The 72,089-nt window shown below is 37.6% G+C and overlaps 4 protein-coding genes and 1 non-coding gene across 5 annotated transcripts in view; 1 reads left to right on the top strand and 4 right to left on the bottom strand.

Moving 5' to 3' along the window:
• Positions 1-1,448: 1,448 nt before the first annotated feature.
• LOC141627894 (putative F-box protein At1g19160) lies at positions 1,449-4,403 on the bottom strand. The gene is made up of 4 exons (XM_074441096.1): positions 4,272-4,403; positions 2,079-3,286; positions 1,894-1,979; positions 1,449-1,803 (listed from the first exon to the last, which is right to left on the bottom strand). The coding sequence occupies exons 2-3, from the start codon at positions 3,263-3,265 to the stop codon at positions 1,946-1,948; spliced, it is 1,221 nt and encodes a 406-aa protein (XP_074297197.1). The 5' UTR covers positions 3,266-3,286; positions 4,272-4,403; the 3' UTR covers positions 1,449-1,803; positions 1,894-1,945.
• Positions 4,404-36,624: 32,221 nt separating this feature from the next.
• LOC141627257 (uncharacterized) lies at positions 36,625-42,072 on the top strand. The gene is made up of 4 exons (XM_074440618.1): positions 36,625-37,397; positions 37,902-38,478; positions 39,370-40,948; positions 41,462-42,072. The coding sequence occupies exons 1-4, from the start codon at positions 36,625-36,627 to the stop codon at positions 42,070-42,072; spliced, it is 3,540 nt and encodes a 1,179-aa protein (XP_074296719.1).
• LOC141645122 (small nucleolar RNA R71) lies at positions 36,997-37,103 on the bottom strand. Its single transcript, XR_012544710.1, has one exon. It is a non-coding gene; the product is annotated as a small nucleolar RNA R71 (small nucleolar RNA).
• A 13,371-nt stretch (positions 42,073-55,443) lies between the features above and the next one.
• LOC141627900 (uncharacterized) lies at positions 55,444-57,042 on the bottom strand. Its single transcript, XM_074441102.1, has 2 exons — positions 56,025-57,042; positions 55,444-55,737 (listed from the first exon to the last, which is right to left on the bottom strand). Exons 1-2 carry the CDS (start codon positions 56,977-56,979, stop codon positions 55,709-55,711), a joined length of 984 nt encoding a protein of 327 aa, XP_074297203.1. The 5' UTR covers positions 56,980-57,042; the 3' UTR covers positions 55,444-55,708.
• Positions 57,043-71,733: 14,691 nt separating this feature from the next.
• Positions 71,734-72,089, bottom strand: part of LOC141627290 (F-box/kelch-repeat protein At3g23880-like) — a 1,185-nt gene continuing 829 nt past the window's right edge. The window contains exon 1 of the mRNA XM_074440629.1: positions 71,734-72,089. This exon is cut by the window's right edge and continues 829 nt beyond it. Within this exon, the coding sequence (XP_074296730.1) occupies positions 71,734-72,089 (356 nt within the window).

Here is a 72,089-nt window from a genome sequence, read left to right on the forward strand (position 1 = left end):
CATTATGTGTATCTGGTAGCTATCTCTCCGTGTTTTAGCCTTCCACCTTACTCCTACTGTCCGCCATAGACATAGACAGAATTCTTGTAAGGCAATGTGATAATAGGTATATTAGTCATAATATGATCTTATACAGGCGGCAAAGGGGGCTGGCTATATTTGAGTATAATCCTTTTGATGTAGAATTTGCATTCAAGTAATGAGGGTGTGACGGGTTACAAGTCTCATGAATGTAGGCTAGTTCAGCCTGTTGTAAGGCATGCTCCTTTTGTTTAGTCTTAATCATCTTAAGAACATGTTTGATGTTCCTGAAGCACAAGATGATTCTGAAAATTGTCGATTTTAGTTAATCGAATGAACTATGTAAATAGATGCAAATAAGAGATCAATGAATTTACGGAGGATGTACTTGTTATCTGGATCAACTGTCAGTGCTTTTCTTATATCAGCCTCGGCTTTGTCTGAATCAGAGTTATTCAGGTAAACTCGGGATCTTCTGAAGAGCGCTTTTGTGTTGTCCGGTGTTTTTAACCAATGGGTAAAACTGTAAAAGTGTAAGGCTGCATACATTGCAGCTTATTAATAACTTCGCCGTTCTTAGACATTAAGGTAACTTTGTTGAGACAGTCGAGTTCTTGCAAAATCCGACTCTGAAAAAACGTACAGTTCAACACAACTACCCCAACCGAATGACCGTCACTAACTGATCCAACCCAAATTCTTCATTGTTCAGTTGAAAAGCTATCGCAAAGGCACAGGCTGATCCACAGAAAGCTTGCCTTTCTATATAAGTACTCTGGAGTATCAGACTTACAGTCGAACTTGACTAATAACTGGGATTTCTCGTTTCTCCTCATCGCCTTCACTGCCTTAGAGCATCTCCAATGGTTTCCCAAAAGGACTTGCTTGCAAATTTAAAAAATTTCAAGCTACTAGCTTGACCATTGGAGCACTTCCATTGAACTAGCTTAAATTGAGCTACTAGCTCCATGGAGCTAGTAGCTTAAATGGTCCTACAAAAAAAATCTACCTACTAAAATAATACATGTGGAAATAGAATTTTTAATAAATAAATGGGTGATATGAAAGGTAGTTGACATATGAGTCCATCTAAACCACAATACTAGTAGCTTACCATTGTAGTAGTTTCTAGCCTAAAAATGTTGTACCTTGAAAATCTTATGTGGCAAAGGTAAGCTAGTAACAACTAGCTTACCATTGTGGATGCTCTTATGACTCTAATAACCGGGATTTCTCGTTTCTCCTCATTTGCAATGTGTGCACGCTCTTTAACGACATTTATTTTAAAGTGTACTCCGTATTGAATAATTATTTTAAAATCCATTTCTTTTAAAATGTATTGAATAACAGGTACTACTTATATACGTAATTATTCACCGTCTGAAGATAATTATTCAATAAATTTTAAAATAAATGCCTTATAGAAATTTGATACTCGTATATAACTATATAAGTTCGTTCATCAAAATGACGATTGGGAAATTGAAAATACAAAAGTAACACAAAAGCTTACATAAGTTTGTTCATCAAAATGACTATCGGGAAGACTACATAGGATCGTTAAAACCATGAGTTCGAACAAGGTTACAAAGAGCCAACACCATGCGCACTCGGCCATATTTTTCTTACTAGTTTACAGAAATGGAGAAATTCCAAATAACAGCGGAAGTAGGAAAAGAACACAACAGAATGAAAACATATATCCGAATATCTGCCTCCAAATAAGATGAACAATCCTTGATGAAATTAAATCCAAAAGCAATCATCAAATAAAAGTTGAACCTGCCAAATGAATCAATACAAAGGATCAATTAGAACTATAAAGGAGATGAAGGGCGGAATAAAACCCGAAAAAGGTGTGAAGTAACTTACAACATTTTCATGAATCGGTCAATTATATTTTCATTATCATCACACAGATATTCTAGACATTAACTCTGGGGCGAGGATTAACAGACCTATATACATACATATCAAACATTGCAAATTAATCAGCTAAGCAAACAGACATCTGCAAGTAGAAAAAAGGTGTCCTTATTAAGTGGTTTTGGATATACCTTTTGAGTTCAGAGGCAGTGCGATTGTCGGTCTTTTGGTCGAGCAATGCAAGACTCTCAGAATAAGCGCAGAACTTCGGAGATTGGCTTACATTAAAACCAAGTTCAGTAATATGGCCAGTCTTGGGATTATAGGACACCAGCTGTCCAGTGTTTTCCTTATTGAACCCGACCAGTTCCTTGTTCGCTCCCAAGTAGTGCAACGATCCCTCATGGTGATATCCATATGACACACGATCATTCACGATTTTGCACCATGAACTTTCGACATTGCAGTCTCGTTTCACCCAGATTTGACAATGAGTTGTAGTACTCATTTCCAAGAACATGTACTGGCAATGGGACACAGATAACATACCGGAGTACTCAAATATACCGAAATCACCATACCTACTGATCTTAACGATTTCTTCAGGCAGTTCCATTTTTGCAAACCTTTCTTCCGCGACATTATACAAAAGCAAGCATTCGACAATGGGATTATTACTTATTTCCATTCGTCTACTACGAATCGGCCAATAAATAAGGCCATTACAAAAACAGGGTGAAGCGGAAATTTCAGTAATCAGGTTATCAACTAAATAATCAGCGCAAATTGTCCTCCATTTTCGTTTCTGTACCGAGTAAACCTCTACAAATGGCGTTTTTGCAGCCGAATAACTTATTTTGACCACCCGATGATCATTTCTCTGATAATCATAGCCGAACCCCAGCAAAGAATGACTGCCCTTACAGGAGGAATTCCGAAGTTTAATGGATTTCTGAATTAACGGATTCCATATCAAAATACGGTCTCTGTGGCCAAGATAATCATTGTCAGAGAGGCACAACAAACCATTAACGCAACCCACAAAGTGAAAGCTGGACTGAAAAGGCTGACATACAACAAAAGGCCAAACTGAGGTGTGAAGTCTATTCCCTTGTTTTAACTGATCTAAATTACGAAAGAAAATACACTGCTCCAATTCTTCGGTTTCTGAACGCTTCTCAACCTCTTTGCATAGAATTAAGGAATTGGCGTCATTTTGGGTGTAATGCTTATGGTGTGCGGCCATAAATGAAGGGGAAACAACGAGAGAATGCCATGATTTGCAGACACAACGACATTTGCCCAAGGTTTTTACAGGAAGTTCCTTGAAGATTTCGAACCATATGTCTTCAGAAAGAAATGGATTTACATCTGACATTTTATATATTCTTATCTGATGCTGAAAAAACAAATAAGAGAGGCTGTAATGCTGTATCATTCAAACTGGCAGTTAACTACAAAAAATGAGAATTGGTTGGTTTTAAGAGCTAATTCTAAGCTAAACATGCAAGTTAAAACATTTAATTGGAAAGCAATCAACTTTATCAAATAATTCAAGGGTCTAGAAATTGCATTATTGTAAAGGTCGAACAAGCAACCACAACCAAAACTTGATTATCTAACCATAATTATTAGATGAGACGCTCCACAAGCACACAAATGCACCCTCCCTGGTAACACAAGTTCTTTCCATTTAACCCATCCCTCATTTCCATAAAACGATCAAGTCCCATCCCTCATTTCCAAAAGACCGAGTCAAACAAAAGTACTGTATTAAGTAACTAAGTAGTAAAGTCTCAATCGCTACACAAGGCATACAAATGAACCCTCCCGGTCCCGGATAACACAAGTTCTTTCCATTTAACCCATCCCTCATTTCCATAAAAAGACCGAGTCAAACGAAAGCATTAAGTAACTAAGTAAGTAGTAAAGTCTCGATCATACACCAAAAATTCCCATAATTAGCATATAACCATGATCAAGAAGTCTCAAAGTCAAGCACTTTTTTTTACATAAATAGACGTAACTAGCGGATTAGACGATTCTAATCAACCAAAAAAACGCACTAGTTATTGATAATTTAATTAGCTTTAAAGGGAACAACCAATTCAATAATATCCAAATAATCAAAAGGGAAATGAAATCAAATGTCACATTCAAATCAAATCAAGCTTGTTCTTCCTCTAACGATAATACAAGCTCTAGACAAATAAATACTCACAAATCATGGCGAGATTAACATATAAATATACCACCCACTATTCTAGTTACAAACCCTAGACATAATTAGAGTAACAAAGATTGAAACTTTAACTAAGAAATTGCATATAAATGAATAAAAATAACAACTTGAAATAAAATATGAAAGAGGGAAAATTAATTACCAGATTTGTATCAAAGAGGAATGAGAAAGAGATTCTTCATATACCAATTTGCTTCCAATGCTCCCTCGGTCCAATGCTCCACATTTATTTTGGACAAGAAAGTAGAAGAGCCGGTGGGTAGTATTAGAGCATCTTTAATGGTAAGCTAGTTGATACTAGCTTACCTTTGCCACATCATTTTTTTGAGCTACAAGCCTACAACCATTTCAAGCTACAACTTACTCCAACGGTAAGCCGATTTCCTACTAGTTTGATGTGACCCACCTAACACACTCTCCTATTTTTTTTATTCAATTTTTGATTTCTAAATATAAAATTAAAACATTATAAATGAAACCACTATTTTCCTATTGGTTATGTTCATTTTGTGGGTCCATTTAAGCAAGTAGCTCTATGGAGCTACTAGCTTAATTTTTCTTTAGCAAAGCTAATCTATTTGGACTACTCCAATGGTTGAGCTACTAGCTTGCAATTTCTTAAAATTATAAGCAAGTCCTTTTTCTCAACCATTGGAGATGCTCTTATGTCGTGGTTTATAAAAGTGAAACTAAGTTTTGTATCCCCTGCAATAGTGCAATGCACGAATTATTATAATTTTATGACAAGGATTATATTATGGCTTTTATTTGTAAATATTTTTGTAATTTTGTTTTATAAAAGGGTATATGAAAATCATATTAGCTCGAGGGTACAAATGCTTCCCAATTTTTGCAAATATGTAACGAAGTTATTATCTAGAGTAAGAATAAAATGATGGATTTAATAAACAACTGTTTAATTTCATCACGGCAAATTAAAAGTGCATGTTATAATTAAAAACTTGGGAAGACAAAAGATAATTATCGGAAGACGAAGGGTGTAGCAGGATGTAAAAGAAGGGATTTAAGTGGTGGGATATAGATGGTTAAAATTCAGGTCTCTTAATAATCCCCCTTAAACTAAAAGAATAAGAGATTTCTAAGTTTTCCCGCCTAAATGAATTATGCTATAAATGGACTTCATAACATCATATTTACAAATTACAACTGGGCCATCCTGATTAATTTTGACTTATGCTATAAATGAGCTTCATAATATCATATCTACAAGTGCACCATACTGATTAATTTCATACATAAATAATTCTATACCATTTAAAATAGGGGATAATATTTTTTTTAATTTGTATAGACATATTAATATGATATTCTTATTTTATTATATACATGAAATTGCACTAATTATATGTACAATGTGGTAGAAATATTTTCACTATTATTGTTTTTAAAACTAAACATTACGCCCAAGAACATGTTTTTAGGAAACATTTTTTAATTCATTCTATTTTTCTATCTTTTCATACAAGCGTACACGTTGAGAGTCATAAATTGTTATTCCTTCTAAAAAGAAAAACTTATGACATATTTTTTCTTACCCTTTAACTTAATATATATCTTTGCTCCATACTATATGAAAACTTAAATTTTGGTTAATTTTTTTTAATTGTTTATATAACGGCTTTAGTAGATATAATGATATAATTAAAAACAATATTTTTTTTAAAACAAAGTTAATAAAATAATTTCGGTTTCGACAATCTTATACGGAGTAAAAGTGTTGATCAATCTTTTTTCCAGCTCTTAATACAAAATATTATTAATAATAAATTTTATAATTAAATTTCAAATGCAGTTAAATACCAATAGTATAATTGTTAAATTCTCTAATATTCCTATCTAAAAAACCGCGCATTTGCGCGGGATCTCTACTAGTATTATAATAACAACTAACGGCAATTCTCCTATAGGACCGTCCTATGGTATAGGATTGGCCCAAAAGGAGAAAAGCCCAAAGTTATGATATAATTACATTCATATTTCAGTTTTATTCTGAAGAGCGCTTTTGTGTTGTCTGGATCTAGCTCTAGAACCAGTCACAAACAGCATTCCTGTGTTTTTAACCAATGGGTTAAACTGTACAGTTCAACAGAACTAACCCAGCCGAATGACCGTCACTAACTGATCCGAAATAGGAGAAGTAACTTACAACATTTTCATGAATCGATCAACTATATCTTCATTATCATCACACAGATATTCTAGATATTAATTCTGGGGCGACGATTAACAGACCTATATACATACATACATAATTATTATACACAAACATTGCAAATTAATCAGCTAAGCAAACCCGAAATAGGTGTCCTTGTTTTAACGGATTTAAATTACGAAAGAAAATACACTGCTCCAATTCTTCGGTTTCTGAACGCTTCGTAACCTCTTTGCATAGAATTAAGGAATTCGCGTCATTTTGGGTGTAATGCTTATGGTGTGCGGCCATAAATGAAGGGGATACAACGAGAGAATGCCATGATTTGCAGACACGACGACATTTGTCCAAGGTTTTTACAGAAAGTTTCTTGAAGATTTCGAATCATATGTGTTCAGAGAGAAATGGATTTACATCTGACATTTTATATATTCTTATCTGATGCTGAAAAAACAAATAAGAGAGGCTGTATCATTCAAACTGACAGTTCACTACAAAAAATGAGAATTGGTTGGTTTTAAGAGATAATTCTAAGCTAAACACTAATTTTAAACCCGTGCAAAAAATGCACGGGTCGTAATTATAGAGGTTTTTATTGAATATATGAGCATATAAATAAGGATTATTAAATGTTTAATGTCGTGACAATATAAATAAGTCGATAACAATTGGAGATTGGACGTGTACATATAAATTAAGTTACTCAAATTCGGTGATCTATTTTTTTAAAATATGATTTTAGTTTATTTACCTCATAATGTTTAGTTTTTAATTTATTTTGTTTTATTGGAGTTGTGTATATATAACTAATAATCTAATATATGTCTTATAGGAAATATAAACAATGTAATAAAATTAAAAATAATCGGAAATTTTCTTGTAAAGTACGTTAGATATTGTATTAGATGTAAACTTACTGCTGGCACAATTTATAGACGATTTTACGTGATAATATTTTTTTTTTTACTTTTAAAAATAATAAAAAATAAATTATTAAAATGGGATAAAATTGAATTTAATTATTGAAAACTTGTCAATGTAGACTTGACCTTTTAATTCGTTAACTCTGTCAACGACTTATTAGATTTAGAAATCTTATTAGCTAACCATTGGAGCAAATTATAGCTTGAAATTGTTTTAACTTAAAAAATTGATGTGATAGGCTATCGCACACCTATGCAAAGATAATATTTATACCCTAGCAAAACAAATGAATGTAGTACGTAGGGGTCGAACCACAGAGAGACGGGAGTTGGTAATTAGTTGTTATAGGTTGAATTCTATCGAGGTCGGTTACGTTTGATTGATTGGTTTGTTGATTAGAAAGTAATAAACTATATGATAAAAGGAGTCTAGGGAAGTCGGGTCACACATGCAAATTATGTAAATGCTTAAATTAAACATAGGAGTTTATAAAACGGTAATTGTTTAGGCTTAGAGACACCCACCTTACGATATTAGTGTCAACCATAGACCGGGTCCTAGAGAAACTCTCGTCCATGACTAGGTCGTCCTACTACACATACTTAGTCTAATTCAATTCCGTGTCTCTCGACTTTAGAACGAATGAACAAACTTAATCGATGAATAAGGCCTTTAAACATAGATTAAACATTATAGTGCAAACATGTGATAGAAACAATTATACAATATTAACTTATCCTTATTTTGACATTTACAAATTACTTAATCATGCATGGCTTCCTTTATTCCCTAGACAAAGGTAAATTATTCTAACATTGTGAAAATATAAACTAAACTAATGCTAAATGAAATGATAAATAACATAATTAAAATAAAGATAAAATTACCTTGAATGAAAATAGAAGAACAATTGCAAATGGAAATAACTTGGAATAAATCTTGAACTTGATAATAGAAATGTTGTAACAAACTAATACAAACTAAACTAAACTAAACTAAACTACTAATATTTAGAGAGAATTTTGGAATACAAATATATGTGAATGGTGGTGTGTAAAGGTGTGTGATTAGCACCCCTTATATAGGAAATAAAAGAGCAAACTTTGTAGAGGAATCCCAAAATGGCATCCTAAGCACACTCTTAATTTTTCTTCAATTCTTGAATAATTGCCAAAAGGAATCCCATGCAAATTCTTAATGTTTCTTTAATCACATGGTTAAATGTGATATTAGCATCCAAAGCTTCTTAGTATCCAATATTTTTCACCATAATTTGGACTTTGAATTTGGGCTTGACTTGCATATTGACTTTGCTTGCATTTTTATTTTGATCCAACACTTTCTTCATGCAAAATCCATGCACTTCAACACTTAGTCCAATCTTGCTCTCATACTTAGCCTTGCTTCTAGTGTTGGCACATTTTATAGTACTTTAGCTCATTTTCCTACAAAACACACTTGAACACACAATTGCACTAGAAACACAATATTAGCTTAAAAACACTTTGATAAGTGCTAAATGATATGTAAAATCAAACTAATATAAAGGGTTAAAATGTATAAAATATGCACTTATCATGATGTGACAAAGGTAGACTAGCTTACCATTGGAAATGCTCTTATACTTATTTTAATGTATATTTTATCGCATGATTAATTACTCGAATGATTACCATATAAATGAGCCCAATTTCTCTTCATTTCCTAAAAAGAAATGGAGAGGCAAGTACCTATTAATAGTCCGAATCGTAACGGTTCTAAATTTACGCATAAAAATAAAGAGAAAATGAGAATGAAATGGGTAATTATTATTTAAACAGATTGTGAGAGGAAATAGAGAGAAAGAAAATAGAGAGGATCCATTTCCCATATAAATATAGTCATGATTTGTCATGTACATATAACAATTGATCAACCCAATGTTTCGTATAACGTTGTGAATCTTGTGATGTTGAATATACTAATAAAAAAAATAATTACTCTTACTAATATCATTCCTGTATTAAACTAGATAATTATAAAAAGTAAGAATAATTATAATAACTGTTTATATGTTTATTATTAAAATTAAAGAAAATAAACATTTATAAGAAGGCGTTAATCAGACCCGTTTTGACCCGAGATCTAACCCGAAACCATATAAATCTGGCCTACATAAACTTGTATTTTACAAACCTAAATACGTCCGATCCGTATTTTACTCGAACCGAAAATGATCGAATCCGAACCGAAAATTTATAAGTTATATTTTAATTTTATACTCCCTCCTATTCTACATAAGTCTCATTGTCCATTTCTGTCTGTTGGAAAGTAACCCCAACATTGATGCACTTAAGCTATTCTATTAAGTATTAAGAGTCATAAGTTAGTTTATGTTATATGTCTAATATTTATGTAATAGTTAAATGTTAGATGTTATAAGATGTAAATTTTAGGAGTTAGCTTTTGTATGGTGTAATGACTCTTAATGTTACTAAGTAACTTAAGGCTTAGAACTTATATATAAAGGTCATTAGTCATGTTGGATAAGTAAAAGAGTGTATGCTTAATATCCGAGTTAAACATAGTTGGAAATCTTAGCTAGTAGTTAAGTGTTGGAGGATTGATTGTATTATTGTTAAGGTTGAAGAATAATAATACAAGGTTGGGTTGTGGTTAAGTCCATAATAAAATATTGTGAGTCTTTGCATTTTATATTATTTGTACCAAAAACCCCAACACTGTCTATTCACAATAATGTCCCATTGTCAATTTTTGGTAAACTTTTATACTTATTTTAATCACTTCAACCTACAACAATAACTCACATCAACCCAAAACAATACTTAATTTAAACACTTCACTCACAGTAATACTCCACAAATCCACAATACCTTCGCCTTCTCCAATTACCTCACCCAACCACAATACTTTACATTATTTAACTTCTTTCCTTAATTCCCGTGCCATGTCCACAATGGGACACTTGTCTAGAATAGGAGGGAGTATGTCAAAATTCAAAGTTTATTTGAGTTTATATGTTGTACGGAGTATTATTTTTGAGTTATATCCTTATTTTTTTTAGCTTAATGTTAAATAAACGAGCTCATAAACTTTACCGCATAGCTCAAAATTTCTCAAACAAAAATCGAAAACTTTATTAAAAAGCTCATAAACACTATCACTGTTGTAGTACAGCTAGTTATATAGTTGCTGCGAGTTTAAAAAGCGCTAAATTTTTTTCCCAAACCAAAAATCTCGTAAAACAGTAACTTTTTTTTGAAAAAAAAAAATCACCGTTTTCGAAATTTGTATCTGAGAGTTCTTCTCATCTGTAGAAGTTTATCTCGTTGAAAAACTCTGATTGTCCAAACTGCGGACTACAAGTTCAAAAAATAATAATTTTTTCTTTTCAAATCCCATATAATATATTGTCTTTAATTCATATATTTTTGCATGAGAAAAGTAAATATATTTATCTATTATATTAAGTGGTAGTGTGATACTATACGATAATTTGGGTATAATTTGTTATTTTAAATTCATATATTAGCGGACTCGTAAATCATCTTTCATCACTTGTCTTAAAATATAATGTCCCATTGTAATCAAAAAATAAAAGTAAAAATATAATGTCCTTACAGACTTCAGAGTTGCAGGAGTAGGGAGGTAGGTTGAAAATGAAAACCCATTTCCTTTTCCCTGAATCTGCTCTCAATAACGTGCCGCCGCTACCACCAAATTGTGAATCTAATAACCTGAAACCATGGAAAATAGGAAAGATAAGTAAGTTTTCTTTTTCCTGTTCATGTTTTATTGGTGTGTGTTTGTTAAATTGTTTTTTATGATTTTAATATGTATTTTTGTTTGAAATTTTTGTGGCTCCAATTTTAGTCATTTATTATTTTAATAATGGTTAATTTAGGAAATCAGAACCGCAGATATATAATATAAGTCAACTCTGTCAGGAAGATATTGTGAACATTGATCTTTATAATTGAGCGCGTTTTATTTCATCTCTTAAGAACCTGCAAACATGTTGTTCGAGGGGTGGAACAAAACAGAATCGTAAACCTGTGACTTATAAGAACCCGGATGAGCCAGTGTGTGTTGTTAGGATCAGGGCCGGTCCTGATGGTAGTCTGGAGGGACAGTCGCCTAGGACCCAAAATAGGGCCATTCTTCTAAGTTATAATGTAGTAATAGTAGGAAATGAAAAAAAAAAAAATCTAATTTTTCAAAAACAAAGCACCGATTTTCTAATTTCTCACCTTGACCCATTCTTTCCTTTTTTTTCCAATTCAAGACCCAAATTATCGAGTATTTTCTTTTTTTGGTTAGTATACTTAATTTAGAAAAGTCCTCATCTAATTCCAAAACAACGACTTCTTAATTTCAACGACACAATGTTAAAATATATGACTACCGATTGAGATTGTCTTTTAATATGTTACTAGTTCTAGAATTTTTTTCAAAAACGGGGTTGAAATACAAAGTATTTAACAAAATAGGGCTAGTTTGAAAGTATTTATCAATAATGGGTCCATGTCACCATTTCCACCATTTTTTTATTTTTTCAGAAAATATTTTCCTTTTATACCCATAGTTCCTTCATCTTTTCATCTTCTACCCTTTTCTTCTCCGTTCAAGATTTTACAGAGAAATGATTCACCATAATCAAATGGAAAAAGGAAGAAAATTTGGAGCTAGAAAGGAAGACTAGTGTATAGAGGTAACATATACGGACTACGGAGTATACTAATTTGGTTTAATTTAGCCTAAGGATAGAATCCTGTAATCATTAAATCATTAATTTTTGATTAATTAAAAATTGCAAATTAAGCATAATAATCAATTAAAACAAAACGAAAAGATGAAAATGTGTGAACAAAAATGAGATGGATCCAAAACAGAACAAATCGAAGTCCGCATTCTATTTTTGAATCGGGTTTAGTATGCGAAAAACAAATTTTTTCGAATTTGACTGACTCTCATAATAATCGCTTATTTCAAGTTCACAAATTTTGTTAAGCTTCATTAATGGAGGTCATAAGGCAATTACTAATCCGTCTTGATTAAGCAATTACCGATGAAGCGAGTCCAAGAACAATGCCGAAACTAACTTCGCAGATAAAAGCAGATGCTCGTTCATTAACTTTCTATTTGAATTTATGTCAACTTTTTGAGGGATTCTTTGATGGGTTCTTGTGTAATTTAGAATTTTGTACTTTAATGGAGAAGGAAGAGGGTAGCAGATGAATGAAAGATGGTCAATGAAGAAATAAAAATGAGGGTATTCTGGGTATAAGGGAAAATATTTTCTGAAAAAAATAAAAAAATGGTGGAAATGGTGACATGGACCCATTATTGGTAAATACTTTCAAACTAGCCCTATTTTGTTAAATACTTTGGATTTAAAGCCCATGTTTGAACAGGGGTGTCTAAGGCCACGGGCAACCACGGGCGTGGGAACCGGGCCTCCCCTTTTGATCACCGTATTATAAGCTTTTATTCATGAAATTCAATACAAATCTCGAAGTATAATATACTTGTGCATTCATTTTGGGGCCTCATTTTTCCGTGTCGCACTGAGCCTCTATTTGTTTTAAGACGCCCCTGTGTTTGAAAACATAGCCGTTAAATTTACGGAATTAGCTATGTTTTGACGATGATGATGCTTTGAAAGCCCGAATTTGTGATAGCATAAGGCCTTGCGGAGAAAAGAGGTTCGTAATAATTTTCTTCTTCTATTAATCAGTACGTATATTCCCATAATATTTTACTAAATTTTTGCCACGGATTATTAGTATTTTGCTACGAATATTGTTATATTATTAGTGTTTTGCCACGATTATTGTTATTATTGTAGTTGTTGTATTCGAATTTTTTGTCTTTTTTATTATACTACTTTCCTCCTGGTTATTTGTATATTAAAATAAAAATTAATGTTGATTTTGTTCCTAAGATTTATTCTAACAATAAAAATCTCTAATAGTTTTTGTTTTGATGTTTAATGATTGTTTAATTTACTTTTAAAATAAAACGCCAAATTTTAATGATTCTGTTTAATGCTACAATTTTTTTCAATTTTTTCTCTTTTTTTTAAAATAAAAATAAAAATAAATAAATGATGATTTAGCTTGCTTTTTTTAAGGGCCCAAATTTACACTTTCGCCTAGGGCCCAAGAAAGCTTAGAAACGGGCCTAGCTAGGATTGAAGATAGATGTGACTCCATACTTTTTGATTCAAAAATGCGATATCTATAACAGTGGCTACTGTTTCGAGGATGAAATCAGAATAGGCCGTAATTGGAGCGTGTTGAATGACTCTTAAGTTCTAATTAAAGGTGGTAATAAGGCTCCTTTCGGAGTATCGTATGTTAAAGGTAATGAATCAAAAGATAACTCCGTAAATCACTTGGAAGATTCTCTAGGACAAGACACATTGCGCTCTGCCTTGTATCATCTTAGATATGGACGAGTTGATGTGAAAAAGACGGCATTTCATTCGATTTGTTTCATCTGTGTGAGGCATCAAGACTCCAAGGTGTAGCTACTCAACTTTTAGCGGGATTCAGGTCGCGTATTCCTAGGCCAATAGGTCATCTGCATCTGTTGTTTAATGAGTGGGACTACATGTGTTTTTGTCATAGGAAGCAGGTAGTGGGAGTTGATTGTGAAAGTATGAATGTGGAATTGAAAACTCGTTTTGGAATAGATAATTTTAGAAAGTTGGACGATGTTCTTGTAACCATACTCGTAGAAAATGAAGAAGTCCGAGTTAAGAGAAGATTGGAGAAGTTGGACAAGAGTAAGAAATCATATTCATACTACAGACGCAGAGGTACACTTTCGACGTTTCTATTACTTAAAAATTATCTCACTTAATTGAATCTTTTGATACCAATTTCAGCATTCAGACATGAGACACGACACCAAGTGACCAACACTTCACTGTCTAATTGTTAACATTTCAATAATTACTTACACTATTATTTGTAGTTTCTTAGTGACCAAATAATTCCAAGGGATGCGAAACTCAAGAGAAACTGGACGAGAAGCGAGTTAGAACAGCACCGTAACACTGAGTTAGAGAGACTAATATCCCAAGGAGGTGGAAGGGCAGGTATTAGGACAGGAACTCACTAAATTATTTTTGACTTTTAATGCCTGGTTTCATCGTATTTTTATCTGTTTCTTCGTGTAGATATATGGATTTGTTTGAACGAAGCTTGTTGTGAAACCAATTTGCGCTTTAAAAGGCTTAAAATTGATCACACTGATGTAAATGTTAAAGTAGCCGATCTTTCAGTTGCTTATGATGACGATGGTAATTATAACTCGTCTAATTTACTTTAATTAGTCTATGTCAAATGAATTCCTTTTGATTGTTTTATCTAAATTTATTTTGCAGGTTTTCAGTACATGTTAGGCGGGTCAGGCGAACCAAAAGAAAATGAGTACATGCTCTGCGACCCACTTGGCATCCTCCCTGATAATTAAGGTAATACTAAATCTGTACTTGGTATTTTTTCCATCAGTCGCCTCAATGCCCAATTTAACTTTTCAGTCGCCTCAATGCTCAATGTAACTATATATATGTTGTATTCTCTTCTTATGCGGGTCTTTGCTGAAAGCTCAAGTTTAAGAAAGTGTCTGTCTCAAGTATGAGAATGCAGTTTGTAGGTAGGAACTCATAACCTTTTGAACTCCTATTGGAATGGCTGAACTCGTTGGCTGCAATATAAACCTGTAATCGACTATATGCTCGTTTTAGCTTACACTCGCCTTTTGAGACATGTTTAGCTGAACGGTCTCATTTGTTCAACACTCTCCGTTTTATGTTGAGCTGAAACATCTTTCCCTGTTTTCACTTTGGAAGCATTTGTTTGTTATCAATACCGCCTTTACTGAACCATGGCAAACCACTTGTGTTTTGTCGTTGCATCTCAGATGTAATACCATGGTCTAAGTGTGGTATATATGCACAAGAAGAGAATTAGCGAATTTATTGTGACTGATTTTGGTGATTTGCATTATCTATCTCTGAGTGTTTATAGCCTACCTCCTTACTCCGACTGTCCGTCAGGCCATAGACAAGGATTCTTGTAAGGCATTGTGATCATAGGTATATTAGTGATAATATGATCTTATACCTAAGAGTATGACAGGTTACAAAACCCGTGAAAGTAAGTAGATAGGCTAGAACCTGTCACAAACAACATTCGTATAAGGCCGCATACATTGCAGCTTATTAGTAACCTCACTGTTCTTAGAGACATTAAGATAACATTACTGAGACAGTCGAGTTCTTGCAAAACCCGACTGCATTGTTCAGATGACAAGTTAACAGATGCGCCTTTGCGATAAACCTCTCCTCATCAGAGAAGGTGTGGCTGAACTGAATGCATGTCGCTGCCTGAGTAAAGAGTGTAAAAGAAGTACTGTATAAATAATTACATTTGAAAACTTTAGCCAAATTTCCTTTTCATGTGTGTCCATCTTCCAAAAGGGGTTTTCCTGGGAAAAGTAGCGCGTGCGCGTCAATGAGATGGATAGTTTGAAGGGAGAATTATCAAGTCATGGACACGTTCCGTGCTAGTTTGGGTCGTTCTGAAATATCATGGGTCTGTTTTCAGCGCATGGCTTAAAGTTGCATCAGTCTTGTCTAGCCACATTTACTTTGGGGATCTTTACAATACACATCTGTTCCGTGATATTCAGGAGTTACGACAGTATAGAGAGTTAGGACATACCTTAGTGACAACTAGTTCCAACAATTCAGTTCCTTGGAGCATATCAAACTTGATCTATGAACCAATGCAACATTCTAGCAATACTTATCACAAAGTTGAATTAAAAGAAAACAAGTTGCAGGTTTGGGTTTGGGTTTTCGTCTGCTAAAGACCGTCTAGGCAAATGTACTGGAATGGCTCTTGATAGGATCCCTTTTGCTATAACTGTTACATTCACAAATCGCAATCAAAACATTAGTTAAACTAAATCATAAGTATAATAATGCTCGACGAGAAACATTCACGCCATTCACAGAAGAACCTTCATTAGGATGATCAAGAGCTTCCCCGACACACCGCAGTCGTTTTCAGAAGCATCCTGTCTCCAAGGATATCAACAACACTAATCCAAGACAAAAGCTCGACTAAGATGGTCTGACTTTTGTAGCTGTTGGACTTGAAAGCTGGTACTACTGATAAGTTCACCTCACCGAGAACAAGAAAGTCGGCCCTTTCTATGCAAGTAGTATTAGACTTACAGTCGAGCTTGACTGTGAGCTGGGATTTCTCGTTCTTCCTCGTCGTCTTCATTGCCTTGTGAATTGCAGGACACAAGTATTAGAATAATTAGTTTTCGTACAGACACAAGGTTTTTAATAATGTGAGGAGCATGTAGGACATCTTTTAACAGTAACGGGGGAAGGGGAGACGGTAAGGTTTTCGCACCACAACCATAAATTGGAATTTCAGTGCCATTACCAACAACTATTTTGCGATTATTGCTCAATTTAAAATAAGACGAGAGTGTACCTTCATTGCCGGTCAAATGGGAGGTGGCTCCTGTATCCATATACCAAGTTAATACAGAACTAGTATTGAGGAATGTTCTCTACTTACCTGAGTTTAAACACCATTTGATGTCAGTGGGTAGGCTATTACATGATACAGGTCTACATGCTATGTTTACTGACACTGGCTTTGTTCTACAGGACCCTATCACTAAGAAGCATATCTGTGAGGGGCAGAAGTTGGCTGGAGTTTATAGACTTAATGTTGAGTTTATGGATTCAAGTACCTAAGAGGGGGAGGGGGTGAATTAGGTACTATTTAAAAAATTTATAACTTCAACTTTATTGATTTAAAGTGAGTTACGAGCACAAGAGAGATTAGGAGATACTTTGTATAATATTGAAAGACTAAACCAGTATCACGATGAATGTTTGCTGAAGTATGAAAGAAACAATCGTTCTGACTGTAGCTATTTGTCTCAGTTTGTGGAATACGACTGCAGACCAAATGTGACAGTATAATGAACTGTTACTTCGAAGGTTTAAGCAAAGCACGACAAACAAACAAAGTAAATTGCAGCGGAAATAAAGTGAAACAATTGAACACGAGATTTTTGAATTGGTTCGGCAAGAAACTCAAGTGCCTACGTCCAATCTACCTTTTTATTGCTTTCTTTTAGTGATCTACTCCGACAACTAAAAGACCCTTACAATAAAAGACACCAACCTACTCCGGTTGTAAAGCTAGTACAAGAACTACTCCGTTCTTATGACAAGCTAACTCGCAATCTACTCCGATTGCCAAGAGTTAAAGACTACTCCGTCCTAAACTCTACTAACACACTTAGAATGTTATAGGATCAAGTTTCCACTAACATATTCTTAGCAAAGAATAGAGATGGACAACTTTTACAAGATAAACAATTCTTAAGCAAGAGAGTTTAGTATAATAAAGTAACAGTAGCCACGACTGTAACAACTTGAAGACTTTTAAAGGTTTTGCAAATAAACACGATTTTTAAGCTTTAAAAACAATTTGCAAATTTGGAAAATTATTTCAGAAAAGTCTTGAGGATTTATGAAGGAGAGGCACGGTTTATATAGAGAGGGTGAGTGAAGGGGTTGCTAGGGTTTTGAAGGGTCAAATACCACACATGTGAAGGGCATTAGCAACCACCCAAAACTTGCACCAAAGAGGGCTCTTTTGCAAAGGTAAGAATAGAGAAAGAGTGTTTGAAAGATATCCTTAAAAGCTCATGCAAATTCAGAAAACAAAGAGAGAAAAGACAAGTCACATGATGACAAGTTAACACCAAAATGGCAAAAAGCATTCTTTGTTTTCTTAAAGAACCAAAGGGTTGAATTTGCATAAAGAGGAAACATTTTGAAAATAATAATAATTCAAACCACTCTTTATTGAAGACCAACTCCTTAATAAAAATCTGAATTTTATCTTTGAAAAATAAGAGTCACGTGAAAGGCTTTTGAAAGATAAAAAGGGACTTCAAGTTTTGCGAATTGTGGCAACAATCCAAGCAGCTGTTTACTAATGAAAGCAACAGTCGTCTGGACTGTTTCTATTACTTTAAGATACTCTACTTTCTTGCTTGTACATTAGATGATACTAAGACTCAATACAAAGGGATGATTAACAACTTCAACACTTCTTAATCCATGCTTGATTACATCATTAATCCTGAAAAGGTAAACTAAGATAGCACAAATCAAATGGGCATGTTATCATCAACATAAGGAACCCAACAAATTCCCCCTTTGATGATGACAAGCCCCAAACGAATGTATATGCAATGTAAACACCTTGATTCAAGATTTTAAACAAGCAAGATCAAATGAGAGAAGGGACAATATTACCTTACCTAAGGCAAGAGCTAGAATCAAACTACCATGACACTTTTACATTGCCCCAAAACAAGATTCAAAGCTAAGAAGGTTAGGCCTAGACATTAGTTAATCAATATGCAAAGAGATTAAGAGCATGGGTTTACCTTTTCCCCCTCTTGACATCATCAAACGGATAGGGATGTCAAAAGCATTAGAGTGCAGATATTTCACAAGAAAACACAAAAAGACACATGTAATCGTGACAAGGTAACAAAGTCAACATAAACATATGGATTAAACATAAGTTAACCATAGCTCACCATGGCTAAATAAAGTTTAACATACACCACCAAATGTCAAAATAACAAGTAAAGAAAATAATGTCTTAGAAGGGCACAACCAAGGTGGAACAAAATGAAAAAGGCAGGGATAAAAGGTAGGGAGGGCCGAGAGTAAAAGGGATAGGCTAAGGGGAGGAAGCTTGTTCACCATCCGAGCCACTACCCAAAGGATCATCATCCATATGAGCATCATCACCAATTTCCTTTGTTGACACGAGGGTGGAAATGATATCCACCTCACCACGGATGAGGTCCACTGTGGAAGCAAGAGCCGAGATGGCCAAATCCTTTTTATGAGCATCTTCCTTAAGCCAAGCACTCAACTCAGCCACGACATTAAGAACATCTCGCATATTACCCATATTCACTTGACTAGATGACCCAACCTCCGGGTCCTTCTTAATTTTCACCGAGATTAATTAATCATTCTCAACTTTGATACGCATTTTCCCCATTTGACCATCACTCATAACATCACACATATCCAAAGAACCCAAGCTAGTACTCACTAAAACCCCTTGTGCCTTGAGCACAACCGATAACCACATTCCATAGGGCAAGTGAATCATGCTAGAAGAAGGTCTACGAAGTTTGGTCGAAATAAGATGAAAACGCTTAAACATTAACCCAACTAAGTTCACCTTTTTGTGAGTTGCAATGTGATAAATTAAATATTGTGAGGCTATGGTGAGTTTTCCCCGATCACCCGAGGGATAAATTGACCGACAAAGCATGTTAAAAATGATTCGAAGAGGAGGGGGTATTTGGGTATTGCTCACTGGACCAGGAGAGACAGCTTTGGGACACACGGTTTGAGCAACATTAAGAGGTGAGGCATAAGGTAAAGCAACCCAGGTTTCGGAGGGGAATTTGTCATAACCTCCGACTGGAATATCAAGGGCGGTAGCGAAATCAGATTGAGAAAGTTTAAGAGGCTTACCGTTCACCTTAGCCGTAAGAAATTCACCCGACTTATCAACTCGGACGGTTGCAAAGAACTGAATCACCTCACTCACAAAGACCAGTTCACGCTTTTCCAACAATTTTTCCCAACCTTGAGCCAATATCATGTCACGGACAGTGTGAAAAGCAGGAGGCTCGAACCAAGTTTGGTTGTAAACCCGAGGAGAGTGGATAGCTTTGGTATTCATCAACCTATCACAATTTTTGTAGATGGAGGTAGGGAGGTCTATGCTTTCAAGGTGATCCCAAACGATAGCCAAGTCCCATTTAGAGGTTAGGGACACCGGATCTGAGGGAGAAAGGTATACTAGTTTCTTCTTGGAAGGTTTCGATTTTTTCAAAGGAGGTTCACTGGGTGTTTCAACAGGAGGATTGACAGTAGGATTTTCAATGTTGCTTTGTTCGACACTTTCAGAAATTGGGGGTAATTGGGATGATGAAGCTTTTTCTTTCCTTTTGTTGTTTTTCTTCGCCGGAATCGGATCAGACTCGGCGGACTTGGTTGGATTCTCATTTAGATCAAACTCAGTTTCTTCTTCAACATCATCAACATTCACTGTAACCGGTTCAGAGGAAGAGGTTGGGACAACAGTGCTTTTCTTCCGACCTCCTCGAGTGCGACGTCCTACCATGGTGGAGATAGGGATGTCGTCTGGTGATGATGAAACAGTGGGAATCGGAGATGGTTGTGGGTTTGGTGGATCTGGGTTAGATGAGGGAATCGGGTTTGAGGTCTGTGGAGGAAAGGCGTAGGAGATTTTAGGTGAAGGCATGTTTGGAGTTGTTGATGTCGGTGGGTTTGATGTGACAGGTGGTGTGGTCATCTTTGTGGGTTTCATGGGTATAGGTGTGTTGAATGAAGTCTTTACCATGGTGGGTTAAGGGTAGGTAAATGGGTAGGATTTGGGAGATGAAAGGATAAGTGGATTAGGAGGTTTGGACGGATAGGAATAGATGGTGGGTTGAGGGAGTAAATGGCCCAATAAATGAGGGAGGTGAGGTAGTTGGCCCAACTTAAACACATTTAATCACTCGAAATAAAAACGCAAGGTAGCATATAATAAACATAAATTTAGATATGAGGTTGAGTGATTACCGACTCACAAATACGGTGTCAATTTTTGGTCTAAACATGATGTCAATGCACTTAGAATACTCAAACATATATCCAATTTTAATTTAATCAATTAAGGAAATTTGCAAAACTCACACTAAAAATCACAAGCAATTAATTAACCCAATTTCTAGTCTAAATTTCTCAAAATGCTCTCTTGCAAGTGGCTTAGTGAAAATATCGGCAATTTGATTTTCGGTTTTGCAAAATATAAGTTTAATATGTCCTTTTTCCACATGATCACGAATAAAATGGTGACGGATATCAATATGCTTAGTTTTAGAGTGTTGAATAGGATTTTTGGAAATATTTATTGCACTCGTATTATCACACATTATGGGAACGGAGTCAAAAATAATACCAAAATCCAAGAGTTGTTGTCTTACCCAAAGTAATTGAGAACAACAATGCGCGGCACTAACGTACTCACTTTCGGCCGTTAAAAGAGCTACCGCATTTTGTTTCTTTGAGCCCCAAGAGATCAAACAAGGACCCAAGAATGTTGCAATTCCGGAGGTGCTCTTTCTATCAACCGTACATCCCGCATAGTCCGCATCCGAAAAGCCTATGAGATCAAAAGGACAATATAAGGGATACCACAAGTAAAGATTTTGTGTTCCAATCAAATACCGAAGAATTCGTTTAACGGCTTTAAAATGTGATTCTTTCGGATTTGCTTGGAACCTAGCACATAAACAAACACTAAAGAGAATGTCGGGACGACTTGCGGTCAAGTAGAGAAGTGATCCTATCATACCTCTATACACTTTATCACTAACATTCTTACCGAGTTCATCTTTGTCCAATTTGGACCCGGCTACCATAGGTGTATCATGAGGCTTACCATTAGTCATCCCAAATTTCTTAAGCATTTCTTTAATATACTTTTGTTGATGGATCATGATTCCATCCTTCGATTGCTTAATTTGGAGCCCAAGGAAAAATCCTAGCTCACCCATCATGCTCATTTCAAACTCCGATTTCATTAGTTCCGAAAAATATAAGTAAAGGAGTTCATTTGTTGCACCAAATATAATGTCGTCAACATATACTTGTACAACCAACAGTTCACTGGACTGTTGCTTTAAGAACAATGTTTTGTCAACGGAGCCTCTTTTAAAACCATTTTCAATAAGAAATTTAGACAATCTATCATACCAACTCCTTGGTGCTTGTTTTAAACCATAAAGAGCTTTGTCTAATTTGAAAACATGGTTAGGCAAATCATTGTTCTCAAAACTCGGTGGTTGCTCTACAAAGACATCTTCTTCCAAATATCCATTTAAGAAAGCGATTTTGACATCCATTTGGAAGAGTTTAATGCCTTTGTGAGCCGCAAAATCTATAAGCAATCGTATGGCCTCAAGTCTAGCTACCGGTGCATAGGTTTCATCGTAATCAATACCCTCTTGTTGGTTATAACCTTGCACCACTAGTCTAGCCTTGTTCCTTACAATTTCTCCCGAGTCATCAAGCTTATTGCGAAAGACCCACCTAGTACCAATAACGGTACGATTAGGCGGTCTAGGGACTAAGTGCCATACCTCGTTTCTTTTGAATTGATTGAGTTCTTCTTGCATGGCAAGCAACCAGTCTGCATCAGTCAAGGCGACTGTTACATTTGAAGGTTCAATTTGAGAAAGGAAGGCATTATGGGCACAATACTCGTTGAGATGAGCGAGATTGTTGAGGGATGATCTTGTTCGAATTCCCGAGTTGAGATCACTTGTAAGATTAGTGAGTGGATGAGAACTTTGATGTTTCCACTTCTTTGGAACAATGGTTTCTTGTTCCCCCTCAACAGCATCAGTCACAGTGACCGTTTCTTTTGGCCTGGAAAGATCTTCATCCTCACTGTTTTGGATTGCTTCAGTTCTGGAGGTGGAGGCAACAGTCGTTGGGTCTGTTGCTTCCAGAGAAGAAACAATAGCAGAGGTGCTACGTGTTCCCCCTGAGTTGCTGATCTCCTTTGAAGGTGACGGTCTCTGTGTCTGTTGCAATTCAGTGCTGGGAGTTTCTTCATCCGCGAACACGAAGTCCTTTCGAACAAGACCAATCTCAAACTCATCGTCATCGCTATCATCATCATCATTCACGTTTTGTACCTGTCCAAGCACACTAGATTCATCAAAAATGATATGAATGCTTTCTTCAATTAACAAGGTTCGTTTATTGTAGACTTTATAGGCCTTGCTATGATCGGAGTACCCAATAAATACTCCTTCATCACTACGTGGATCGAACTTACCCAAGTTGTTTTTACCATTGTTATGAACAAAACATTTGCTTCCAAAACATCTAAAATATGAAATGTTGGGTTTTCTTCCACGTAGCGATTCATAGGGAGTTTTATTCAATATACTCCTTATCATGACACGATTATGAATGTAGCATGCGGTATTTACCGCCTCGGCCCAAAAGTTCTTAGGCAACTTACTAGATAATAACATTGTTCTAGCCATTCTTTCAAGGGTTCTATTCATCCTTTCAACCACACCATTTTGTTGTGGTGTTCTAGGAGCCGAGAAGTTATGGTCTACACCATTGTCATCACAATAAGCACCAAATGACGAGTTTTCGAATTCGGTTCCGTGATCGGTTCTCATTGAAACAAGTTTTAAACCAAGTTTATTTTGAATATTTCTTAACCAAATTAGAAAATCATCAAATGTCTCATCCTTAGAGCTTAGGAAGAGTGCCCAAACAAACCTAGAGTAATCATCAACAATGACACACACATAACGACTACCACCTCTACTTCTAGTTCTCATTGGTCCACACAAGTCGATATGTAAAAGTTGCAAAGGTTGAGATGTACTCATAATTCTTTTGGATTTAAAGGAACTTCTAACATGTTTACCTCTAGCACATTCATCACAAACTTTATCAAATTCAAACTTCATGTTAGGAATACCTTCAACTAAGTCAAGTCTTTTAAGGGTATTAAGAGTTTTTGTACTAACATGACCAAACCTTTTATGCCATAACCAAGGATCATTGTTCATTACACTCATGCAAGACATGGTGTGACTGGATAGAGTGTTCAAATTAGTTAAGTATACGTCTTTGACACGTCTTCCTTCGAGTATTAGTTCATTAGTAGTGGCATCAAATATTCGACACAAATTAGCACTAAATTCTACAAAATTACCCTTATCACAAAGTTTAGAGATACTAAGGAGATTATGCTTCAAACCTTTGACAAGCCGCACGTTGTCGACACAAAGTAATGATGACTTACCAACCTTTCCAATGCCAATTACTTCACCTTTCTTGTTGTCACCAAACCTTACCGTGCCACCATCATATGCTTTAAGTGAGAGGAATTGGCTTCTATCACCCGTCATGTGACGAGAGCATCCACTATCCAAGTACCAATTGCGGCCGCCTCTCACCAAGCCCTACACAAAATTAGTTTTTGAGTTTAGGAACCCAAATGAATTTGGGTCCCTTTTTGTGATCAACATAACTTGTGGTGTCTTTCTTAATGCTCATTTGCTTTAAAGTTTTGGTATTCTTGTCAATGTCATCAAACCGTTTTGTACATCCATTGAAAACATGACCATTGTCACCACAATAATTGCAAATGATGTATTCGGGAAGACCTACATACTTCCTTCCTCTAAAATCGTTTTTAGGCTTCTGGATGCAACAGTCAGTCTGACTGTTCCATTTGAAGCCCAAACCAGCAACTTTATCACATTTCTCGGTTTGATTCGTGAGGAAATTTAACACGGTTTGACTTCCTTCCCACTTTTCAGTGATGTTCTTAGCATTAACAAGTCCATTGGTCAAGTCTTTGACACGTGAGAGGAGATGCAAATTCTTTTCTTTTTCTCTTTTGAGTTCATCATTGTTGACACTTTCTATGGACAATCTTTTCTCAACAATGAAGTCATGGGTGTGGTTATTGAGTTTAGACACGAGATATATGATTCTTTCTTTGGACTCTTCATATTTAGATGTCATCTTGTCAAGTCTTTGGTTTAGATCAACAATTTCATCGGATCTATGATGAGGAGAAGACCTAGAAGTGCTACATTCGGGCATACCTTTTTGAAGGAAAGTAAGCCTATCATGGAGGACTTGTATTTCATTCTTGAGACAAACAACCTCACCCTTAAGACACGTGTTTTCATTTTCCAAACATTTAATCCTTTCTTTTGACTCGTCTAAATCATGGTCAGAAGCAACAGTCTTAGACACTGTTTCTCTTAGGTCTACAACTTCAACTACAAGGTCATATATCTCATTTTCAAGATCATCTTTGTCCTTCAAAAGATCATCACGTTCCTTGGTTAGTGAGGAAACTTGCATCACCAAGGTAGTGTTGACATTTTCAAGGTCAGAGACGTCCGTGGGTGTCGACCTAAGACGCTCTAGTTCTTTAGTCAAATGTTTGTTTAACTTGTTGACTCTTTTAACTTCGTCATATGCCTCAGATGTGACAGTGACGCTATCTGTTGCTTTTAGTTCATTTTTCAGATTAAAGTTCTCTTGAGCAATTTCCTCAATCTCATTTTGCACTACCTCAAGCTTATCATTTTGAAATCGACACTTATCAAAAAGTTGGTCAAGAAGCTTACATACTTTCTCTTTGGAGTAAGTTCTAGCCTTGGCCTTTAGATGATTTACCTCGTTGTCGGAATCGGAGTCGGAATCGTCGGGATTAGCCATGAGGCATCTTAAGTGTTCAATTTGTGAGGTTTTTGAGACTTTTTCTTTAAAATGATTTGTAAGACACATTTTAGACTCTAGTTCCTCCTCGATGAGTTCCTCATCTTCCTCGGAGTCGGACATTCCCCAAATAGCACTCATGACTCTATGTTTATAGTCCTTTTTAACCTTTTCTCTTCTTTCCTTTGATTTTATTTCTTCCCACTTGGGACATTCTTTAATTTGGTGAGTTTTATCACCACATTTAAAGCATCCCACGGTGGAGTTAGGTCGTTTCTTAGGAAAGCGTTTTTTCGAGTAATTGTTAGTGAACCTTTTGTTTCCTTGTCCATTGACCAACCCGGCTAGATTCCTTGTGAACATAGCAAACTCGTCTTCCTCCTCATCTTCTCCATCACTTGGAGAGGATGTGAGGGCGAGACTCTTTCCCTTTGATGACTCACTAGAATGCTTATCGAGGTTAAACTCGTGAGCCATTAGTGATCCCATTAGTTCATGAAGAGATAGGGTTGACAAGTCTTTAGCTTCTTCTATGGCGGTGACTTTAGGTTGCCATTTAGGAGTTAGACTACGAAGGATTTTTCGAATGATGTCCTCGGACTCGAAATTCCTTCCTAGACTTTTAAGCTCATTAATAATACAAGAAAAACGTGAAGAGAAACTATTTAAGGACTCGTCTTTTGACATTCTAAACATCTCATATTGTTGCATGAGAAGGTCAATACGGTGTTTTCTTACTTGGGACGTCCCTTCATAGGCAAGTACAAGGGAATCCCAAATAGATTTTGCCGTAGGACATCCGGAGATTCGACTAACTTCCCCCTCACCAACACAACGTTGAAGTATCGACATTGCTTTGGAATTATTTTCGGCAAGCTTGAAGTCGTTTTCATTGTAATTTCTTTCCTCTTTTGTCTTGGTGAAACCGTTTAGAATATCAGTTTCCTCAATGGCAAGAGGTCCATTTTGGATGATGTTCCAACATTGATAATCGATACTTTTGATGTAATGTTCCATTTTGAGTTTCCACCATCCAAAATTCGAACCGGTAAAGACCGGGATCTTGGAGTGTTTCTCGGAATCCATTACCCACGAATCAAACTCTAAGGCGATTAGCCTCGATCAAGAGCACGAGGCTCTGATACCAATTATTGAGTTTATGGATTCAAGTACCTAAGAGGGGGAGGGGGTGAATTAGGTACTATTTAAAAAATTTATAACTTCAACTTTATTGATTTAAAGTGAGTTACGAGCACAAGAGAGATTAGGAGATACTTTGTATAATATTGAAAGACTAAACAAGTATCACGATGAATGTTTGCTGAAGTATGAAAGAAACAATCGTTCTGACTGTAGCTATTTGTCTCAGTTTGTGGAATACGACTGCAGACCAAATGTGACAGTATAATGAACTGTTACTTCGAAGGTTTAAGCAAAGCACGACAAACAAACAAAGTAAATTGCAGCGGAAATAAAGTGAAACAATTGAACACGAGATTTTTGAATTGGTTCGGCAAGAAACTCAAGTGCCTACGTCCAATCTACCTTTTTATTGCTTTCTTTTAGTGATCTACTCCGACAACTAAAAGACCCTTACAATAAAAGACACCAACCTACTCCGGTTGTAAAGCTAGTACAAGAACTACTCCGTTCTTATGACAAGCTAACTCGCAATCTACTCCGATTGCCAAGAGTTAAAGACTACTCCGTCCTAAACTCTACTAACACACTTAGAATGTTATAGGATCAAGTTTCCACTAACATATTCTTAGCAAAGAATAGAGATGGACAACTTTTACAAGATCAACAATTCTTAAGCAAGAGAGTTTAGTATAATAAAGTAACAGTAGCCACGACTGTAACAACTTGAAGACTTTTATAGGTTTTGCAAATAAACACGATTTTTAAGCTTTAAAAACAATTTGCAAAGTTGGAAAATTATTTCAGAAAAGTCTTGAGGATTTATGAAGGAGAGGCACGGTTTATATAGAGAGGGTGAGTGAAGGGGTTGCTAGGGTTTTGAAGGGTCAAATACCACACATGTGAAGGGCATTAGCAACCACCCAAAACTTGCACCAAAGAGGGCTCTTTTGCAAAGGTAAGAATAGAGAAAGAGTGTTTGAAAGATATCCTTAAAAGCTCGTGCAAATTCAGAAAACAAAGAGAGAAAAGACAAGTCACATGATGACAAGTTAACATCAAAATGGCAAAAAGCATTCTTTGTTTTCTTAAAGAACCAAAGGGTTGAATTTGCATAAAGAGGAAACATTTTGAAAATAATAATAATTCAAACCACTCTTTATTGAAGACCAACTCCTTAATAAAAATATGAATTTTATCTTTGAAAAATAAGAGTCACGTGAAAGGCTTTTGAAAGATAAAAAGGGACTTCAAGTTTTGCGAATTGTGGCAACAATCCAAGCAGCTGTTTACTAATGAAAGCAACAGTCGTCTGGACTGTTTCTATTACTCTAAGATACTCTACTTTCTCGCTTATACATTAGATGATACTAAGACTCAATACAAAGGGATGATTAACAACTTCAACACTTCTTAATCCATGCTTGATTACATCATTAATCCTGAAAAGGTAAACTAAGATAGTACAAATCAAATGGGCATGTTATCATCAACATAAGGAACCCAACACTTAAGTTCACCAAGAATAAGACTAGACAAAATGATATATCTTGTAATAATCTAGCTTCCAATTTTACAGCTTGTGCTGCTAGTCCCACGTTTTCTGATGCAGATGTACACCTAGCTCATTCTAGGTTAGGGCATGTATCTTTGTCCAAGTTAATTCATGTACCATGTACTCTGCAGTTAATAAAACTCACAATTTTCATTGTGAAACTTGTATTCTTTCTAAACATCACAAATTACCTTTTCCAGTTAGTAAATCCATTGCTTCCAAAATTTTTGATTTATTTCATGTTGACCTATGGGGACCCTACAAGACTAAGTCAGTTACTGGTGCTTCATATTTCTTTACTATTTTTGATGATCGTAGTAGAGTTACTTGGACTACTTTACTGAAAGACAAGACTGAGGTTGCTCAGACTGTTGCTCATTTCCTTGCATATGTTACTACTCAGTTTCAGACAAGAGTTAGGATTGTTAGAAGTGATAATGGTACTGAGATTGTTCAGACTGAATGTGGGAAGTTGTTATCTGATCATGGAATAGTTCATCAAAGGAGCTTACCTGGTAACCCTCAACAAAATGGACGTGTTGAGAGGAAACACAGGCATCTTTTAGATACATCAAGAACCTTAAGAATTCAGGCAGGATTGCCTAAAAGATTTTGGGGAGAAATGGTCTTAGCTGCAACACATTTGATTAACTTAATGCCATCTTCTGTTTTAAATTGGAAGATTCCTCTTGAAGTACTGTTACAAAAACCAGCTGATTATGAACACTTGAGGGTTATAGGATGTCTATGCTATGCTGCTGTCAAGAGTAATGACAAGTTGGATCCAAGAGCTAAGAAATGCATTCATTTAGGGTATCTTTTTGGCCAAAAAGGATATAAACTGTATGATCTACAATCCCATAAAATCATAGTCAGCAGGGATGTCATTTTCAAGGAGGATATATTTCCCTACAAAGATGATTCTCACAAGACAGAGTTACCTCATACCCATTGCTTACCACTGCAACATCATTCTGTCCCTGACATATCTAATTTTCCTAATGAAACTTGTTCATCCAACAATAACAATACTGCTACCACTAATACCAACAACTCTCATACTAATATCTCCCATACTATTCCACATATTACAAATTCTCCACAAACATCTCCCTCCACAAATAATAATAGTAATACAAATAATATACCCAACACAAGCATTACCAATTCTATGACCAACACAAGAACTATAACTTCTGAAAACCCTATTTTTTCCTCTGAACAGTCTGCTACATCTAGCCCTCTTACTGCTACTGTGCCTCCACTTAAAAGATCAACAAGGACACGCAAGATACCATCCCATCTACAGGATTTTGTTTGTAAAGGAATACCTCAAACTAACCCCACTGTACCATCCACATCACCTTCCAACACTACAGATGAGTCAGTATCCTTCTCCGTTTTACACCATCAAAATCTCTCAGCTTACTCACCAGAGTATATCGCATCACTTAATGCTGTCATGGGAGTTTATGAACCATCCTCATACTCACATGCTAAAGATAATCCACATTGGCAAGAAGCTATGACTAAGGAGTTGAAGGCACTTGAAGCTAATCATACTTGGGTTTTAACCACCTTACCTGAAGGCAAGAAAGCTATTGGAGCAAAATGGGTCTATAAAGTTAAATTCAAACCAGATGGGACAATTGAACGGTACAAGGCTCGATTGGTGGCCAAAGGATATAATCAAATTGAAGGCAAGGATTATAAACACACCTTCAGTCCAGTAGCCAAGTTTACCAGTGTCAGGACTTTGATTGCCGTTGCTGCCATTAAAGGGTGGAATTTACATCAGCTTGATATCAATAATGCATTCCTACATGGGTACCTTGATGATGAGGTTTATATGGAGATTCCACAAGGCTATACTAAGCATCAACCTAATCAAGTTTGCCTTTTAAAAAGATCCCTTTATGGCCTCAAGCAAGCTTCAAGACAATGGAACTTAGAACTCACCAAATTTCTCAAAAATCAAGGCTATGAACAATCCAAAGAAGATTACTCACTCTTTCTCAAAAATGACAACCAGGGCAAGTTTATTGCCATATTGGTCTACGTGGACGATTTATTGATCACTGGTGATGATGAACCAGGGATTGCTTCCATCAAAACACTATTGGACAAAGCTTTTACCATCAAAGACTTGGGCTTTCTTAGATATTTCCTTGGTATAGAAGTATCCAGATCAACTGCTAGAATAATTCTAAACCAAAGGAAGTATATTTCTGATATCCTAATTGATACCCATATGACACACTGCAAACCAACTTCCTTTCCTTTTCCTCGAGGAACCAAGCTTTCTACAAATGAGGGTGACATTTTGGATAATCCAGAGGACTACAAACGACTGGTAGGGAGACTACTCTATTTAAATCTAACCAGACCAGATATCTCCTATTCTGTTCAGCAGTTTAGCCAATTTCTGAGTGAACCTAGATTACCTCACATGCAAGCTGCTCTACATCTGGTGAGGTACTTAAAACACACATTGAACTATGGGCTGTTCTATTCTTCTGATGCACAACCTGTTCTAACCAGCTACTGTGATGCTGATTGGGGCACTTGCGCATTTAGTGGAAGGTCTTTATCTGGGTATTGTGTGTTTCTAGGGTTTTCACTCATCTCCTGGAAGACTAAGAAACAAAATACAGTGAGCAAATCTTCTGCAGAGGCAGAGTACAAAAGCATGAGCCAGACTTCAAGTGAATTGGTTTGGATAGAGAGCTTGCTACACAATTTCAACATATCAGTTCCTCTTCCAATAACATTGTATTGTGACAATACAGCTGCTCAACACATAGCTGAAAACCCTGTATTCCACGAAAGAACAAAACATTTGAGACTCGATTGCCACTATATCAGAGAAAGAATTGCAGATGGCCTGATCCAGACTAAGCATGTAGGAACCACTTATCAAACTGCAGACATCATGACAAAAGGTCTTGGGGAAGCACAACATGCGTATTTCACTCACAAGTTGGGACTTGTTGCTGATCCACCAAGTCCAACTTGACAGGAGGGTATTGGAGATATCAGGCAATCATGAACTCATTTCCTATCATCAGAAGCTGCCCTCATCCACAGTACAGACTCCTAAGACTCACCACACGAGGCATGCTGACATAAAGAAGAATCTGGAAGACTCTAGAGCATTGCTGATAGAATGTCTTAGGCTGTTATGGTGACTCATGTCTGAGTCAGTATAACAGAATCTGTTATGATGACTCATATCTGAGTCAGCATAACAGAATTCTGTTATGAGTCAACTGCAGTCAAATGTAATCAACATAATATCTAGATATTTTAGATGATGTAAATAGCTGAGGTTTAGTTGTATATATATAGATGTACACAACAGATGTTAAGTTAAGTTTTGATAATACAAATTCACATTTAAATTAGCTTTCTTCTTCTTCTGATATTCTCTCAATTCTGTCGTACACATTTGAAGCTTTTGTCTACCTCATCAATGGCTTCCATGAAGGATAACTTTTCTTCAGTATCCGGTGTTGAAATCGAATTTTTTGGCAAATTTGTGTTTATTAGCAAAATAATTAGGGAGTTGGGGTTGGTTTGAAACTATTTTGCCCAATGGTGTCCACGTCATCCGTTTTTATTTTTTTCCAGTTTTTATGGTAAGCCGCTAAGTTTCTTAGCGGCGGCTTAAATTTTTTTTTTTTTCCAAAACCGTCACCTTCAAACGCTGATGACAGCCTATTCTAGAAATGAATAACCACTAAAGCCGCTAAGAAACTTAAGCCGCTTCCCTATTTCTCTATTTTTCCTAAGCTTATGGCATTTATTATCTGAAAAATGACAAGGAGACAAAGCCGCTAAGAACTTAGCGGCTTTTCCTAAAAGTTTATTTTCCATTTTTAGTTTATTTTCCATTTTTAATTTCGATTTATTCACTTTTCATTGTTACTGTTGATTTTGTTGAAGATTGTTACCATTTTTAGTTCGATTGTTCCCGTTTTTTAGATCGTTTTTTTTTCTTATGTTGTTGTTTTTTGTTAAACTTTGTATCAATTTGATAAATTGATGAATTTTGTTTCTACTATATTAATTTTTGTTCATTCACATATTTTTTTTAATGATGGTTGAATTTTTTTTTTGTGATTTGGGGCCTGTTTTAGGATTTTTGATATCTTTTTGGTGTTCATGGTTTAAATGGTGAATTAAATTGTGTTAATGGTTTGTTCATTCATTTTTGATGACTGTTTTTTTTGGTATTCTTTGTTGTTAGAATGTCACCATTTTTTAGTTATATGTTTGCACCCAAGTGAGTTTTGGGTGGTTTAAATGATCTTGAAAGGAAAACGAACTATTAATCAGTTATAGTTGCCTTGTTGGTTTCCTGGGTTTATTGGCAGTTTAGTGTATGTTTAAGAATTGAGCAAGATGCTACATTTGACGATATGAATGTAATATCTAATGTGTAATATCTAATGTGTAATATCTAATTTGCCAATTTGTAAACTGCTTCGGAATGGTGACATATACCACAAGAATAAGAACGTAATAGGCATATACATAGCGAAAGAAAATACAACAGGAATGCCAATTTGTTTACATGTTTAACTATGTTACCAACATTCATATGGTAATATATATATTGTGCGATAACGAGTACATTACTTAACATATACAATGCCATAGACGAGTCACCTTCTAAAATGGTCACATATAGAATGACAGAGGTGTTTACATGTTTCGACATAATGTTGCCAATTTCAATATATAACAGTTTGTGCAATAATGATAATATTACTAGTAAAATACACTGCCATAAGAGATACACCAAGAATGTCAATTGTCCACATATTTATTAATTATGTTACCAAATTGTATATGGTAACACATCAAAAAAGAATTTGAACATTACTTAACATATAGAGTGCCATAGGTGTTTACATGTTTAAACATAATGTTATCAGCTTCACTATGGTAACGGTTTGCTTAAGAATGATAACATTACTTATAATAAACATTGTCATAAGAGATACATCAAGAATGTCAAATGTTCACATATTTACCCAATATGTTACCAAACTGTATATGACAACATATTTTGCAAGAATGAAAACAATACTTGTAAATTACACTGCCATAAGAAAAACACTAATAATGTCAATTGTTTACATATTTATCCATTATGGTACCAAATTTTATATGATGATATATTGTGCAAGGATGAGAACATTACTTGTAAATTACACTCTCATATGAAATACACCAAGAAGGTCAATTGTTTATATATTTACTATTGTGTTACCAAATTTAATATAATAACATATTGTGCAAAAATGAAAATATTCATTAATATATTGTGCGAGATGTTGCTTTTCTAATGCTGAAACTTACAGCCTGTGATAAAAGATTATACACTTTGGAACATTACTTCACATATACAATGACATATCTAATTCCTTTTTTTAATGGTAACATATTGATAAAAGATATAAACATAATTTGTAAAATACACTGGCATAAGTAATACACAAAGAATAACAACTTGTTTATATATTTATCCATTATGTTATCAATTTCAATATGGTAGCACTTTGTGCAAAAATGATAATATATACAATGTCATAGGTAATATACTGATTTAAATGGTAACATTTTTAAAATAAGTTCCCCAAAACACCAAACTACTGTTTCTTGGCACGACCTCCACCTTTTGCAGCATCACCCACGGCCTTTTAACCTCTTTTGATTTTAATGCGTGTGTAGTGTTGACTGTACTTGAGATCCTCAGTGGCAAGTTCGGGTTCAGCTGTGGACTAATTTGCACAGAAAATATCAAAATATACGTTATGTCACCACGTCAAGAGAACAATGTTACCATAATACAACTGGAAGAAATGGTCACATACTGATATAGGACCATTTTGCACTCTTTTTCCCTCTATTCTCATGCTTATTCGACCCCATTTAAGGCGGTTTTGTGCCCCCTTTACTCTCGTTTATAGCCCCGATTTCCTTTACTATGACATTGTGGCCCCCTTGCAGAAACTGAGGCGGGAACGGGCAAAGTGAGGCTAAAAAGACGGGAATGCTAAGCCACGCATAAAAGATGAAGGAGTTGATGCTGAGAAGTACTCTCACCAGGGCTAGGCAGACTATGGCTAGCCGGGAGCACTGTATACAAGAAATGAAGGAGGAAACAAGGAAGGAGTGTTCCCAGCCGGTGGCCCGGCAGCCGGCTAGCCGGCTGGGAGGACGCATTGGCTGAAGAAGCAAATAAATTGGAAGAAAGTTACAGGAATCTCCCAGCCGGTCAAATGACCGGCAGCCGGCTAGCCGGCTGGGAGTTCCTCCAAGGCCAAAAGTCAAGTTCCAAGTCAAGAAGCTGTCCCAGCCGGTCAGGGACCGGCGGCCGGTCGACCGGCCGTGCACACCTGATGACCTCCAAACTTGTTCAAAACTTCCAGAGTTCTCCCAGCCGGTCAAATGACCGGCGGCCGGTTGACCGGCCGGGAGTGCATATACGTATTTCAAAGCCCATTTCCAATTTTGGTCCTAATCCTTGTGTAACCTATATATATCCCTCTCCTTAAACACTTTGACACACAACCCTAGATCTGAGAATATTTCCCCTTCAAGTTTAAAACTTTGCTAATCCTTTGCTAATCATTCCTTAATTAAACTAGTTCTTCAATCAATTAGTGATTGAATTTGGGTTTGTAAGAAGATTGAAGGATTTCCTTCTTTATTATTTCTATCCAAATTCCTCTTTCACTATTTTGTTGGTATTAATTCTTTCCCTATTTCCATTTGTTTACATTTTGTTCTTCCTTCGAGTTTATTGGATCGTTTATGTTAAAATTGTTGTTGTTGTTTGTTTGTTGTTGTTAATTTCATCTTTGTTCATCTTTTCATTGTTCCTCTTTGCTTTGATTCTCTTTCTTTTGTTCATCCTTGGATAGTTGTCCCCAAAGACTTAATCTTTGGGTTGATTTGGTTAAAGATTGTGCCTTTTGGATTAGTTAACCTTGTTATTAGATAAAATCTCTTTCTCTCTTGATTATTGTTGAATTTGTTGCATGATTAGTAGTAAGATTTATCTTCCCACCATGTTTGTGACCAAAGTTTCCATCTTTATTGTTTATTTTGCAATTAGGACCATGATTAGTGAGTAGTCTCCTTCTAGGACTCGGTTTGACCCGATATGGGTAATTTCACTAATTAATTGTCACTAAGGCTAATTTGTGGGGAAAATTGGTTAGGGTAGTCTTGGGGAATTTTCATGCTTAAGGGTTGGTTTCCGGGTAGTGTCGGCTTTTGACCCTTGTCCACCAACGGAAGTTGGTTAGGTTGTTAGTCGAGTATTTTGGGACCGACCCTTGTCACCAACTAAGGTTGAGACCGGAAGGGAGAACCGAGGGAGGGTGCCTCTAGGCTAGTGTTTGAAATCGACCTCCGGAAGGGGGAGTGGGATGACCCGGAATTTGATGAGGGCTTAATGACCTTGACCATTCACTTGACCTCCTTGGGAAAATGCATGTTCTTGGGGTTGTCGGGTTTTGAGTTGGGGATACCGACTTTCGAACCCGGGAGGGGGGTTAGTCGGAGTAGCTAGTGTCCTAGTGCGAGACCGGAAGGGAGGTTCTAGGCGAATTAGAGCCATCTCCCCCTTACCTTTCTACCCCTTTTGATTAGCCGAGATGATTAGTATGTGGAATTACTCATATTCATGGTTGGACCGAGTTCTAGTCTTTCTCTTTATTTGATTTACCCTTTATCTTTAGTTTGTTCTTACCTTATCTAGTTGTTTGTCTTTAAATTCGATAGTTTAGCGCTAGTTTGTTACCACCCACTTTGTTATTTATCGACTTAGCTAAACCGGTGAATTAGAACGATTAGTACTCCACCTACTCCTTGTGGGATCGACCCTTTTAAGTGTACAACGATAAAATCGTGCACTTGCGAGGTTTGACTTGAGACCATCAAGTTTTTGGCGCCGTTGCCGGGGAGTACGGCTTGATATTAATCGTTTTTGTTCTAGTTTAGACTAAGTCCTTTGTTACTAATCTTTTCTTTCAAGTGCTTAGGTCTTTTGCATGAGTAGGCGACGAAGACGAGGTCAACCGATATATCAACTTGACCGCGAAATTGAAGCCACGGCAAGAAGACTTAATTCATTAAGAAGAAGGGGTTTACTTGATATTCCACCGATTGAAGAAGTTAATCACCAAGAGGCTACCGAAGTAGTGTTTGAAAATCCTTTCGGGGTTTTAGAAGAAGAACCTAACACCATGGGTGATCCGGTTCCGATAAGAGAGACTATGGCTCCTAAGCACATAGTCAATCCAAGCATCCAAAGGCCAAGAATTCAAGCTAATAACTTTGAGATTAAAAATGCCTTGCTCAACCTTGTTCAAGACAACCAATTTGGAGGAGGTCCCTTGGAGAACCCAAATGATCATCTAAATGATTTCCTTGAAAATTGTGATATGTATAAATCAAATGGGGTTTCCGATGACGCGGTTCGCCTTAGGTTGTTCCCCCGTTCTCTTAGGGGTTCGGCCAAGGATTGGTTGAAGAATTGTGACCCGGATTCCTTCAAGACATGGGATGAGTTGGCATCGGCATTTTTGAACAAGTATTTCCCACCCTCAAGAACGGCGAAAGTGAAGAGTGAACTACAAAGCTTTACTCAAGAAGACGATGAGACCTTATATGAGGCTTGGGAACGGTATAAGAAGCTCCAACGGTTGTGCCCTCACCATGGCATCTCCGAGGCCGAGCTAGTTAACAATTTTTACAAAGGGTTGACTCAAGACCTAAGGCTTTCGTTGGATGCGGGATCCGGGAAAGGTGCCTTAGACATTTTGGGGCATAAAGCGGCAAAGGAACTAATTGAGGAGATGGCCTCAAGAACTATGGAATGGGGAAGTGATAGGCAAATGGGGAAAGGCAAGAGCAAGGAATCTAATTCGGTTTTGAATGTGGAAGTCAAGGGAATGCTAGATGAACTCACCCAACAAGTTGCTTTGCTAAATTCAAAACCTAAGGGCTCCGATATGAGGCAAGTCTTGTCATGCGAGTTGTGTGGTGAACAAGGGCACACTCCCATTGGGTGTCCCTTGATTGCACCCCTAGGTGAGGAATGCTATGAGCAAGTAAATGGGATTTGGGAGTCCACTAGTGCAAGACAAGGGTTCAACAATAATAACAACAATCAATTTGTCAATGGAAAAAGAACTCACCCTTTCTTGTCTTATGCTTCACAAAACATTCAAAATCCAACCACTTCCCAACCTCAACAACAACCAAGGTTCAATCAAAACTCTCAATTCCAAAGACAAATTCCACCCGGTTTCCAAGGGAAACAATTCATCACCCAAAACCAACAACCATTTGGGGGTTTCAAGGGGCAAAATTTCAATCAACAACAAACCCAAAATTTCCAACCACAAAACCAAAACTTCCAAACCCCTCAAAAACCATCTTGGGAACAAGCTTTTGAACAATTGGTCATTGCAAATCAAAAATCCGACTCAAAGCTTGATAACCACATTGCCTCACAAAGCCGGGTGAATGATGAAATACGGGCATCACAAAAGGCTACGGAAACTCATGTGGCCCAAATTTCTCAACAATTGAGTCAATTGGCTCAAAATCCGGGGAAATTTCCGGGGAATACGGTTAACCCAAGGGAGATGAATGCGGTGTTTTTGAGGAGTGGTAAGCAATTGGAGGAGGTTGAGAAATCTCCTAATTGGAAGAGGAAGAGGGTGTCAAGTGAAGTGGTGAAAGAGCACCCGGTTGAAGTTGTGCAAGAAGATGAGATTATGGTGGAGAAGTCGAAGGAGGTGGAGATGGTTGACCCTCCAAAGCAAGATGAGCCTATTGCAACTAAGGCAAAAGAATGTACTCCACCACCAAGGGAGTATGTAGCACCGGTACCCTTTCCACAAAGGCTTGCAAAGCCTAGAATTGAAAAGAAGTATGAGAAGTTTGTGGAGATCTTGAAGGGAATGAATGTCACGATTCCTTTCCTTGACATGATTACCGAAATTCCATCTTATGGCAAGTTTCTTAAGGAACTTGTCACCTTGAAGAAGAAGAATGGAGAGGTGCAAACCATCAACCTCTCTAAGGAATGTAGTGCTATACTCACTCACACCAACAAGCTTCCTAACAAGCTAGAAGATCCGGGGAGTTTCTCTATCCCTTGTTCTATCCAAGGGGTGGCTATTAAAAGAGCTTTGTGTGATTTGGGGGCTAGTGTGAGCCTCATGCCACTTTCTATATTCAAGAGGCTTGATTTGGGAGACTTGAAACCTACTAGAGTTTCACTTCAACTTGCCGATCGGTCGGTCAAATTTCCCATTGGTGTGATTGAAGATGTACCCTTGGTAGTTGGGAAGCTTGTCATACCTTGTGATTTCTTTGTTATGGATATGCCCGAGGATCACAATGTGCCAATTATTTTGGGGCGACCTTGTCTTGCCACCGGGGGAGCTATGATCGACGTAAAGAGTGGGAAACTATCTTTGCAAGTGGGTGAGGATAGGGTGGAATTTGAACTCCACAAGTCCATGGAAGCTCCTTCTCTAGGTGACACTTGTTGCATTGTTGACATTCTTGAGAATCCCATGGAGAAGCATGACCCGAAAGCTTCCTCCATGGATCCTTTGGAGACTTGTCTTGTTAGTGGGTATGAGGTCGATGACAAAGATATTGAGACTCTCGCATATGTGTGGATGTTGGATTCGGCTCCTATTCATGAACAAGCTCCCAAATTTGAAGTATTGGAAGTCGGTAAGAAGGAGGAGAGTTCCACGCCTCCTCCTATGGTTGAACTTAAACCTCTTCCTTCTTCTTTGAAGTATGAATTTCTAGGAGATAATTCCACCTTTCCCGTCATCATCAATAGCGCACTTGATGACACCCAAACCTCAAAACTCATTTCTTTGCTCAAAAGGTTCAAGGGTGTCCTTGGGTACACTATTGGTGACCTCAAGGGGATTAGTCCCTCTTTGTGTACTCATAAAATTCTTCTTGAAAATGAGGATGCATCCTCAATTGAGCCACAAAGAAAGCTTAATCCCATCATGAAAGAGGTTGTAAGGAAAGAAGTCCTTAAACTACTTGACGCGGGCATTATCTATCCTATTTCGGATAGTAGGTGGGTAAGCCCGGTTCATGTAGTTCCCAAAAAAGGAGGCATGACGGTAGTGCGAAATGACAAGAATGAATTGATTCCTACAAGGACGGTAACCGGGTGGAGAATGTGCGTGGACTATAGGAAGTTGAACAAGTCCACCCGGAAGGATCACTTTCCTTTACCGTTCATGGATCAAATGCTAGAAAGATTAGCTCAACACAACTATTTTTGCTTCTTGGATGGCTATTCGGGATTTTTCCAAATCCCCATCCATCCAAGAGACCAAGAAAAGACCACCTTTACTTGTCCCTTTGGCACCTATGCATATAGGAGGATGCCATTCGGACTATGTAATGCTCCGTCTACCTTTCAAAGAGCTATGATGTCAATTTTCTCCGATTTCATTGAACAAGAAATGGAAGTTTTCATGGATGATTTCTCGGTTGTTGGGAAAAGTTTTGAAAGTTGTTTAATGAATTTGGAGAAAGTTTTGAGCAAGTGTCAAGAGTCTAACCTTGTGCTTAATTGGGAGAAGTGCCACTTCATGGTACAAGAAGGTGTTGTGTTGGGACACATAGTGTCCAATCGTGGGATAGAAGTTGATAAGGCTAAGATCGAAGTCATTGCTAGTCTCCCACCCCCCACCAATGTCAAGGGGGTGAGAAGTTTCCTTGGACATGCGGGCTTTTACCGCCGCTTCATCAAGGACTTATCTAAGATTGCGAGACCCTTGACCGAGTTGTTAGCCAAAGATACTTCTTTTGTGTTCTCTAACCGTTGTCTTGATGCTTTCAATAGGTTAAAGGAAGCTTTGACAAGTGCTCCTATTATACAACCTCCGGATTGGAGCTTGCCGTTTGAGTTGATGTGTGATGCGAGCGATCATGCCTTGGGCGCGGTATTAGGCCAAAGGAAGGATGGAAAGGTGCATGCAATTCATTATGCAAGCAAAACTCTTGATGATGCTCAAACAAATTACTCAACAACGGAAAAGGAGCTCTTGGCCGTGGTTTTTGCAATGGAAAAGTTCCGGACCTATTTAGTGGGAGCTAAGGTTATAGTGTTCACCGACCATGTTGCCTTGAGACACTTGCTCATCAAGAAGGAGTCCAAGCCTCGATTGATTAGGTGGATACTTCTTCTCCAAGAGTTTGACATGGAGATTAGGGATAAGAAAGGAGTTGAAAATGTGGTGGCCGATCATTTATCCCGGCTAATCAACCTCAATGTTGACAATGGGCTTCCTATCAACGATTACTTGCCCGATGACCACTTGTTGTCCCTAAGCTTGGGTGAAGCACCGTGGTATGCGGATATAGTGAATTATTTGGTCTCCGGGATAATCCCATATGATTATGACTCACATAAGAAGAAGAAATTCTTTCATGATCTAAGGCAATATTTTTGGGATGAGCCTTGTTTATACAAATCTTGTGCGGATGGGATAATCCGGTGGTGCATTCCAAGTGAGGAGGTGAAGCCGATAATTTCACATTGCCATGATATGCCAAGTGGAGGGCATGGTAGTTCAAGAAAGACCGCCGCAAGGGTGCTCCAATGCGGTTTCTATTGGCCTTCCCTATTCCATGATGTGGCAACCTACGTCAAAGGGTGTGATAAGTGTCAACGAAGCGGCAATATTTCAAGGAGGCATGAGATGCCAATGAACTACATTCTAGAGGTGGAGTTGTTTGATGTATGGGGAATTGACTATCAAGGTCCTTTTCCATCATCCAATGGATATGAGTACATACTTGTTGCGGTGGATTATGTGAGTAAATGGGTTGAAGCTATCCCAACGAAGACTTGTGATGCAAAGTCGGTGACAAAACTCATGGAGACTATCATATTTCCAAGATTTGGTGTCCCAAGAATTGTGATTAGTGATCGTGGGAATCATTTTCGGGAAAGAACTCTTGATGCTCTTCTAAAGAAACATGGGGTGCAACATAGGCGTAGTCTTGCCTACCACCCACAAGCAAACGGCCAAGCCGAAATCTCAAACCGTGAAATTAAGATGATTCTTGAGAAGACCGTGAGCCGGTCAAGGAAGGATTGGTCAACCAAGCTCAACGATGCATTATGGGCTTACCGGACCGCTTTCAAAACACCGATAGGAACTTCACCGTTCCGGTTGGTGTACGGAAAGCCTTGTCACTTACCGGTAGAGTTGGAGCACAAGGCACATTGGGCAATCCGGCTTCTCAACTTCGACTTGAAGAGTGCCGGAGAAAAGAGGCTTCTTGACCTCAATGAGTTGGAAGAATTCAGGCTTGAGGCTTATGAGAGCTCAAGAATTTACAAAGAGAAGACTAAGAAATTTCATGACAAGAAAATTCTGAGAAGAGAATTCGAGGTGGGAGAGTTGGTCCTCCTTTTTAACTCACGGTTCAAGCTATTCGCGGGGAAGCTCAAGTCTAAGTGGTCGGGACCTTTCACCGTGGTCCGAGTCTTTCCACATGGCGCGATTGAAATATCCGATGGAGATCACTCCTTCAAGGTGAACGGGCAAAGGCTCAAGCACTATGTTGCCGGAACCCCTATAATCAAGGATGTGAGCTCTATCACCACCTCTCTTCCAAATTATTGATTGTTATTCATAACTCCGTCGAGCCTACGACATTAAACAAGGGCGCTACATGGGAGGCAACCCATGCAACTTTGTATATATCATGCATTTAGGTAGAATTTGAGGAATTTTGGATGGATACTACTTGTCAATTTGATTGTTGTCGGCCATGATTGTTGAAGATTTGGGGTTTTTGTTTGATGAACAAGCGTTTGACCATTTATTGGCCTTTATCCGACGTCCCGAGTCGGGTTTGAAAGTCGAAAACACGGAAATCGAGGCCAATAAATGATGGGAATTGGAATAGGGGTTTATTGGAGAAAACATGATGAAAGGGAGTCCCACCGGTGACCGTGGTCTTCTTCCGACCGGCTGGGAAGTTCCTGTAAATTTAATGGAATTTTGACGAAAACACAAGGAAGAGTAGTCCCAGCCGGCAGGCCGGCAGGCGGTCCACCGGCTGGGAGTGCGTATACAATTGGAAATGTATCAAATTGGATTGAAGGGTAGTCCCAGCCGGCAGGCCGGCAGCCGGTCCACCGGCTGGGGGTACGTTTATGGGGGATTTTAGCAAATCTGCTTAAGAGGGAAGTCCCAGCCGGCAGGCCGGCAGCCGGCCCACCGGCTGGGAATGCATTTATGAAGAAAATGGAGATTGGGTGAACTCCCAGCCGGGTGACCGGCGGCCGGTCTTCTGACCGGCTGGGAGTCTTCTGATATTACTTTGAAAAAATCGAAAATCACCCGTTTTCCCAGCCGGGTGACCGGCGGCCGGTCTCCTGACCGGCTGGGAGTACACTGATGCCTAATTTTACACGAAATTGCCCCAAATTTCTTCATTATTCTCGACACTCTTCCTCCCTCCTCTCTCACTCTAACCCTAACCCCCCTCCCTCATTCCCATCAACAACCTCCCCACCACCACCTACCACCACCACAACCACCCCAACCTCCTTCCCAACCTTTCACCCACCATCAAAATCACAAAAATGGCCCCAAAGAAAAGAGTGAGGAGAGGGGACTTGGCACTTCAACAAGCGGAGGCGGTAGCGGCAGCGGCGACCGACATGAGCTCCGATCCCGACTTCCCGGATATCCAATTCGCCTCAATCACGATGAAAGGTAAGTTTGTCTTATTCAAGAAACGCCCTATTGCCCCTACCCGATTTATTGATCGACAATCCATGCGGGAATTAGGATTAGATCAAGTTACTCTTGAATTATTTGAGGGGGTGGGTATGAAAATGATGTATGCAATTCATGAACGGACCTATGCCCGTCTTACTTGGGAATTTTTGAGCTCCCTCCGTCTTGACAAGCACCGCCAAACCCAAAAGGTAGCCTTTTTGCACTTCCGATTGATGAACAAGGACTACTCCTTAACCCTCCCGACCTTTGCATCCCATTTCGGGCTTGACACTAGCCCGCCTCACAAGGCACCCGAGACTTTCGACCATGGGGCCTTATGGAAGGCTATTTCGGGTTTGGATGATATCAAGGGGGTCAAGAGAGCCGCAAACACCGTCCATAATGCGGCAATTCGGGTTTGGCATCGGTACATGGGTTGGACCATCTTTGGCCGAGAGGAAAATCATAATTTCCGAACGGAGGAATTGGAAATCCTCGGCTCTTACCTTCGTTCCAACCCAACTACCTTCAAAATTGACATCGCCCACCATTTGGCCCTCACATTGCAAAGGCTTAGCAATTCTCCGGCCTCTAACACGGCCGTTGTCGTGGGTGGACTCATCACCCATTTGATTAAGCGGCTCAACCGGAGAGTCAACTTGAGTGGCATGCGTTTTATGATCGGTGATACAATGTTTATCAAGAGCTATATCCACCACAACCTCGGTTGGTTGAAGACCCACCCGAATGATGGCCTAGACTATTGGCAAATTCGGGTGGATGGGGTTGATCGAAATTCTATCCCTCTTCGCAACCCCGACAAAATGAAAGTGGTGCCCAACTCGGAGTATTATTTGCTTGAGATTGAAAATCTCGAAGACCCCTCTATCCCACAACAAATTAACCCTAATCTTCGGTACACTCGTGGCCGACCCATCATTCCCGCAAGGTCTACCTTGCGGTATGCCACACCGACTTCTCCTTTTGTCCCCGGGCCCTTCCAACAAGGAGAGGGGTCCTCCAGTCAACAACAACAACAATCGCCCCCTCTCCATGCCGACCTCATTTCCTTCATGGCGGAGATGAAGATTAATATGACAAACGCCGCAAGTGAGCGGCATGGGCTTCAACAAAGGCTTGACCGGATTTACTATGACCATTCTCTTGGTCAATTCCCGGTCTATGATGATTGTATGAAGAACCAATACAAACACCCCTCCGGCCTTCACCCCTCCTACTATTTATTCCCGGATGGCGGACATCCGGAAGATGGGACCTTCCGCTACGGAGATATCAACTTGCGGCCCGACTATTTTAGTGCCCCGGTCTTTCCCACCCCGCCTACCACCCAAGGGGAGGGACATGACGCGAGGTGGTTCGGGGGTGCCCCTTCAGTCTTCCAAGAGGGCGGGTCTAGTGGTGCCGGAGGGCACCCGGAGATGTTTGTTGGTATGAGCCAAGCCATGGAGGATTTTAGCTCGGATGTCCACTTGAACACGGATGATTTCATTCATGACTCCGAGTTCGGGGCAATTCAAGGTGACGGTGATGGTGATGGTAATGATGATGATGGAGACGGTGAGGGTGATGATGACTATGAGTAGAGCCTAGTAATGAGGGCTCCACTTCTTCTTCCCTCTTCACTCCAAAGCCGTCGGTATGCTCCCCTTATTCAATCCAAATGACAAGTACGATCCCTCCCTTTTATCCAAATTTCTCATTCATGTTTAATTTTTTCGCATGCATTTTAGTTGATAATTCATTTAGTTGCATCATATAGGATTGCATTAGATTTCAATTTTGTAATATATTGTCACATGTAGTAATTGCATTCACTTAGCATAACTTGCATCGTTATTTAAATTTTGCATATAGAATAGAGCATGCATTGCATTTTCAAAATAAAAACCAACTAAAAATTGAAAAATGACCAAAAATCACCAAAAACATGTTATTTTCTTTCACTAAATTGCCCTCCCATGTCTATAAATAAGTGTGGGGAGGGCCTAAAAAAAAAAAAAAAACATGCTTTTAATTTGAATTCCCTCCACACATTTATTTCCATCTGGAAGTAATGTAAATAAATAAGTGTGGGGAGGGAGTTCTTATATCAAAAATCAACAAAAATATGCCTTTTTAATTTTTCAAAAACAAAAATCACAAAAATATGTTATTTTCATTTCAAAAATTAAAAATACAAAAATATGTTCCTTCCTTTTTCTTATTCACTCCCTATGCTTTTGTCCATTGAGGACAATGTACATTTCAAGTGTGGGGAGGGAAATATCCACTTTGTGAATATTGTTTATATTTGTTCATATCATTATATGCTTGTAAATTTAAGAAAATTCAAAGAAAATGCCTAAAAATTGAAAAATTTCTGAAAAATTCAAAAAATTTGCATTGTATATATATGTTTTGTCTAACCTATGGCATGGCGCATTGACCACTTGAGGCAAAAAGGAGCTAAAAGACCGCTTGGTATAATCCTTCCTATCTCTCACTCCTTTTACTATTCTTTCTTCTCGGTATCTTGATATTTTGAAGGAGAACGGGAATTTTTGTTGCCTTGGGTGTCTCCTTGGGAGACCGTTTGGATTTGTTGGTGTTGATGTGCTGCTAGGTTTAGCCAAATTGTTGCACGTTTCATTTCATGTTTGTTTAAATTTCCGCATGCATTTGTTCACATGTATATACTTGTTGCATTTCTTTCTTTTTGCATTGAGTTTGTAAATAAATTTTTGAGAAAGAACATGGTCAAGGAAGGGAACCAAGTACCCCCATGATGAACTAATGTGCCCAATTGTGCCTTTCCCCTCCTCGTGACTCGCACCCGTGGCCTCTTAGTTAGCCGAGGAAGGAGGGCTTGACCAATGAGTTTAGACCGATCTTGTGAGACCTAGGGCCGTAGGCTAGACCTTTGGCTCGACTTAGCTACTCAAAGGTAAGGGTAGAGCCTCCTAGGGTGGGTACATTCATACCCCTCCCTCATCTAGGTTTGAGAGTAGGCCTCCTCGCGAGGCGTGTCACATCATTACGCATAAGTGTGTCGCATCGTCCTTAGACCATGAAATTGCATTACATTTTTGTGCACATGATATGAAGCAAAAATCAGTTTTTATGAACCTCACATAGCCAAATAGCCTTGTTTTCTCCCCTATATCGTTTCCCTTTTTGATTCACCCCCTTTGAGCTTAGCCTTTTCATTTGGCAAACCCACTTAAAATAGCTACATTCCCATAACCACCCTTCCTTAATCAAGAATTGGTCGGTTTTGTAGTTGTGTTGTAGGAGGTGATTTGGGTCGTCTTGGTGGATGGCTTGCACGTCCACTTGGGTCGGATTTCGATGTGAATTTGGCATTATATATAAATAAGAGGTTTTGAAAAAGAAATGAAAAAAACAAAATAGAAAAGTAAAAAAGTCATGAAAAACCAAAAAAAAAAAAAATGAGTTGTGTGTTGTATATATTTGTTTGTCGCCAAGAAAAAGAAAAAGGCAAAGCAACACCCCTCCTCATCATTAATTGGGGTAGAAAAAGCCGTTGCTAAATAAAAGGGCAAATTGATGTTTTTCCAAAGATGAGTCGGGTTTACACATTTTTTGCATGGCTTGGGAAACCGAGTCGTTGTTACGGTGTAGACGTTACCATTTGTTGAAATAAAAGGAGTTTTATCAAATTTTTCCTACTTGAGTTGGGTTTATGCAATTTTTGCATAGTTTTGGTCATCAATGCTATGTTAGGGCATAGACGTGTCTCATGTGTTGCAATAAGAGATGGGATGTGATGTGTCGACGATTCTTGATTTGAGCCCCACATGTCCAAACGGTGCTTGCACCAATCCCGTTTCGACCTTCTCCTAAGCCCCGTTGTGACCCTTGCTTCATGTTTTGTGCATTTTCCCATTGATTGCATTTCATTGGACATAGGACGGTGTTACACATTAGATTGCGGGCACGTTTTCGCTGGTCGAGTTAGTTGAGTGATTTTGGTTACTTTTTGTCACAAAAATCACCTTGTTCTTTCATTGAGTGACGAGTGAAAACCGTGAGGATGTCGTTGCCTTGGTCCCCTTAGTCATGGGTCCTTTGGTTGAATCTTGTGTCGGTTTTGTAATTCTCAGCGGACTTCCCCTTTTCTTCCCTTTCCCCGCTCTTGAATTTGTTTCTCGGGCATTGGTCACACAAGGGTTGCTTGGGTCATGTTTAGGGGGTTGGCACCTCAATTGGCACTTCTGAGACGGTACTCCCGACCAAGACCGTGTTTAGTTATTTGAAAAATTCGGCCACTTAGATGAGGAAAGTGGATCATTTTGTTAGATGCATTCTTCTTGTTGATTACGTGCTTTCATGATGAATGTGTCGAAAGTTTTGTAGCAAGACCCAACTTGCCTTGCAATAGGGCACTCTCCCCTCATGGGTGTCAAATTGTGAGTTGAAGGGGCGTTGAGTGCGCTAATACTCGATCGGCTTAAGTAATAGTTTAGTTGAGTGATGCTTATATTGTGCATCCAATCTCCATATCTATCATAATAATGCTTTGTGCAATTGGTTGAGGACTTACTCGGGGACGAGTAAGGTTCAAGTGTGGGGAGGTTTGATATAGAACCATTTTGCACTCTTTTTCCCTCTATTCTCATGCTTATTCGACCCCATTTAAGGCGGTTTTGTGCCCCCTTTACTCTCGTTTCTAGCCCCGATTTCCTTTACTATGACATTGTGGCCCCCTTGCAGAAACTGAGGCGGGAACGGGCAAAGTGAGGCTAAAAAGACGGGAATGCTAAGCCACGCATAAAAGATGAAGGAGTTGATCTTTGAGAAGTACTCTCACCCGTAGGCGCAAGGCAATGGGCTAGCCGGGCCGGGAGCACTGTATACAAGAAATGAAGGAGGAAACAAGGAAGGAGTGTTCCCACGGTGGTGGCTTAAGCAAGAATGGCTAGCTAGCCGGGGGAGGACGCATTGGCTGAAGAAGCAAAGAAATTGGAAGAAAGTTACAGGAATCTCCCAGCCGGTCAAATGACCGGCAGCCGGCTAGCCGGCTGGGAGTTCCTCCAAGGCCAAAAGTCAAGTTCCAAGTCAAGAAGCTGTCCCAGCCGGTCAGGGAACGGCGGCCGGTCGACCGGCCGTGCACACCTGATGACCTCCAAACTTGTTCAAAACTTCCAGAGATCTCCCAGCCGGTCAAATGACCGGCGGCCGGTTGACCGGCCGGGAGTGCATATACGTGTTTCAAAGCCCATTTCCAATTTCGGTCCTAATCCTTGTGTAACCTATATATATCCCTCTCCTTAAACACTTTGACACACAACCCTAGATCTGAGAATATTTCCCCTTCAAGTTTAAAACTTTGCTAATCCTTTGCTAATCATTCCTTAATTAAACTAGTTCTTCAATCAATTAGTGATTGAATTTGGGTTTGTAAGAAGATTGAAGGATTTCCTTCTTTATTATTTCTATCCAAATTCCTCTTTCACTATTTTGTTGGTATTAATTCTTTCCCTATTTCCATTTGTTTACATTTTGTTCTTCCTTCGAGTTTATTGGATCGTTTATGTTAAAATTGTTGTTGTTGTTTGTTTGTTGTTGTTAATTTCATCTTTGTTCATCTTTTCATTGTTCCTCTTTGCTTTGATTCTCTTTCTTTTGTTCATCCTTGGATAGTTGTCCCCAAAGACTTAATCTTTGGGTTGATTTGGTTAAAGATTGTGCCTTTTGGATTAGTTAACCTTGTTATTAGATAAAATCTCTTTCTCTCTTGATTATTGTTGAATTTGTTGCATGATTAGTAGTAAGATTTATCTTCCCACCATGTTTGTGACCAAAGTTTCCATCTTTATTGTTTATTTTGCAATTAGGACCATGATTAGTGAGTAGTCTCCTTCTAGGACTCGGTTTGACCCGATATGGGTAATTTCACTAATTAATTGTCACTAAGGCTAATTTGTGGGGAAAATTGGTTAGGGTAGTCTTGGGGAATTTTCATGCTTAAGGGTTGGTTTCCGGGTAGTGTCGGCTTTTGACCCTTGTCCACCAACGGAAGTTGGTTAGGTTGTTAGTCGAGTATTTTGGGACCGACCCTTGTCACCAACTAAGGTTGAGACCGGAAGGGAGAACCGAGGGAGGGTGCCTCTAGGCTAGTGTTTGAAATCGACCTCCGGAAGGGGGAGTGGGATGACCCGGAATTTGATGAGGGCTTAATGACCTTGACCATTCACTTGACCTCCTTGGGAAAATGCATGTTCTTGGGGTTGTCGGGTTTTGAGTTGGGGATACCGACTTTCGAACCCGGGAGGGGGGTTAGTCGGAGTAGCTAGTGTCCTAGTGCGAGACCGGAAGGGAGGTTCTAGGCGAATTAGAGCCATCTCCCCCTTACCTTTCTACCCCTTTTGATTAGCCGAGACGATTAGTATGTGGAATTACTCATATTCATGGTTGGACCGAGTTCTAGTCTTTCTCTTTATTTGATTTACCCTTTATCTTTAGTTTGTTCTTACCTTATCTAGTTGTTTGTCTTTAAATTCGATAGTTTAGCGCTAGTTTGTTACCACCCACTTTGTTATTTATCGACTTAGCTAAACCGGTGAATTAGAACGATTAGTACTCCACCTACTCCTTGTGGGATCGACCCTTTTAAGTGTACAACGATAAAATCGTGCACTTGCGAGGTTTGACTTGAGACCATCACATACAGTTGATAATTGGTTACATTTTATAGTACTCCACAACTTTACTAAACAATTTACCATGTTGACAGTTTAACATCTATATCATCCTCAGTAATATGTTCATTAATAAATAATCAATAAAACAAAACTATATCCACAAGTAGTAACAAATGTACCTTTTGTAACAAAATATGGAACAATCTCAGTTTAACGACATTTTCAAAGAAATTGGTCACAAAATATACTTCACAAATACACTTTACAAGTATAAATTGTTACCATATCTATACAATATGTTACCATATATGCATAAGTCAAAAACAGTCACAATCAGTTGATAATTAGTTACATTTTATAGTACCCAAGAACTTTCCTAAGTCGGTCACCCTGTTGATAGTTTAATTTTATATGTTACCATTCTCAGTTATATGTTCATTAATAATGATCGGTTAAACTAAGTTATATCTACAAGTAGTAACAAAGTGTTCACGTTTATAAACATAATATATAAACCATATTAAACAAAGTTGAAATGTAATATGATATGGACAAACCAAAATTAAAACAACAAAAAATCCGTAAAAATGAAAAAACCAAAATTAAAACACCAAAATATTAACAAAAATTAACAACAAATCCTATTACGACTCCTATGCACATTCAAGCAAAATTTCAACTATAATCAACAAAAAATGAACAACAAAACCAAAAATGGCCTCCAAAACAACAACACATAAACTAAAATCAAAATAAGGCAAATCCAATGTTTACCTTCAAATTTCAACATATTACATCTAATTAACTAAACCTTCAAGGATAATAAAAAGACAAACCCAATATTTACCTTTAATCTAGTTTGTCTGCTCATTTCATTTTGCTTCATTCGGTTATGAAGATGATATGTATTTTTGATTTTTTTTGTTGGATTTTGATATGATGTATTTTCTAGATTTTGGATGAAAATGGACATAGAGAGGTTTTTTTATTAAACTTTTGTGATAGAAAAAAAAAATTGAGAACATGGTAAATGAAATAAAAGAGTCTGAATTGAATGTTCTTGCCTCCTTGGAACAATAAATAAATATTATTTTTTTATTCTTTAATGTCACTTCAGGAGACATAAGATCAGACTACTCAATTCTCTACTCAGCCTACATGCACTAGTAACCCGCCCCATTTTCTTATTATCTGGTATGTATTCGACCCGTCGCAAGCTTGTGACGGGTAATGCCGTCACAAATAAGAATTTGTGTAAAATTATTAGAGGGGGCGGAGAAAAATGTATAATTATTATGGAGCGAAGATCGATACTCATGAAAGGCAATATAAAAGTCTCAAGTACGTACATGACGATGACATGCCTTTCTCTCCATTTCCTAAAAAGAAACTGAGAGGCCATTTCCTATCGGTGGTCCAAATCGTATTCTGGCATCATCGAACGGCTCAAAATTTATGGGTAAAAATAAAAAAAATAATGAGGTTTAGTGGGAAAAATATTATTAAATGAATTTAAGAGAGGGAATGGAGAGAAAGAAATGGAGAGGATCCATTTCCATTAAAATGAATGACTATACATGTTGGAGTATAAAGCCATTATTTTAACGAATGTGAATTCAAAGAAAATTCTCAGCATGATCTCTGCAGTTGCTAATTAGTTATACTGTGATGAATTATTGATAAAAAGCATGCACACTAAAAATCAAAGCACAATCACCTCAAATACAACATCAAAGAAATGCCTATCATAGATGAATACATAGTTGAACACATAACAAAACAAAACACCGATTATGCATTTTTAATGACTCGTGGTAGATACTTGAGAGAGTAACGGGCCAAAGAAGTCTTCTCCCAAATGATATGCACTGAATGGGCAAGAGGGGAAGTATGGATTTCAAAATTGAGTATGATAGAAGGGTAATTTAATCATTTCATCGGGTAATATTGGTAAATTATGGGCGACAAAAAGAAAAAGTTAAGAAACTCCTAAAATTAGAGAGTTTCTATAAGATACAAATATTTTAATATTTGGTCAATGAGTACATTTATTATTGATTTGGATATATTCAGGGTTGGCTATCAATCGGTTATAATGCATTTGGTTCAATTTCGGTTCGATTTAGATTGAATCGGATTTTGGTCATTGTTCAAGTTTTTCACGTCGCATTATGAACATCGAGATTATGTAGCATTTGACACTCCATATTGCAGTATTATGTAGCATTTGGCACTCCAGATCGAGCTGGAGACCCAACAACGTTCCTAGCCCAGACAAGTAAGGAGTAGCTCAAGGTGAGAAGTTTGGTAGAAAAATTTCCCGGAGAAGACACCTAAATGATACAACAGTCAACCGTTACAAACAAGACGTATAACGGTTGTAGAGTAATTTTTGCGTAAAATGATACAACAGTCAACCACATAAATGCTTGTTTAGTGCACCAAATCCTTCTACTACCACCTTAAATATTCTCATGTTGCTCACTTAATTGATCTATCTCACATCTTAGTACTATCTACTAAAAATGTCGGACGTAAATACTAAATCCATGTGTGTCTTAAGACATATGGTTCGAAATATTCAAGGAATATCATGTCGGGTTTACTAAGATAATAAGCGAAGAGCCAGCCCCGCTGGTGTCCTATAGACCTATAATCCTAAGACTAAGCAAATTAAGGAACTTGTTCTTCGAATTAGTAGATCAACTATAGAATTTGACAAACAAGAAGATTTTGTACGTGAAAATATGTTCTGTGTTTCATTAATAAAAGTTGTCAATATATACAACTTAGAGAGATCATTGCTAGGTTAACAAAAGATTGTGATCCTAAATTACATGCTAAAATATAGCTAACAATATTGTTATATGCTAAATATATGCCAATCAAATAATATCGCAATATCCTCGGAAATCCCGGAATATTGCTCCAATACCCCCCCTCAAGTTGGAGCATGGGAGTCGGAAATGCCCAACTTGTCGAGTAAGATCGTGAATTGCGGACGGCCCAAAGCCTTAGTTAGTATATCGGCCAATTGTGCTTGAGTATGGACATAACACGGTAACACAACTCCAGTTTGAATATGAGTACGAATGAAGTGACAATCAACTTCGATATGTTTGGTTCTTTCATGGTAGACCGGATTGTTGGCAATATGCATGGCTCTCTCATTATCGCAATGAAGTCGAACAGGTTCATGAATTCGAATTCCTATTCCTTCAAGTAACCCTTTCAACCATAATATTTCACAGGTAGCGGCAGTCATGGCTCTATACTCCGCTTCGGTGGAGGATAAGGCAACCGTAGCTTGCTTTTTCGTTTTCCAAGAATTAGGGGAACCACCTAAACAAACGAAATAAGCGGTAATGGACCGGCGCGTAATCGGACAACTAGCATAAGCCGCGTCACAATACGCTTCAAGCTGAAGAACCGAAGAGGGGCGAAACAGAATTCCTTGACCCGGATTCTTTTTCAAATACCGAACCACCCGTAAGGCCGCGTCCCATTGAGTACCCGTCGGTTTTTGCATGAACTGTGACAAAATATGGACCGAATAGCTAATATCGGGACGAGTAAGACAAAGATAAATTAATTTACCCACCAATCGTCGATACCGTGTGCCGTCTTCTAGAGGAGCATCCTTAGCAAGAGCGAGTTGGTGTTTTTCATCCATGGGAACACTAGCAGGTTTACAACCGAGAAGGCCCGTTTCGGATAACAAATCAAGGGTGTACTTACGTTGACAAAGAAAGACCCCCTTCGAACTTTGGGCAACCTCAAGCCCCAAAAAATACTTCAACTTCCCTAAATCCTTCATATAAAAGCATTGGCTTAAATAGGATTTAAACTTAGCGATAGCATGTGAATCATTTCCAGCAATAACCAAATCGTCCACATAAATAAGTATGTGTATTTCAATGTTATTCTTGTGAAAAGTAAACAAAGAATTATCGGAAGCGCTCATAATAAAACCATAAGAAGATAAAGCGGTAGCAAGTTTATCATACCAACATCGTGGAGCTTGACGGAGCCCGTACAATGACTTGCGAAGACGACAAACTTTACCTTCGAACCCTTTATGAAAACCAGGCGGCATGCGCATATATACTTCTTCCACTAAATCACCGTGAAGAAAAGCATTGTGCACATCCATTTGATGTAATTCCCACTTTTTAATGGTTGCAACAGCTAAAAATGTGCGAACAGTGACCATTTTAACCGTCGGAGCAAATGTCTCTTTAAAATCAACCCCTGCCTCTTGATGATTACCAAGGACCACGAGTCGTGCCTTAAAGCGTTCAATGGAACCATCAGATTTGTGTTTGATTTTAAACACCCACATACAACCAATAGCAACCTTACCATACGGTAATTCACTCACTGTCCAAGTATTATTGGATTCAAGAGCAGCAATTTCGTCGGACATTGCCTTTCTCCACCGAGCATCACCCATGGCCTCTTTAAAGGACCGTGGCTCAATATCCCGAGTAATTGCTGCAAGAAAATGACGGTGTGGTAGCGAAAATTTATCATAATTCACAAAGTGAGATAAAGGATAACCATTACCTGAGACGGAATTGATGATAGCGGGTGACTCTTCCAAGGACGTATTAATGCAATCCCATTTCACAAAATCTTTGTGATTTTTATTCGGAATTTTCGCGCGCTTTCCACGCCCAAGAATATCTGCTGCCGAAGTATTCGAATTGCCCTCGACATTCATGTCAGACCCCATGTCGTGCTCAACCCCGTCACCCCTGTTTTGAGCCGTGGAACCCTCAAGACCCCCACTAGTGACCATGCTTGAACCGTTACCAGTAGGAATAGGGTCGTCAGGAGGGACAACAACCTCCTCTTCCTCGTCAATAAAGGAGGTAGCAGGAGATTCATTGGACAGAATATTGGACCCGGCTTCAGTGGCTTTTGAGTAAGGAAAAACATCTTCTACGAAGCTCACATCTCGGGAATGAAAATATGTACCCGACTCTAAATCAAACAATGTCCAACCCTTTTTACCAAACGGATAACCAAGAAAAACACACTTCCTACTACGACTATCAAATTTGTCAGTAGGATTGACATTCTTTGCATAGGCTAAGCACCCGAAAACCCGCAATAAATCAAGGTTGGTTGCCTTACCAAATAGCATTTCAAACGGTGTTTTACCTTGTAAAATACGAGTTGGTGTTCGATTTATTAAATGTGCAGCAGTTAAAACACACTCGCCCCAAAAGCTAGTCGGTAATGAACTCTGAAAACGCAATGCCCGAGCGACATTAAGTAAGTGTCGATGCTTTCGTTCAACTCTCGCATTTTGTTGTGGGGTTTTGACCATAGAAGTTTCGAAAATTATGCCTTGCTCACGAAAATAAGGAATTAATGGTTTAAACTCCGTCCCATTATCACTCCGTATTCGTTTAACAGTTGAATTAAATTGCCGCATAATTAACGCGAAAAACTCCCTCATAAGCCGTGCAACTTCATCTTTCGATTTGAACAAAAAAACCCAGACACTACGGGAATAGTCATCGACAAGAGAAAGAAAATACCGCGACCCACAAGACTGATTCGAGTCATAAGGACCCCAAACATCACAATGTAAAAGCTCAAACAATTGCACTGCATTACTAGAACTTATCGGAAAAACTGATCGAGTTTGTTTAGCTCGAAAACAAACATCACAATACTTATTATTATCCAAATAATGTTTTAAATTTCGAATGGACGGAAGACACTCCATGGCCTTAAAAGATGGATGACCTAACCGTTGGTGCCAAAGACCGACATTGCCAGACGCTTCGATTGCATTAATACGTCTTGGTTGCTCCATAGGCAGATGGTAGAGTCCATCTATGAGTGCACCCTCACCAATCCTCGTCTTCAAGGTAAGGTCCTGAATAACACAAGCAGAATTAGTGAAATGAATACACAAATTCTGAGAAAGGAGCAATTGCGAGACGGACAAGAGATTGCAATTAAAATCTGGTACAAAAAGCACATCAACCAAAATGAACTCAGAATTAAGTCTCGTCTTGCCACGATGGGTGGCTTTTAAACGAGCACCATTCGGTAAACCTACTGCAAGTGGTGCGATTTTAACACACTCATCCAGTAAATCAAAAGTTCCACACACATGTGTAGAAGCCCAAGTATCGACAATCCAAGTGACCGCGTGCTTACCATGAAGACGAATATGATTTGCATCAAGTGCGGGCTCACCGAAAACCGCATTGGTCTGAACAGTGGAGGAGCTTGCCCCTGTACCAGAGACCGTACCAGAACGAGGCCCACGACCATCCGGGTATCCGTATTTGTCCCAACAGTTTGGTTCGCTATGGCCGGGTTTGTGACAGTGGGAGCACGTGAGTCTCGGCCTCCCCTGTTTTGTGCTCTGCTTTTTGCCCTGAACTGCGAGCGCCATTGCCGCGGGAACCTCCTGGGTAATGTTGCGTACTTCTTCTTCCTGCACAATGCGAGAATACACAGAATCCAAGGAGGGTAACGGAGTGATACCCAAAATGGTAGAACGAGCAGTGGAATAGTGAGGAAGCAAACCCATCAAGAATTTTCGAGTTTGCTTCGTTTCACGACGCTGTCTCAATGTATCAGAAATATGACACTTACAACCGGAGCAATCACAAGTCGGAAGGGCGTCGTAATCATTGACGTCATCCCAAAGTTTCTTCAAACTACCATAGAATTCCATGACAGATTCTTCATCTTTTTGCTTGCAATCGGAAATCTCCGATTCCAATTGATATACCTTAATGCCGTTTCCACGAGAAAAACGATTACGAATATCGTCCCATAATTCCACCGCCGTATCGCGATATGAAATTGACGATCGAATTGTGGAATCAATAGTGTTAAAAATCCAAGCAATTACAGTGTAATTGGCAGTGGACCAATCTTCGAGGTCGGCAGAGCCAACCGGCCTCTTGAGGGAACCATCAACAAAACCGAGTTTTCTTTTCGCCCCCAAACCATTACGAAAACCTTTGGACCATTCCGTGTAATTAGAGCCTATGAGCATTACATGAGTAATTTTGGCGGAGACTCCATCGGAATTGGAAAGGGCGTAAGCGGGTTTGGTGACATGCGGCGAGGAAGAAGTGGGAATCTCGGTGCCTGTCATGTTGTATTAGGGTTCGTAATGTCGAAACCTAACTGATACCATATAGAATTTGACAAACAAGAAGATTTTGTACGTGAAAATATGTTCTGTGTTTCATTAATAAAAGTTGTCAATATATACAACTTAGAGAGATCATTGCTAGGTTAACAAAAGATTGTGATCCTAAATTACATGCTAAAATATAGCTAACAATATTGTTATATGCTAAATATATGCCAATCAAATAATATCTCAATATCCTCGGAAATCCCGGAATATTGCTCCAATATCAACCAAGTTTAGTGTTTTTTTCGGATATTGTTGCATTGCTCGACCAAAAGATTGATGATCTTGCCGCCGATGAACTGGTACGGTCTTAACAGCCTAAATGGCTAGAAAAAACATGGGTACAAGGATATCGTCGTATTTAGTGGTAAGTCAACTACATAGACGCCTTTCTTAGGCCAGCAAGTCTCTTATAGCACCCTCTTATATAGTTACTCCGTATATCATAAGACGAGCCCAAAAGAAGACAAGCCCAAATGTAACCCTTCAATATGTTTGACTCTTGAGGTTAGTCTTTGTGTCGCCTGCGAAAGGAAAGAGAGGAATGATAAATATCTCCGACCACATAACCCCGAACGGGGTCGTGACTTTCTTGGCCGAGACACAAATTTCCATGTAAGAATTTCACTAAGGGTGTGTTTGGATAGCAAATTGGGAAGGAAAGAGAGGGGAGGGGGATGGAAGGAAGGTAAAGGGAAGGAAAGGAAAGGGAGGGGGAATGGAAGGGGGTTATTTGGATAGCAAAAATAAGTAGAGGGAAAGGGAGGGGGAGAAAGGAGGAGGAAGCTTATTTCTGCATTGGAGGAGGACAAAGAGTGTGAAGCTAATTTCAATGCATAGGCAATTATACCCTTGCCATACTGCTGGAGTATTTGGCAAACCCACACTCAATTTGGAAGGAGAAAGTTTTCCTTCTAAATCTTGCCAATGATGGAAAGATTCTAGTTTGATCTAAAAGAGGGAAATTAAATCCTCTCATTTCCATCCCCTTCCATTTCCCTCCTTCCACATATTGTAACCAAACAAAGGAAATTGAAACCCTCCATTTCCCTCCCCTCCCTTTCCCTTCAATTCTCTCAATCCAAACACACCCTAAGTATTGATATTAATATATATCTCCGACCACATAACCCCAATAAGGGATGCCATATATCTCGTATATACTTTATCGAACATGATAAATTTACTTATCATTGCCTTATCCATTACATATACACGAACTCAATATACGATTATATGACCATACACTCCGTATTCCCTGTTAGTAAATAATATATTGTTCATATCTTTCCGTATATTTGTTCCTTGCTCGTTACTTCGTGTATCTAATTAGTTTAGGTATATTTCGATTCATATATTGTCTTTCCTAAATTCATGTATTTGTAAACTATATAAGGTTGTATTCTATTGCAATAATAATCATCACATTCAAAACCAATTCTCTTGTTTTCTAACATGGTATCGAGCTTGTAAGATCCGTCTTACCCTAATCACTCCCAATTTTTTTTTCGGTCTTCCTGCAACCGTCTTCCATCCTGTCTCCATGGCCCCTCATGGAAATCTTATCCCCAACCCTATCGATCCTAAAGCCCCCTTTATCGATGTCAATCTCTCTCAATGCAAAGAACTCACCCCCCTTACCTACTTTACCTGGAAAACTCAACTATCTAATATCCTCTTCGGATACGACCTACTGAAATTCGTGGATGGTACCCATCCCGCTCCTCCTGCCACTGTAACCGATGAAACAACCAAAACCACAAAATCAAACCCTGCCCTCACTACCTGGCAACGGCAAGACCGTCTCATTCTTGGTGCCATCACTGGTACGCTACCCAATAATATTGCTTCCCTCCTCACTAACACCACAACCTCACGTGAAGCTTGGCTCACCCTTGCTAACACGTATGCCAATCCCTCACGCGGCCATATCCTTCAAGTCAAGGACACTCTTGACTCCCTCACCAAAGGTGACCTCTCTATCTCTGATTACATGACCCAAATCAAAACTCATACTGACAAACTCGCTGCTCTCGGCAAACCTATGGATGCCGAAGACATCATTGCTAAAATCCTTCGTGGCCTTGATAGTACGTATCAACCAGTCATTGAGGCAGTACGAAACCGTGATACCACAATTTCCTTCGACTCCCTTCATGAGAAACTTATCAATCATGAGCTTACTCTCAAACAAAATACTCCCTCTCCTCAACCAGCCTTTCCTACCTATCCTGCCACTGCTCTTGCTGCTCAAACCCGATCCAACTACAATCGTTCCTACTCTCGCACCACAAATCAACCTGCTCTCCTTCCCACACCGCCACCTATCTCCTCCTCTGACCCCCCAACCCCATTCAAAGGCCACTGCCAGTATTGCAAACACCCTGGCCACTACCTCACCATTTGTCGCAAATTCAAGCGTGACTTTCCCACTCTCACCCTCCCTGACTTTCCCCTTCCCCCTCCTCGCAACAACAACAACAAACAGCCTGCCCAAGCTCAGGCTCACGTAGCCTCTGCCGTGCCTTCCTCTTCCTCTCGCCCTTGGATTGTGGATAGTGGTGCAAGTCATCACCTTACCAATGACCTTGATAATCTTTCCCTCCATAACCCCTATGATGGCTCCGATGATGTTATTATAGGCGATGGTACATCTCTTCCAATCTCCAACATAGGTTCCTTTCATCTCTTCACCTCTTCTTCTTCTTTAAAATTTTCTGATGTTTTACACGTTCCCCGTATCTCCCGTAATATACTCTCTGTCTCTCGTTTTTGTGCTGAAAATAATGCCTATACTGAATTTTTTCCTTCTTCTTTTCTCATTAAGGATATCAAAACTTCCAAAGTTCTTCTTCAAGGCAAGTTTGAAGATGGTGTCTACTTATGGCATCCCTCCTCTCCACAAGTTCACCTGAGTCATCTTCAGTCCTCCCTTGGCTGGCACCACAAGCTCGGCCATCCCTCCAAGTCTATCTTAAGTTATTTACGCACCAACTTTCCATTACAAATACCTATTCCTAGTTATTCTAATTGTAATTCATGCGATATCAATAAAAGTCATAAATTAGTATTTTCCGAATCATCATTGTCTTCCTCTGCTCCTCTCGAACTCATTTTTTCCGACGTATGGACCTCTTCTGTTCTCTCTTACGACAACTTCAAATATTATGTAATTTTCGTTGATCATTACACAAAATATATATGGCTATATCCCCTTAAAAATAAATCCGACACCTTCCATGTCTTTCAGCGATTCAAAGCTCTCGTTGAGAAATTTTTTAATCGTCCAATAATTCGAATTTTCTCTGACAACGGGGGCGAATACCTCAAACTCACTCCTGCCCTATCCCTCACTGGTATATCGCATCTCACATCCCCTCCCCACACTCCTGAGCACAAGGGCTATGCTGAGCGACGCCATCGTCACATAGTCGAAACAGGTCTTGCTCTTTTATCCCATGCCCGTCTTCCTCTTACCTTCTGGCCTCACGCCCTATCTACTGCCACTTACTTAATAAATCGCCTTCCAACTCCGACCCTGTCAAATGCTTCCCCTTATCTCAAGTTATTTCAAAAACCACCAAATTATCTCAAGCTTCGGAGTTTTGGGTGTCTTTGCTACCCCTGGCTCCGTCCTTATGCCGCTCACAAACTCGACTCTCGTTCTAAACCTTGTATCTTTGTTGGGTATTCTGCAACCCAGAGTGCTTATCATTGCATTGATCCTACTACAAATCGTCTCTACACTTCTCGTCATGTCAAGTTTATCGAAACTGAGTTTCCCTACTCTGCCCTCACTTCTTCCTCTCTGTCCTCTGATTACTCCGTCACCCGCTGGTGTCCCCTTGTCCTTCCTCTTATCTCCCAAACACCTCCACCCGACACTACTACCCCCTCCCCTTCCTCCCCTGTTTCTCCTCCCTCTCCCACTGCCACTCCCTCCTCTACACCTGCCCCAACCGAAACCCCCATCTCTGTTCCTGCATCCAACCTCGTACCCTCTCCCTCCACCTCCACTACAGTCCCTGCAACTCCCTCTCCTACACCCTCTCCTCCACCTCCTCCTCCTCCTCCCCCTCCTCCTACCCGCACTATTCAAACCCGTGCCCTTAACAATATCCACAAGCCTAACCCGAAATACGCCAAGGTAGCCACTGTCTCTCCCTCACACTCGCTCCCTACGTCTGTCAAACAAGCTTTGTCCATTCCCCATTGGCATCAAGCTATGCTTGATGAATACAATGCACTTTCTAAAAACAAAACCTGGACTCTGGTTCCTCCATCCCCTGACCGAAATATAATTGGGTGTAAATGGGTATTTCGCATCAAATATAATCCCGATAACTCGATCCAAAAGTATAAAGCTCGTTTGGTTGCTAAGGGCTTCACTCAACGTCTGGGTCTTGATTACTCAGAGACTTTCAGCCCGGTTGTTAAGCCTGCTACAGTCCGTCTTCTTCTCTCTCTCGCTGTCAGTAATCGCTGGCCCATTCGTCAACTCGATGTTAACAATGCCTTCCTTCAATGCTCCCTTACTGACAAAGTGTTTATGGCCCAGCCACCGGGTTTTATTGATAAAGGTTCTCCCTCCCATGTATGTTTACTTTCCAAGGCAATTTACGGTCTCAAACAAGCTCCGCGAGCTTGGTACAATGAACTGAAGTCTGCCCTGCTCTCCTATGGTTTTCGCTCATCACCTGCTGATCCATCGTTTTTCGTGTGCTCTGTCTCACCCTCTCCCATTTATTTACTTGTTTACGTTGATGATATAATTGTTACCTGTCCATCTCCGTCATCTATGCAGAAATTTATCGATATCTTATCTGCTCGTTTCTCTCTTAAGGACCTTGGTCCCCTATCTTATTTCTTAGGTGTGGAAGTCATGCCCAACTCTGATGGTCTATTACTTACTCAGTCCAAGTACATTCTTGATCTGCTGGAACGTCATAAGATGCATGAATCAAAACCGCTTCCGACTCCTATTGCTTCCCACCCTCCCTTGCGTCATGATGATGGTCAGCCGCTCTCTCCTTCTCATGCTACTGATTATCGTGTTGCTATTGGTGGACTTCAGTACCTCTCTCTCACTCGTCCTGATATTTCCTTTACGGTAAATAAGCTTGCTCAATTTCTTGCTTCTCCCACGGATGTTCACTGGTCTGCAGCTAAACGGTTGCTACGCTATCTTCATGGTACTGCCCATCTTGGCCTTCAATTATATGTTAACTCTCCCTTGCGTCTTCACGCCTTCTGTGACGCGGATTATGGTGGTGACAAGAATGTTTTTGTTTCCACCTCCGGTTATATTGTCTATCTTGGTCGCAATCCGATTGTCTGGTCTTCTCGTAAGCAACGAACTGTTGCTCGTTCCACCACTGAAGCCGAATTTCGTGCCATTGCGGATGTAACATCTGAGCTTGAATGGGTTCACTCTCTCCTTCTTGATCTCGGCATTTCTTCTTCTTCCCCTCCTGTCATTTATTGCGACAACCTCGGCGCTACTCATTACTCTGCTAATCCCGTTTTTCACTCCCGTATGAAACTTGTTGCCATTGCTTTTCATTTTGTTCGGGAACGTCTCAAATCTCAGCAGTTGCGTGTTCAACATATTGCCAGTACTGACCAACTCGCTGACTTGCTCACTAAGCCTCTTCCACGATCTCGGTTTGCTGCCTTATGTTCCAAGATTGGCCTGTCTTCAGGGACGTCCATCTTGCGGGGGCGTGTTAGTAAATAATATATTGTTCATATCTTTCCGTATATTTGTTCCTTGCTCGTTACTTCGTGTATCTAATTAGTTTAGGTATATTTCGATTCATATATTGTCTTTCCTAAATTCATGTATTTGTAAACTATATAAGGTTGTATTCTATTGCAATAATAATCATCACATTCAAAACCAATTCTCTTGTTTTCTAACATTCCCGACTCACATTATATCCATCACGAGCTCAACCCGATTTTGACTCGAAAACCCGAATTCACTTAAATGTCTTTTGATAAAAAACACTAACAAGTTCCAAAAATCAGAGCACAATAGTTTGGCCCCCAAAATATGTCTATACAAGTATTACTTGAAAGGCGACGGTGTCATCTTGTTTTCCTTATAATTTGGGATTCCAAATTGGCGATGGCTCAGATTTATTCAACGGGCAATCGCTCAGATTTATTAACAGCCCTGCAAATTTGTTTCGTTAAAAAAGAAAGTAGAACGTAACAAACAAGCAACATTCGACAGAATACAACTTCACGTTGAATCAAAAACTCTAAACGAACGAAACAAAATCATTGTAGGAAATTGATCGATTCATTTCCTGATTTCAAGTTTAATGGATATACGGATCAAACATCGGTGTTTTGGTCGTCAAACAATACGAGACTCCCAGTAAACGCAGCAAACTTCGTAGATGCATCTTGATAAAGATCGAGTTCAGGAAACTCTTTCATTACAAAAAGACGAATACCAAGTGTAAAACGTAGTCTCGTCTTTGTCATCAAAATGTCACACAAAATCAACATTTTATCAGTTTCCCTACCAAACCCAAATAACTCAACATTCCTCCCCAAGTAATCAATTGGACCCATATGAATATAATCATTAATTGCGATATTTAATATCAAACACCAAGACTTTTCTTTTTTAACCCAAATATGAACTATCGCACTCGCACCAATAATGACCATGACGTCCATGTCGCGTTGATACTCGCAATGCGACAATGATAACTTAGTTTTGGGTATAGTGCTTTAGATGTGCAGCCATAAAAGTAGGGGAAACAATGAGGGAATGCCACGATTTGCAAACACAACGACATTTGCCAAAGATTTTCACAGCAAGTTTCTTGAAGAAGATTTCGAACCATGTCTTCAGAAATACATGGATTTACATCTGACATTTTTAATATTATAATGTGGGATGGATCGATGAAGTAAGCAACATAAGTGTATTTAAGGTAGAAGGAGAAGTAGTTAGTGCATTAAACAAGCATATGTATTTGTGGTCGTATCGTTCAACCTGTATGCAGGGCATTTTTCGAAAAGGCTACGGTTACACTCAGTGTATAGAATCTTCTATACACTGCGAGTAACGTAGTGACACGTGGACATGGGATGAAAGCTTTTTTTAATTTGATTTTGTTATTTTAAAGCCAAAATTGTAAAAATTAAATTTATAATTTAAAACTTTTCCATAATTATTAATACTAGTTCTTTATACATCAGCACTAATTGACTACCACCCTGTCAACTGCCCGCCAGTAACCGCCAATCGGGGCCGACGATGACTCCTCTACGGGCGTGACCCCTCACTCGACCACATACGGTACCAATTCACGCCGTGCATCACCTCTTCGTCCTCTCCATGAGCCGCCGTTGTCGTGCCAACCACCGCACATGCCGTCATCAAGCCCTTGGCGCACGGACAGTTCGTTGTTATTACAGGTCTCGAGCATCAAATAAATGGAGGTCAACGGGATGTTGAAGTTCCCGTGAAAGGGGTAGAATATTAATCCACTGCTAGTGCATCATCAATCATCATTAGTACTAAACAATTGTTGTCCAACAATTCATTCTGAATTTTTTGATCGTTTGGATTCAGCAATCAGCACTTCCCCCAAATCTTTTCCAGATTTTTCTTTTAATTCAAATTGATTTTTTTTTTTAATTCAAAGTAAATGTATGACTTTAAGATTTTGTTTTTTGTAAACCAAATTAACCGTATAAATTTTTGATAATAGATTGTTAATGTAGAAAATTTAGAAGATATGTAATTTTTTTTTTTAAATATAATATATTTAATTATAGTAAATTACATAATTATTAATCATCATTCCAAAATTAACAAACTTCTAAAATTTTCCATACAGACTTATTCCAAATTTCCTCCATGACTACTAATAGATTCTGCCACATGTGAAAATTTAATTCGTGGTGTATAGAAGATTCTATACACCAAGTGTAACCGTAGCATCTTCCGGCATTTTTGGTTCCCAATAATTGTACAGAAAAACATAATTGTTGTATCAACATTTTCCAAGTAGTAAATGGTCGTTTCGTTATTCTATGAATGGATATGAATGGTCTTGATCCGAAAAGGGTAGAGTTACACCAGGTGTATGAGGGCTCTCATACACCACCAATTAAAATGCGCCATTTGTCAAAGTTGAAGAATCTAATTTTTATCCTTAATTCCCTTGATTCCTTCATTAATTAGCCTTAATAATTGTTCTCGGTATTGACAGTCTACCCTATTAATTAAAATTACTTTTCTCCTAATTTTTTATATTTTAACTCTATTTTATAATTAATACATGTATTTATGTATAAATTTGTTTTCGTATATTTATACTGAGAGGCGTATACATTTCTTTTTTGGTATATTTGTACTTTAGCTTATACGATATTAATTAGCTCTTTATGTATTTTTCTTTGTACTTTTTTTTTTGTGTTGTATTATTAGTCAATATTAATTAGCCCGTTATGTATTTTTCTTTGTAATATTTTTTGTTGTATTATTATTTACGGTGATTATTTTATCTTTGTAATTTCTTTGACATAATTCTTTTTTTTATCACTTTTTATTGACTTAAAAAATAATTATTTGAGATTTTCACTGTTAAATTTTTATAGATATGATATAATTTTAAATAAATTGCGTGTAATTTCAAGCAAATAAAGCGTAATTTGGATCAGATATTTTGTAACTCCCAATTCACGGAGCAGTACTAAAAATTTCAAAAAATCAATAGTCTACGAAAATATTTCCATTGCGTTGGGCTCGAAAAAATAATAAACTTAGGCTTTTGTTTCGCCTTAATCGAGTCTGAATGAGACGATTTACGAGTCTTTTACGAACCCGCTTATATTTTATGCGGGTCAAAAATTTCGTTTTTTAAATCCTATATTTTGATATTTGAAATATAAATGGTAGCATTAATTTAATAAATTATCTGATAAGAAGAAGAAAGTAATTAATTAGATAAATGGGAAATTGAAATTATGAGAGACAAAGCATTAATTACATGTTGGTGAGTGTTTTTTTTGTTTTAATCTCAACCGTTCATCATGTAAGATCTAATGGTAGAGATGAGAATTTAGGGACTCAGCCAAATTTGGTTTATTTTTTACATGTTATTTGTATCGTCCTTTTTAATATTAATGAAAAATTATTTCCTTCTCATCTTACCTTTTTTTAAAAATTCTCTTTATAAATTAAAATCAATAAATAAAAAACAAAAAGAGTGACCCTTATCATTCTCAAATAAAATAGAATTAAAAAAAAGGTAACTCTTATCATTCTTCATAAAATTAAATTATATAAACGTTTGAGTTCCCTATGCAGCTTAATTTATTTTACATTATTCGAGAAGGTAAATAGATAAAAAGTATTGATGACTAATATAATTATTAAAAATAATAGAAATGACATTTTCTTTATTTATTTACACGTTCTTATATTAGTGAAAGTAAATAATTTACGTAACTTCGTAGAATAAAGTAACATATTATTGTCAAAGCATATTTTTATCCAAACGCAAACTATATTAGTTAAATTAGATGGTAAAATATAAGTTTTATTTTGTTAACAAATGGAAAATTACATTTAATAAATAAATAATTACTTTGTTAAGAAATTATTCAAAAAATTTACTTTTGTCACTTTTCGAAAATCTATTAGTAAATATGAAAAATTACGGTTAGATTAGATAGTAAAATATAAGTTTTAATTTGTTAAGAAATTAATAATTACATTTAATTAATTTATTTTGTTTATTAAATGAAAATATTAAAACATAAATTATATGTTTGAAAACGTAAAACAAATGTACTACATAGCTCGTTGCGTTGATCGTATGTTCATCCAAGTTTTAGCCCATCTTCGATTAATTAAAATATAATTTTAGGGTTTGTAGGGTTTTTTAGGGTTTTTTAGGGGTTTAGGGTTTATTTGGGGTTTAGGGTTTAGGGTTTTTTAAGGGTTTAGGGTTTGTAGGGTTTATTTGTGGTTTTAGGGTTTAGGGTTTCTTAGGGGTTTAGGGTTTGTAAGTTTTATTTGGGGTTTTAGGGTTAATTGTCCCGATGAACATGGTACAACTAATTATAGCAATGTTTGATCAATATGATTTTATATATGATCGGAAAGTAAGACTTAATATTAAGATGTCATGCCACTTATGGTTAAGATGCTATCGATCATACGTTGTTATTCACTAATCATAGCAATATATGATCAATACGGGTTTATATAAGATCGGAACGTAAGGCTCAAAGACATAAAGTTAAGATTTTATTGATTGTACGTTACTATAAATAGTTAATTGTCCCGATCAACAATGTACGAGTAATCATACCAATGTATGATCAATACGGGTTTATATGTTATCGGTACGTAAGACATAAATTTAAGACCTAAGGTTAAGATGTTATTCCACTTATGGTTTAAGATGTTATCGATCGTATGTTGCTATAATTAGTTAATTGTCCCGATCAACAGTGTGTGACTAATCATAGAAACGTTTGATCAATATATGATCGGAACGTAAGACTTACGTTTAAAATGTCATGCACGTCACTTATGTTTTTAGATGTTATCGATCGTACATTGCTATTGACTAATCGTTGCAATGTACGATCAATAGGATTGTACGATTATTTTTATATTCAACGGTTGAAAATGTTGCATTTGGCGGGAAAACATCAATTGAGGATTAAAGCAACATAAAAAGTGGATGATAATTAAGAGTGAATCGTGGTCGTTCAATTGTAAATAGATTATTAGATAATATTTAACATTAAATCGTGGTCGTTCATCCTATGACTGACCAATCACAAAGAAAGCCACGGATTAGTGAATATTACAACCTTTATAAGCATTTTTCGTTGTGTATCATATCAACTAAAACATAATCACACTCTCTCTCTAACTTCTCTCAGTAATACTTTCTTCATCTCTATTTTATTCAACTTATCTCTCTCTATTACTTCTTTTCTAGTTTATTATTTAATTTCTCTTGTTAAGTATTATATCCTTTAATATTCTTCCTTCTCCTATTTTTCCTTATTTCCCAGATTTTTTGTTTAATACTTTGCTTACTTTTTCTTCAAACAGCCCCCTTCATAGTCATGTCTTCTTCTTCAAATACTTCCAAAAACTACCCAATAATAGGAATGGAGTTTCTCAATCAACCTTGCTATCGTTGTGGACGGAATGCAGTAATAAAAATTTCCGGATCCGCAAACAACCCACGAAAAGCTTACTTTAAATGTAAAGAATGTAATATATTTGTTAGTTGGTTGACGGAGAATCATATTATTCATACTCGAAAGCTAGAATTGAAGAATTATTATGAAGAGGGAGATGGGTCAAGTGGTGTTGAAGGGGAAAATGAAGACATTCTTAAGTTGAAGAAAGAAATTGTTGGATTAGCAAATGTTGTCAAGTTTTATGTTAAGTTGGTTGGTTTTATGTTAATGTTATTTGTAGTAGTTTTCATCTATAAGTTGTAATTTCAGGGTATTGTGAAATGAATTGAGATCTGCAAAAAAAAAAAAAAAAAAAAAACTGATTTGAACAAGTTGTGATTGTGACATGAAATGCGATTTGCATAAATTACCATTACATGTTCTTGAACCAAAATGCAAGTATACTTTTGTTTTTTTAAATTTATCTTAATATTATTTCATTAATTGTTGAATACAATAATTAAAAAATAACTTCCTAAATAAAAATATACTCCGTATTATGTTAATTAATATTTATTAAAATACAATTCATTGTATTGGAAGATTAAAGGACACATTGTCATTTCCTAAACATATTAATTAAAAAATAACTTCCTAAACAAAAATATATTAATTTAAATTTATTAACTAAAAAGGAACTTTTGGCATAGGAAATGACACATGTGTAATCTTTTTTTCCTTAATATTGTAATTTTTAATTTAGTTTTAGTTTTTATTAATTTAGTTTTCCTTAATATTGTAATCTTTATTTTCCTTAATATTGTAATCTTTAATTTTCCCTAATATTGTTATTTTCCTTAATATTGTAATCTTAGAAAATTCTGTCTTTTAGTATTCCGAGGCGTCTTATTTAATTTAATAGTTTAATTGAATTTATTCACGAACCACCAAATTCTTTTAATTTAATTAAATTTATTCATGTCATGGTTCACCAAAGGTCACCATCCTTATTATAAATACGGGTGAGTTAAAAGAAGAATATTTTCTACCTAACATTTTCTTACTCATCCTTATTACTCATTTACTTTATCTCAAAACAAATAGAAGGTTGTAAATAGGAAGTATGCATTTTTTTGTATATCACTTGACTTCTTTAAACAAATAATTTATGATCAATCAGAAACAATGACTATTTTTCTTAATTCATTTTCACAGTATTGAGTCTATGTTTTCAAGTATTAGAATAGCATTCGGTTAACTTGTGCAAATTTATGCCAAAAAAAAAGAAAAACCCACAAGAGGATTCGAACACGAGACACTTAGTAAGGAAAACATCAACTAAACCACTACACCACTAACTTATCCTGTCATATGTCCAGTCCTATATATATATATGGCCCTTTTCATTTCCCGTCATGGATATTAGCAAATATAAATTAAACAAATAAAATATTAATCAATTTAATTAAAATTTTAAACTAGAGTGTATAAAACAAAACCTTAAGCAAAAAAAGAAAAAATTACAACGAAATTTAGATATAATATAAAATAAAAAATTTTAACAAAAAAAATTAAATTTTGAACAAAATTTAAATATAAGACAAAAGAAAAGGTATTATATGAAAAAATATTAATTGAAAAAAAAATATTAAAAAAAAATTAACGCAAATAATGTATTTCCGTAAATACATAAACATACATATAAGGAATAATCATACCGTATAAAGAAATTAATACAGTACGTATAATAAATCGTAGCGTATACAGGAGTGTGTACGTATATTAAAGGTATACATAAATATACGAAATATTAAAGGTATACATAAATAGTGAAAATAATAAAAGGTATTAGTAATAAATAAGAGTTAAATAAAAAATTAGGAGAGAAGTTTTTTTAATTAATAAAATATATGTGATTACCGAGATACAATTAATATGGGAGTAATTAATGAAGGAATCAAGCTAATTAATGGATAAATTTAGATTCTTCAAAATGGACAAGTGGAGCATTTTTATTGGTGGTGTATGAGGGCCTCATACACCTGGTGTAACTCTACCATCTTCCGTCTTGATCGACAAATTACCTCTAATTTTCACAAATACTTAAATAAAACCGTTATTGAACAATCGTATTAAATATGTAGTTAATATTATACTTGTCAGTATACATTGGTGGTTGCAAGTTCAAAACCCCTTGTTGACACTTTTTCCTTTTGTTAAGTTTCTTTGAAATCAATATTAAATACGTAGTTAATAGGTTCCATGTACCTTGCTAATAGCTTGCAACATTAGTTTTTCCCTTTTTCCTCTTTCTTGTGTATTTGTTTTAAAAATAATATCAAGTTTATATTAATCTCTTCGTCTTTTAACGCAGTATACATCTTTCATATATCGAGAAAATAATTTATCTTGTCAAATCCACTAATTTTCTTTTTTGCCTATTATGTCTCCCACTAAATTAGTGAGAGACGGTCTCTCATAAGACCTACTGAATGGATTATTGGTTGAAATGAATGTGTATGTAACGAAATTTTTGTTTATAAACTCGAACCCCCTAATTGAAATCCTAGAAACGCCACTGGAGAGAGCTCGAACTCAAATTTCCATGCTGATCTTGATTCCATCTGAGCTCAAGATCATACTGAATCGGTGTTGATTAGATCTTCTCGTTTACAAAGCTACACCGGGTGTAGGAATATGTTACTGCAATAGCTAATAGCCAAATAGGCCATAATAAGCCTTTCTTTCTAAAGGCAAATGAATGTGAATCCAACTTGTTCAATTCAACTACAACTTAAAACAAAACACATTAAGATTAAAATGAATGCTTTATTTGATCAACCCGCAAACCATTTGAGATAAACCGCGATCATCTACATACTGAAGAAGGCTGCATAGGATAATAGTACATCAGTACATGTTCACTTAAGTTCTTATCGGGCATGCCTTACCATATGACGGTCCTATAAGGAACCTGAGGCTGGAAAATCAAATAAAAGATTGCTCCAGCACGATAATTACATAAATTAAAACCAAACAGCAATCCGCATCATCACTTCAATCATAGACTCGATCATGGTGTTGAACAAATACATAAATGGTCTTAGATTCTCACCTGGCGTAACCAATAATGCATCTATCCCCTAAGAATGACGGAGGAACCTGTATCGATATGTAGAGAAAACATTAAAAACTGACGAGAGAGTAATTAGAATAAGATCAAGTTAAAACATATACAGCCAACATTCAGACTTAACCAAGATTAGCACAAATAATAAATAAATGGGAAGAGGAATTTAAGGCCCTTAACAATGATCAGCTTAAGGCTTAAGGTATAGAAATGAGAGCTAGTCTTGTGTAAGCAGTTTTACACGAGTATAGTGTAAAACAGTTTCAAACATAACCTTATTAGTAAGTAAAATTAGTTATTAAAAAGACTCGTTTAACAATAAGGTCGAGTAAAACTGTCTTACACCATTATTTGAGTAGAAGGATAACTTAGATTTCTTGAATGTGTACCATTCAAGTTCAGCATATATAGTCATCATTATAATCCGGAATCTCTTGGTCGAGAAAGATGAGGCTTTCAGCATAAGCACTAAACGTACTGGTTGGAATTATACGAAAACCAAGCTCCTTAATATGACCAGTATTAGTATCATAGTACACAAGCTCGCCAGGAAAATTATCGGTGAACCCGACTAACTCAAACTCGTCGTTCTTACTGAAATAACACACTGACCCTGTATGAGAAATACCAGGTAACGGTGTAACATCCAAGATTTTGCACCATGAAGTCGCATCATTGTATTCTCGCTTCACCCAGATTTGACATCGAGCAATATCATTTCCCCAGTACTTGGTTGGATTGCGATGCGACACTG

This window comes from Silene latifolia, chromosome 2 (genome assembly GCF_048544455.1).
Source record: "Silene latifolia isolate original U9 population chromosome 2, ASM4854445v1, whole genome shotgun sequence".
Lineage (NCBI taxonomy): Eukaryota > Viridiplantae > Streptophyta > Magnoliopsida > Caryophyllales > Caryophyllaceae > Silene > Silene latifolia.

Coding starts and splice junctions, on each gene's coding strand:
- LOC141627894 (XM_074441096.1), bottom strand. CDS start 3,265: ATGTCAGATGTAAATCCATTTCTTTCTGAAGACATATGGTTCGAAATC. Junction 1,980..2,078: donor ACTGCCTCTGAACTCAAAAG/GTATATCCAAAA, acceptor GTATGTATATAG/GTCTGTTAATCCTCGCCCCA.
- LOC141627900 (XM_074441102.1), bottom strand. CDS start 56,979: ATGACAGGCACCGAGATTCCCACTTCTTCCTCGCCGCATGTCACCAAA. Junction 55,738..56,024: donor AAATCATATTCGTCTTCATG/GTAAGCACGCGG, acceptor TGTGTTATTCAG/GACCTTACCTTGAAGACGAG.
- LOC141627257 (XM_074440618.1), top strand. CDS start 36,625: ATGGGTGATCCGGTTCCGATAAGAGAGACTATGGCTCCTAAGCACATA. Junction 38,479..39,369: donor TCAACCTCTCTAAGGAATGT/AGTGCTATACTC, acceptor TGTACTCATAAA/ATTCTTCTTGAAAATGAGGA. Junction 40,949..41,461: donor AATCCGGTGGTGCATTCCAA/GTGAGGAGGTGA, acceptor ACCACCCACAAG/CAAACGGCCAAGCCGAAATC.